The 62,170-nt window shown below is 39.1% G+C and overlaps 1 protein-coding gene and 1 pseudogene across 5 annotated transcripts; both read right to left on the bottom strand.

The window, feature by feature from the left end:
* Window positions 1-12,364: 12,364 nt before the first annotated feature.
* Window positions 12,365-48,199, bottom strand: NUDT9 (nudix hydrolase 9). 5 transcript variants are annotated; one of them, XM_055384620.2, is made up of 9 exons: window positions 47,703-48,142; window positions 35,426-35,665; window positions 32,293-32,388; window positions 28,733-28,819; window positions 21,447-21,558; window positions 18,977-19,123; window positions 17,754-17,875; window positions 16,260-16,344; window positions 12,793-12,864 (listed from the first exon to the last, which is right to left on the bottom strand). In XM_055384620.2, exons 1-8 carry the CDS (start codon window positions 47,807-47,809, stop codon window positions 16,278-16,280), a joined length of 978 nt encoding a protein of 325 aa, XP_055240595.1. In that variant the 5' UTR covers window positions 47,810-48,142; the 3' UTR covers window positions 12,793-12,864; window positions 16,260-16,277. The 5 variants fall into 5 exon arrangements, with proteins under 5 accessions (XP_018880778.1, XP_018880776.1, XP_018880777.1 ...); XM_063705416.1 differs by having other exon boundaries at window positions 17,754-17,851; XM_019025233.3 differs by lacking the exon at window positions 17,754-17,875 and having other exon boundaries at window positions 12,365-12,864; window positions 48,098-48,199.
* An 11,150-nt stretch (window positions 48,200-59,349) lies between these two features.
* Window positions 59,350-59,978, bottom strand: LOC101138559 (large ribosomal subunit protein bL19m-like; annotated as a pseudogene).
* Window positions 59,979-62,170: the final 2,192 nt, after the last annotated feature.

The following is a 62,170-nucleotide window of genomic DNA, read 5'->3' as shown; positions in this document are numbered from 1 at the left end:
ACTTGCCTCAAATGCTGGAGATAAGTCTTAATAAGAACATGATAAAGTTGTTTTTCTTTCAAAATCCAATTCCAGAATACAGTGATTTTGTTTGAAACTCATAAGGTAAGTTAATTTGAATTAAATGCGATTTTTAAAACATAAAAATGTCTCCTTTCAGAACCAATGGACCAATAAAAGGCCAGTTGATTTCCTTTATTGAATCTGAGTTTACTCATATTGTGCTGATTTTCTACCAACCCATTACATCTTACAAAATTTTTCCCATACAATTTCCTTCCCGAGAACTATAACTGTCAATAACAGCAACCAGACTATATGAAGGCCTGGTAAGTCTCACAGAGGTACAAGCTTCAGGTGGATTTATTTGTGTATTACATAAAAACTTTCCTCTCATTTTAGCCAGTAGTGATCAATTACTAATAATAAGCATGATGTAACACTGGTGTTTAAAGATTTGTGAGTAGAATTGAGCACAGTGGCTCACACCTGTAATCCCAGCACTTTGGAAGGCTGTGGTGGGAAGGTTGATTGAGGCCAGAAGTTCAAGATCAGCCTTGCAACAGGGGGGCAACATAGCAAGACCCCATCTCTAAGAAAATTTTTTTAAAATTAGCCAAGTGTGGTGGTGCACACCTGTAGTCCTAGCTCCTTGGGAGACTGAGGCAGAAGGATCACTTGAGCCCAGCAGTTCGAGGGTACAGGAGGCTATGATTGTGCCACTGCACTCCAGCCTGAGTGACAGAGCAAGACCCTGTCTCAAAAAAAAAAAAAAAAAAGATTTGTGTGTAGAGATCACAAACGCAACTTCAGGGACCAAACATGTACAGTGTATAGGCCGAACTGTAACTTTATAAGAAAGTAGAATGTAATGGGCTATGTTGGGAGCTAAACAGTGCATGTCTTGTCTAGGGAATTCAAAGCTTTTAAAAACACTCTTGTAGGCTTACAAAACCTATGTTTGGAGGCAGGATTTATCTTGACCACTATTTCAACACCTCTAAATAGGAATAGGACTTATATAGAAAAAAACTCGAAATGATCTCCTGCCCCTTCAATTCCAGGCTCGACCTTTAGAATGAAATTTCTCATCTTGGCTGGCCTTTTGAGCACTGCCACTGCTCTGCCCATCCCCGTGAGTACACCCTCCTCAGCTGCTGACTCGATTTCAGATTTAGAGTCATCGCATTTCTCGGCTAGAAAGCAGGTCTTAGCTTTTCATTTCACAAAAGAGGAAAGCGGAACGCAGGAAAGTCATAGAACTAGGAGTTCACCACTCTTCGTCAGTCCAAGACTCTGCCCAGTACAAATCTCAGCTCCATATGCCATGTGCTAGCTGTGTGACTTTGAACTAACCCATGGTTTCCTTGTCTATAAAACGAGTCCTAGGAACACCTCAGAGTTGCATGGAGATGATTTTTTTAATGCATCTAAGGCAGAGAAGGGTCCTATTTGAAAGATAGGATGTTCTCAATAAACTCAGTGATATAGAACAAATATTCTGCAGTGACCCAGGTCTAAATTAAGCAGTTTGAATTGAGTTTCATTTGTAATGCCCTTGCCCCAAACCATCTCATGTTTTCTTAAAAGGCTGTTACATGGAAATGCTCTGACACCAAAGGACTATCTACTTCATTGTAGATTTGATTTTAAAGAAGGAAATATTTAAGATAACTTACATTGATTACTAAATTATGAATATAAAAACAACTTATGCCTGAATTATATTTGAGTGATCATACAGACACACCTTTAAAGTCCAATTTCTGAAAACCAGATTTGGATAAAAAGCTACATTCATCTATAGTGCCCTTGATAACAAACCTAATTTGTTTCTTTAGACCACAATCCTTTTTGCCAAAGCTGGCAAGTATCGTGGTCTAAAATTCCAAACAATTTGTATTGCCTGTTTGTTTAGGCTGATGGGAATGTTGCAGTATACATATTTCATTAATTCTAATATGTACTTTTTGATATTTTAGCAGCTCTGAAATTGAGCTGTGTCTTACAAACACAATTTGATAAAGTGTCACGGCAGCTTAACAGCAGTGCCTTTCTTTTTTGGTAATTTATGAAATAATGGTGCTTTTGACAATGATAGCATCTAAGAATATATGAAATACTGTAATCCCAGAACATCATTAACTTCACCTATATAGACATTTTGTCATCAACTGACTATATACAAATGAGATCCACTGAGTCTAATCTGGGTTTACTAGTCTGAATATGAGGGCACCAAGTAGGCAAGAAACTCTCTCCCCTGCACACTTTGTATCAAAGGAGCTTTTGAAGAAGTGAGGGAGCTTTCAATATTTGTGTTTGGGGTGCAGAACTTAAGTGTACATTTCCACACTCCCTTCACTTTGAGTTTATAACTACTGAGAACTAAATCAAGAACACCATTCAAAGATTTACAAAAGGAAATATTCATGTAATATGGAATTAATCTTAAGAAATGTAAATAAAAGCATTCTTTGGATATAAATTTAAAAGCAAAAAGCCTTGGTCTTCCAAATCATTGCACAAAATTAATTAAACTTTTCCCTATTAGATATCCAACTGCTTTTTATTTCAGAAGTGACATTACTGATGGGTATAATGCTCCATAGTGGCTTATTACCTATTCTCCTTTAGAACAAAACCTCTCTTTAGTGGATAATGTATTTCCATACGCTGCTTTACCTTGTTGCTGTTATTGTTTTGCAAGCTCGAACAATATGCTGAAAGTTCCAGTGAACAGGTGAACTTCTAATTGTATTTTTAAATAATGCATTCATCATTTTAAAAGTTTGCCGTTGTCTGAAATGACTGACATCATGTTTCTTTTTACAGAGATTTATCTTTTACCCACCACAAGTACCACCATTTTTCCCTCAGGTCCTGTTTCCCCTACCTCCGCAACCGCCCCTGGTAAGCAGGGGTTTGGGGAATCTGAAATAGCTAAAAGGATTTATTTGTTGGATGGTGGTTACGAAACTTTCCAAATTTTGATACTGAAATATGAGGCTTTAGGCAGTCCCCAGGAATCAGCTATTCAAACTTCTCTCCCATATAGCTTATAGTGGAATGTGACAAGGGGCTAGCAAATGTCCCTCCAAATCTTCAGTGCCCTCTCCCAGTGTTTCTCTGCACTTACTATTAAAAAGGTGTTTGTGCTGAATTACTTTGACTGTTACGAGCTTACTCTTTGTGAAGAGAATACTTCTTTCTATAATATCCATTCTTTTGCTTTTGCAAATTCACCTTGTTGCTTTCTTTCTCTAAAAAGATTTTTTTCCCCAGCTTTCTATAAATTTTCCCCAGGTTCAAGCAAAATAGTTATTTTGCTTTTCTGTTTGGACTCTCTCCAGGCTCTCCTAATATCTGGATTCTTAAAACATTTTTTCAATAAAGTTTGGAACAATGCTAAATACACAATAGAGTTGCCTTTATTCTATATATAACACTTTTGTAAGTCGACTACATTATAGAGTCAACGGTGAGTGCTTGAGGTACAAACAGTGTAAGTTCAGATCTGATGAGGAAGAGAGACTCATAAAGGGAAACTACAATGTAATTTGATAAGTATTTCAAGACACAAATACAAAGCTATGGATCAAAGACTTCAGAGAAGACAGTATCTGAACCAGGTCTTGAAGGAAGACAAATGGATGAAATATTTCAGGCAAAGGAACAGCAAGTGCATGGGTGCAGACTTGAAAAGCACAAGGCAATTTAGGGGTTGAAAATTATTTTAGTCTAAAATAATGATGCTGCAACACAGATTGGGGTCTTGTTAAATTTGGATAAGTATTTAAGCAATGATTTTTTTCTTTAAAAATCACATACATTTTAAAACTTCACACACCCCTTATTTACAGACAAGGATCTCACTATGTTACCCAGGCTAGTCTCAAACTCCTGGGCTCAAGCGATCCTCCCACCTCCCACAGGCTCCCCAGTAGCTGGGATTATAGGTGCACACCACCATGCCCAGCTCACAAACATTTTAAAACTACCTCTTGCTTAATATTGTCTGATCTCCTAAATATTTTTAAATATACAAACATGATTTTGTGTAACTGTTTTTATATCCAAATTTAATAAACACCTTCCCTTTGCTTGCATTTAATTTCAAACTGTGTTTTTCTCAACTTTTAAAAATTTGTCACTAAACTTAGTCCTCAATAGAACATTTCTTCTCCTTTAATGTTTTTACTTGTTCTGATTGAATCCCAGCTGTTAAATTCTAAATATTATACTTGCACTTACAATTAATTGCTAATTATTTTGGTTCTAGTCAGGACTAGGTGCATTGTTTCCTACTGTTTGCTAAAATTTGTTTTTTTTGTTTTTGTTTTTGTTTTTTGAGACTCTCTCTGTTGCCCAGGCTGGAGTACAGTGGTGCAATCTCAGCTCACTGCAACCTCCGCCTCCCAGGTTCAAGCAATTCTCCTGCCTCAGCCTCCCGTGTAGCCACCATGCCTGGCTAATTTTTGTGTTTTTAGTAGAGATGGGTTTCACCATGTTAGTTGGGCTGGGCGAACTCACTCCTGACCTCAAGTGATCTGCCTGCCTCGGCCTCCCAAAGTGCTAGGATTACAGGCATAAGCGATCGTGCCCTGGCAAGATTTATTTTAAACTGTTGCAAAATCTTGGAGTCTTGGTTTATAATTAGAACTTAGGAATCGTTGTTAACATTTAAATTTAAATTTATTTAAATCTGTCTGACAATTAAAAGAATCACTCTTCTGTGAAATGGAAACTCTTCCTACCACCAGATGGCAGACTAGTGTCTTCAAAGCAAGCAAAGAAAGTAACACTTACTGTAGGGAAAGTGGTAGATTTGTAAAAACTATCAACAGATTAAGACAGATTCCTGGGCTTTAAGTTAGATAAATTAAGAACAACCATACCTCTTGAAAGAAAATATTATATTGAACCCACTAGATTCTAATCTCCACCAAATAGAAGGTGAGCTCTCTTAAGTGTCATTTACTGCTATCCCTAAACCCTAGATATAGAATAATTGCTCAGTAAATATTGTAGGGATGGATGGATAGATGGATGGAAGGATGAGTGAATGTATGAATAAATGAGAAGAAGCAAGAGAAAGTGTTCACAGTTTCATTCACAATTTACTTTTTTTTTTTTTTTTTTTTGTAGATTTCTATTCCTTTTCCTTACAATCCAAATCAGGTGGTTATACTTAAAGCTTCCTTAGGAAATACTTAAACTAATACAAAACAAAAACTTGAAAATTCTTTAGATTTAATTGAGGAGAATTTGATACCAATAATTACTGGCTAACGTTCTCTTTGGGGGACCATTAGTTATTGATATTTTGTTTGATTTGAGTAATTGAATGCTCAAATTTCACATATCCTTGAAAACTGAACTACCTAAGACCTGAAACTTTCCTTATTTGTGTAGAATAAACCCAGGGACCAACCAGTAGAAAAAGCATTTAATTCGAAGTTAAATGATCTGGAGATGTAAGCTCCATGTCTGCCCTTTAATACTTTGGAATTATCTTTAACTCCTGTGACCCTTATCCTCTTCTAGAATATAAAACAGTGACAACAGATGATTTACAAAGTCCATTTCACCTCTAAAATGTTATGCTTACATTTGCCATTAGTGGGGGTAAAATGCATATTGAAATGTAATATATCCTAGAAGCATCTGAAATAGATTTAAGGTTACAGTCATGGTATAAAGGAATTGCTTAAATTTTACTTTTGAAAAGATTTTACTGAATTAGTGATAAACACATAAGATGAGGCGGATTCAGTAACATACAAAAAAGTTATGTATATTTCAGCATATTAACTCCAAGTAATAGTATTCCTATTATGATTTTCTGTTGTTGTTTTTTGAGACTGAGTCTCGCTCTGTCACCCAAGCTGGAAGTGGTGCAATCGCAGCTCACTGCAACCTCCACCTCCCAGGTACAAGTGATTCTCCAGCCTCAGCCTCCTGAGTAGCTGGGACTACAGGGACGCACTACCACGCTGGGCTAATTTTTGTATTTTCTGTAGAGATGGGGTTTCACCATGTTGCCCAGGCTGGTCTCGAACTCCTGGACTCAAGTGATCCTCCTCCCTTGGCCTCCAAAAGTGCTGTATTACAGGCATGAGCCACCATGCCCAGCACTCCTATTACGATTATAGGAAGTAATATTATTAAAGTTTTCTTTCAGAAAGAGGTGATCCCAAAATACAGGCTTTTTCAAACCCAATAATCATAGGTTTAATAATCTTTCCAAGAAGTCCCTGCTGTGTCTGGAGCCCACAGCAGAAAATACAGACTACATGTTTCCAGAGATAGGTTTGGGGTGGGGGGGGGGGTACTTAAAATATTAGTGAATTTTAATAATTGAACTTTAGAAATGATGAGAATTCTAAAAAGCATGTTCTCATTTACCAAGCTAATATAAAATATACAAGATACAAAAGTAGATGAAATGCTGAATTACAACTCCTTATTTTGACTGTTTCCTTTATTCTAGGTCCTCACACCTAATGATCTTATCGCGGTAAATATATTCTGCCCTGTTATTCTATAAAGTCCATATAAATACTACATTCAACATCTCTCAATGGTCCTAACTAAGGTAGGGAGCAGAGAAAGGCACCCTAACAGAACAAACGCTACCTGAGGGCATTGTTCCTGCCTAAGATCTGTCACAGTTGGGACAGTGTTTAGCTTAAATATTACTGCATACACTCTAAGACAGACAGCTCAACAAGTAAAGAGATTCACCTTTTAGACGGAGTTGGTCAATTTCTAGAGCAAGCTGCCAGAATCTTAAAACAGGACCATGTGGATGCTACAAAACAATTTTCCAGTAAAACTGCTTGTATAAGCAAGTTCTCAAAACAAAGTATTCATAGTTGTCCTAAAATTTTAGTTCAAGTATCATTCACACAGGGAATCTGAATCATTTATGAAAGATGGGACTTGTATGGAAGTGTACACAGAGGGTTTCTTAACCATTCAAATCAATTTTCTAACTTTCAAATATGGTAAATATCATTACAAAGCTGTAGAAAGAAAATATTTCTGTGAATTAAAGGTATTTAAATCCAGATATTGTCATTTTAAAATCTTGTATCATATAAATAATATACTAAGCCATAAAATGGAATTTTTCAATAAAATAGATTTTTGTATACAAAGTATACTAACTTGCATATGTAATAAGTTAAATGTAGGTTTAAAAATTAACCTATTGACAGCACTGATGATCAATTTTTCTTCCTTCACAGTTACTCATTGCTATTTTGAACCAACTAGGGGTAAGGCTCTATTTTTATGCTATAATAAACTACACATTTACTTAATAGACTAAAGATAACATCTTACTAAATTTTTTTTCTTTTTTTTTTTTTTTTTTTTTTTTTTTTACTTTTGGAACTTCTCTGGGGTAAGATTTTATTTCCATGACTAAATTGATAAAAGTAAGTTATATTCAATGCCACGAAAGGTAAGAAAAACTCTTTGTAACTATACAAATATATGGGAGTCAACCTCAACTGATCTACCAAACTAGAACTCATAAGTTATAAACTCATTTCCTCCAAAATCTTTACATCAAAATTTTTGCCAGTCTAAAAAGGTATTTTTTAATAATGTCCTTGATATTTCACAAAATTTAAATTTACAGGCATATATGCAATATGAAATTTCAAACAACAAAGTTTGCTTCAGGCTTTTTTTTTTTTTTTTTTTTTGAGGAGTCTTGCTCTGTCACACAGGCTGGAGTGCAGTGGCGTGATCTCGGCTCACTGCAACCTCTGTTCCCCAGGCTCAAGCGATTCTCCTGCCTCAGCCTTCCTAGTAGCTAGGATTACAAGCATGTGCCACCACACCTGGCTAATTTTTACATTTTTAGTAGAGACGGGGTTTCACCATGTTAGCCAGGCTGGTCTCAAACTCCTGACCTCAAGAGATCCACCCGCTTCAGCCTCCCTAAGTGCTGGGATTACAGGCGTGAGCCACCGTGCCCAGGCTTTCAGGCTTATTTTTGTCTTATAGGCAATTCATAGTAAATAATGAGAAAAGCCTACTGTAAAACTGCCACACCTAGAAATGGACTGATCTCAAGGCAAGGTAACACATCTTAACAAAAAACATTAACTTGCTGGATACAAAGGCTACAAACTTTGACTTCTACTTTGACTTTCACTGAAGTTTGCTTTCATGTAAAATACATACCAAAAAAAAAAAAAAGAAAGAAAGAAAAATGTGGAGACCAAAAAGGTATATATCCCTTTTGTTGTTCTAATATTTTTAAGAAACAGGATCTTGCTATGTTGTCCTGGCTGGACTGCAGAGGCTATTCATGGGCGCAATCATAGTGTACTACAGCCTTGGAGAAAGAAACTGGATTTCCACCCAACTGCTTCTCTCCTAACAAGTTACATTGCCCTGAAGTGCTTATTTAGTACCTTTTACCATTTCAAATACTTAGACTATCTGAGGCCAAGTGGGAGAGATTAAGCTCTATGCTGTAAACAGTTAAGGATTCAATTTATCAGCATTTAACAGTTCCACATTATTTTCCACCTCCAACATGCATGATTATACCCATATTAACACATCAGCAATAAAATAACCATAAAATGGGGGGCATGGGTGAAGAAGGAATTGTGGTGAAAATATCTTCATATAATAAATTATAACTATAATCTGTATTATCTATTTTGACAGAAATAATTCTCCCACTACTATGCCAGAAGTTACGTATGGTTAGTAAAATCTCCAAATTCTTTCAAGCATTTATATCCTTTTCAATATTTTTATCATGAGTTTAATTGCCTCTGATTGTGTCCACAACGGTAAATTAATAATATGATGAAAATAGGTGTAAACAAGACCAATTAATTACAAATGCTTTCTTCAAAGGATGTATTTTAAAGTCAGTTTATTTATTAAAACTCCAGAAATATTTTAGAAAATAACCACCACCAGAAGTCCTAAGCATAAGAAAACATACTGTTAAATAAGAATAGCCTCTCGAAGTGCTCAGAATTTTCAAGTTCCCCCTTTAGCCACCAAATATTTAGTTTTTAAAGTAGTTATGATCTTAAGGAAACTTTGCATATCCTTCTATTTGAGTTTGAAATGCTTTCAAAAGCTCAAGAACACCTGCTGACAAAACAAATACTGACTGTGGCCCTTTATCCTTAGATTATCATCAAATAAACTATCTTTGGGCCAAAATTACACAAACAACTTCAACAATGCTAGCCAAATCAGGTGTGGCCCTTAAATTTCAACTCACAAATCATAACTGCAATACTATGAATAACATGAGTACTATTTATGTAACACATAATCTTCCAAGCTGCATACTTAAATAATGTATCATAAAAGACTCTTAACCTTAGTAGGGAATACAACAGACAGAATAGGTTTGCAACCCAGTCAGACCATGATTCAAATCCCAACTCTACTAGCAAATAAAACTGTGGGCAACCTTTCTAAATATCAATGTATTCATCTGTGAAATGGGAATACTACTACCTAACAGGATGTGGATAGAATTAAGTAATATAATACAGATACTCAGTAAATGGCAAATATTATTACTTATTTTACTAAATGTCTCTGAAATAAAAAACATTCATTTTACATAAGACATAAGGAAAATAAGTATGAAGGGAATATTACCTAGTGATATAGCAGATAGATCTTCCTCTAGGAATATCTGAAATTAACATTTTGTTTTTTCCCTATTATAGATGGTGCTGGATATTTACAGTTATCAGAAGAGTATCTACTTCTATCTTATCTATAGTTGATGGTAGTTTTATAATTTTGCATACTTTGTGCATGTTCCAGTGAAAACTCCAAAAAACCATAAAGAATTTATCTAGACCATGGGCTTTAGTCATACTTTAAATAAACCTTTAATATAACCAAATGTCTTTATTAATGGCAGTTCAAATGTATCAAAACTATTAAACAGGCTGGGCATGGTGGCTCACACCTGTAATCCCAACACTTTCGGAGGCTGGGGTGGGAGGATCTCTTGAGCCCAGGAGTCCAAGACCAGCCTGGGCAACATAGGGAAATTCCAGTCTCTACAAAAAAAAAATTAGCTGGGTGTGGTGGTGCACACATGTGGTCCCAACTAATTAGGAGGCTGAGGTGGGAGGATTGCTTGAGCCCAGGAGGTTGAGGCTGCAGTGAGCCGTAAGAGCACCATTGCACTCCAGTGGTGCTATCACGGGCAACAGAATGAGACCCTGTCTCAAAATACTATGAAACACAAGTAAAGGCCAAAATTTTCAGAAAATTGCTCAAACTGTTAAAAGAGCTTTTGTAAACAAGTAGCTTCAATTTTGGAGAACTCCATTCAGTGATAGGAAGAAGCAATTTCTTCCTGCCAAATGATGAAAGTAGAAGCCAACTCTTCCATGCAGGAAGGCCATCTAACCTCTTGAGCAGGTCATCCTCATCAAGTATCAGTCCCTTATTACTCACCGTAGGAACCAGGATTTTATGGATTTTTAGAAGTTAATACATACATAAGCCCTATTTATAACTATTCCAGAAGGGTTCGAGGTATCCTGAAATCAAACATTCTAATGCTTTTCAGGAAAACCTACAGTCATAACTAAGGGGAAAAAAGCCTCCTGTCAGTTCAGTTCAGGTTTACCACCAAAAGTTCTGACATCAAATAAACGAAACAAAAAACAGAACAACACTTTGTTTTACCTTAACCCTAATTCTGCTCTCTAGCTACAGAGTAAGCCTAATCTTTTTCAAACATCTGAAGGAAAGAAAACAATCATGTCTCTCTCCCCTAAAGCTTTTCCTGAGATGCTCCAGCTATAGCCCAACCCTACTTAGGTGGATAGGAGTTCCTATCACAGGGCTTTCCAACGGAGATCCTTAGCCAGAATGAGATAAACATGTCCACTAAGACAAGGCAGTACTACTTTTCTTTCCTCTTCCTTGCTTCCAAAGACCCCCAAAGCACCAACCCCCTCCTTTCCTCTGGGATTTATAACATTAACCATGCTTTTCTCAAAAATCTATTTCAATCTTTAACATTTCTTTCCTAACAAAAAACACTAACTTACAGAGACCTCCACCTCTGTTCCTGTTTTTATAGAACCAAAATAATTACTTAATAATTATATATTGATCACATATTAAGATATTTTGGATACAATGGATTAAATAATTACAAACCATTTTACTTGTTTCTTTTTATTATTTTTAATGTGACTACCAAGAAGTTTAAAATTCAAATATGGCTAACATTTTCCTTTGTGTTTATTTTGTTGTTAAGTACAGGGGTACATGTGCAGGTTTGTTACATAGGTAAACTTGTGTCATGAGGGTTTGTTGTACAGATAATGTCATCACCAAGGTATTAAGCCTAGTACTCATTAGTTATTTTTCCTGATCCTCTCCCTCCTCCCACCCTCCAACAGACCCCAGAATGTGTTGTTCCCGTGTCCATGTGTTCTCACCATTTAGCTCTCACTTATAAGAGAACATGCAGTGTTTGGTTTTCTGTACTTGCTTTAGTTTGCTAAGGATAATGGCCTCCAGCTCCACCCATGTCTTTTCAGAGGATGTGATCTTATTCTTTTTTATGGCTGCATAGTATTCCATGGTGTACATATACCACATTGTCTTTATCCAGTCTATCACTGATGAGCATTTAGGTTGATTTCATGTCTTTGCTATTGTGAATAGTGCAGCAATGAACATACACGTGAGTATGTGTTTATAATAGAACAATTTATATTCCTTCGGGTATATACCTAGTAATGGGATTACTGGGTCAAATATCTTTAAATATTTGAGGACTCTCTACACTCTCTTCCACAATGGTCAGACCAATTTACACTCCCACTAACAGCGTATAAGCATTCCTTTTTCTCTACAACCTCACCAGCATCTGTAATTTTTTGTCCTGATTTCAATTCTTTTCTGAACATCCATTTTTAACTAATTTACAATATATAGCAGTTTCACTAGAGTGAAATTAACATATTGATTTAAATTACTAACTTCCTAGACTTTTTTTAATTCAGAATTTTTGAAAATGAGAGTATCAGCTCTTGTTCACTGATTTTGATCTCTATTGACCAGTGGCTGAAATTTCCTCTTAAAACTAATGCTTCTAAAGTCAAGAAAACATAGTTTCCATTTTCAAAATTAGCTTCAACAAGATCATGTGAAGCAAAATGTGAAGGAAATAATTTAAAGAAAAATCAGATGAAACATTAAACTATACATCCAGTGGCGGTACTCTGCCTAAAGGAGTTTGATGTGGCAGGAACATCCTTCAGGCCTCAGAAGATGGGGAGCGGGAGGGAAGGCATTGACAAACAAGAACTAGATGAAACAGAAGTTATAGCTGATCAAGAATTTATCTTTATTCTGATTATAATTCTTCAAAGAGCATTAGTTGTTTAAATTTAAGCCATGCTTAAATAGAATACATACAAAATATGATTACTTATATTCCTTTTGACCAAAGAGCTGAAAATTGTGTGTTCCAGTTCATCTTACTCATGTTATTCTGATGCGAAACACTCTAAATGCAAATTATTTTGAAAGTAAATAGGCCAAGTGGCTTACCCTGCCCTTTTTATAGTATAAATTCTGTGATACTGCCTTCTTTTCAGTATATGCTCCTCTGTGGGCCTTTGGCTTACACGGAGACCATCAGCTACAACGCATGGCAGTCAGCTTCAGAGCCCTCGCTCCAGTGTGCATCTCGTTTCTCAGCCACAAGTTTGATGAATTGAGAGTGACTGGCATAAAGCTTCAGTTTATCATTGATGTCCACCCATTTCACTTTTCCAGCATCATCTCCAGCTTCTAGCGTAAGATTATCCATTATGTCACCTGGTTGCCAAAGAAAAACCATCACCAAGAAAAACTCATTTCTGTTTTAGCATATCTATATCATCAAGTATTCTTATTTAAAATAATCTTAAATCATCATTGTACTAGCCGGCCAAGTGAATTAAAAACTAGACTATTCCATCCCTGGTCAGCAGAATGAATAAAAGAAAAAAAACTAGAGTATTCCAAAGTGTCCAAATTTTAACCAAGTCCCTAAATTTTAGATAAACACACAATACAGAGTTTTCTCTGAAAAGATTATCCTTAAAAAAGAGATTATATGAATATGAAACCTTACATCAAAATCAGTCCAAGAGGGATGAGAGATTTAAATGTAAAAAAATAAACAAAGCTGAGGCGGGTGGATCACCTGAGGTCAGGAGTTCGAGACCAGCCTGGCCAACATGGTGAAACCCCATCTCTACTAAAAATACAAAAATTAGCCAGGAGTGGTGGCACATGCCTGTAGTCCCAGCTTACTTGGGAGGCTGAGGCAAGAGAATTGTTTGAATCCATGAGGCAGAGGTTGCAGTGAGCCAAGATCATACCACTGCACTCCAGCCTGGCAACAGGGTGAGACTCCACCTCAAAAAAAAAAAAAAAAAATTTAAATTATCAAAAAAATAAAAAATAAGTGCTCCCAATCACTGCTGGGAATATAAATGGCATATTTCTGTAGGAAATTTGGCAATTTTTATCAACAGCTTTTAAAAAGTAAGTTTTCTTTGACAAGCACTCATTCTGTAAATATCAGAGTGCATCTTGTGTGCCAGACTCTGTACTAGGCACTGAAGATACAATAAGCAATCCAGTAATTCCTCTTTGAAGAATTTATTCTGATGAAATAGAGACAAGCCTATTGAAGTATTCAAAGCAACATTACTTAAATATTTTATTTTATTTTATTTATTTTTAGACGGAGTCTCGCTCTTGTTGACCAGGCTGAAGTGCAGTGGCACAATCACGGCTCACTGCAACCTCCGCGTCCTGAGTACAAGCGATTCTCCTGCCTCAGCCCCCCGAGTACCTGGGATTACAGGCATCTGCCACCACGCCCAGCTAATTTTTTTGTATTCTTAGTAGAGAGCACACTGCCATACCAAAAACTGGAGAGACAGGCAAATACAGAGAATCACAACTGACCAGGGAGAGAAGCCTACCACTGGAGTCAGCACCTGGTAGGAACACTTAAAGGGTAACTAACTGCTGAAAGCTGACCTTTGGACTAGCTTGAAAGATAAAATCTCCTAGGGGGTCAACCATACCAGTATGAAGAGGGGGCCTACATTTTAGTGAGCTTTACCTCCAAGAAAGCCACCAGGTGAAGCCTGGAGAAAAATCCTCTCTCCCTTCCAACATGGAGAGGGGAAAGGTAACCATTTTCAAATACACCCAGATCACTCTGCCCTCAAGGAAAACTATTTTACCAAGCCCTAAGCAACCTGAGGGAAAGGAAATATGCAACTCCAGCCCCTGCTGGATTTCCTGTCTTTCCTAAGGATTGGGGAGGAAGGAGGGAAGCTGAGAAGAACATATGAAGGGTCACAGCCCCAGGGCCACAGGCTCACTAAAAGACTGACATCTAACCATATATTCTCCTATGATTCCCCTTCCTCTAGAATTTACCACCATATCTATCAATAGGACTCCTGTTTAATAAAAGGGGAAGACAGCTGAAAGAAGGGCATGCTTCAGACCTTATTTAATAAGTCTCCAGGGAAACCCAAAACTAGAGGAAATTTTAGCCTCTGACACATACAATGACAGCAAACAAAAAACACAGCCTAACTCCTAGCCAGATAAACATAAAACCTCACGCTAAAGAACTCTTTGCCTTAGTTCCCTTACAAGTTATATCATGATCAATTTTCAAAAAAGCACTACAGCCAGGCGCAGTGGCTCATGCCTGTAATCGCATTACTTTGGGAGGCCAAGGTGGGTGGATTACCTGAAGTAAGGAGTTTGAGACCAGCCTGGCCAACATGGTGAAACCCCATCTCTACTAAAAATACAAAAATTAGCCGGGCATGGTGGTGCATGCCTGTAGTACCAGCTACTTGGGAGTCTGAGGCAGGAGAATCGCCTGAACCCGAGAGGCAGAGGTTGCAGTGAGCCGAGATCATGCCACTGCACTCCAGCGTGGGTGACAGAGCAAGACTCCATCTCGGGGTTAAAAAAGAAAAAAGAAAAAAGAAAAAAAAGCACTAAAAGCATGCTAAAAGGCAAAAAACATAGCCTAAAGAAACAAAGCAAATATTAAAACTGAACTCAAATATGGCAGAGATTTTGGAATTATCAAAACAAAATTTTTTAAGTTTAAAGAGAGAAAAAGATAGGGTAAAAACAGTGAACAATCCATAAACTCTATAATCAACTTCTGGAGGATCATTCATTGTTTTTAACTCCAAAAATTTAAAGTAGTTAACAAATTTATCAGTACTAAAGTTGTACAGACCTGCTTCTAATTTACATCTGCATATTTCTTCTAAGTTTTCAAACTAGAAGGATGAACTCTTCTAATACACCTTAGTGGAAATACAGAAGGAATAGAAAATGGTCCCAGGAGTTTCCTCCAAGTTCAACAAGCAAAAGCACAGGATATGGAAATGACAGATCTTCTAGTTCTAGCCCATTTGTAAGTGAAAAAACTGAGTCCAAGAGGACAAGTGATTTGTACAAGGTTACACAGCTCAGAAAGAACTATGAGTGGAACATTCATTTCATTTCTCTAGCATGTTGCCCCCACTTTTATGCTACAAATAAAAACAAATCAAATTTAGCAAAAAAATATGTTTCAAGGGAGCCATTCAATGTGTACATTAAGATCAAATTAATTTTCAAGATAGCAGATTTTTCCTTTCTCCTGTAATAACAGGTTTGACCCTCCTCATAAAATTTTAAATTCCATACACCAGAAAGAGCATTCATTTCAAATTTTTTCAGTACTTGGAATTTTTTGTTATTGCTTTGTGTATTAACAATCCAAGATTATTATAAAAATATTTGAAATAGTAAGATATAAATCCCATTTCCTTTATCATTGCCATACTTCCTACCCAAATCCCAGTTGCTTTTGTTTTGCAAAAAAAAGGGAACCATACTCAATAAATAATCTGACATCTTTAAAGCATATCATTTTAGCCCATAATTTCAACCTTAATTTCAAATGTTACCAATGGATTAAAGAAAATTTAGTCACTGGTGATAACAGTTTTGAAGATTTCTTCTATGTATTCCTTTAATACCAACAATTTTGCTTTCATATAACTACAGTCCTACAATCAACAGTTAATTGGTTTAAGATGCTAAAATAGTCCAGATTTAATCATGCCTTAGTGGGCTACTGGCTTAAATTGATCCTTTAATCCCAGTCAGTTTAATAAATATAAAGTTACCTGTTTCGTCATGGTAGTTCACAGCTTCTGTCTCCATCCATGCATTATCAGTGTTTCGAGGATCATCAACATATCCCTTATATATCTATTTTCAAAAGAAGACAAATTTTTTAAAAGTCCAAGGTGTAGTGAGTACAGCAGAGCATGTTACCTTCACCAGCATCAGAAATGTAAATATCCTGTTGCCCAACAACATGAACATACTTAATGCTACTGAGCTGTACATTCAACAGTTTAGATGGTAAATTTGACATTATGTGTTTCTATCAAAATTTTTTTTAAGAAATGTAAATAGCCGGGCGCGGTGGCTCACGCCTGTAATCTCAGCACTTTGGGAGGCTGAGGCGGGTGGATCACCTGAGGTCAGGAGTTCGAGACCAGCCTGACCAACAAGGTGAAACCCCGTCTCTACTAAAAATACAAAAAAAATTAGCCACGCATGGTGGTAGGTGCCTGTAGTCCCAGCTACTCGGGAGGCTGAGACAGGAGAAATACTTGAACCCGGGAGGTGGAGGTAGCAGTGAGCCAAGATCATGCCACTGCACTCCAGCCTGGGCAATGGAGCGAGACTCCGTCTCAAAAAAAAAAAAAGAAAGAAAGAAAAAAAGAAAGAAATGTAAATATCATAAAACTTTTAATGTAGTACTTCATGTGCTTGTTTCAAATTTCCCAAAGAACAATATTCTCTTTTGAGGCAGCTTTAAAAATCATGAAACCCTCAGGCCAGGCGCGGTGGCTCATGCCTGTAATCCCAGCACTTTGGGAGGCGGAGGTGGGCGGATCATGAGGTCAAGAGATCAAGACCATCCTGGCCAACATGGTGAAACCTCATCTCTACTAAAAACACAAAAATTAGCTGGGCATGGTGGAGAACACCTGTAGTCCCAGCTACTCAGGAGGCTGAGGCAGGAGAATCGCATGAACCCATGAGGCAGAGGTTGCAGTGAGCCGAAATCGTATCATTGCACTCCAGCCTGGGGACAGGGCCAGACACTGTCTCAAAACAAATAAATAAATCATGAAACCCTCAACACCTCAAACTCTAATTTCAGAATCTGAGAATAGTCAGATTTGGGCAATATGATTTTTTAAGAGTCCATGACTTAAGTATTTTTCTGTCATTATAGTTTCTGAAATACAAAGGTAGATTCTTCTAGTTAAACAAAGGAGATCTATAAATAAAACTAAAGATTACTACTTAAGCTATTAATATATGAAGATATTTGGATCTATTCATCTAGCACAAACGTAACTCAAAAAAATCTGGACAACATAAGTAACTAAATCCCAATTCTGAAAAGAAAACAAGCAATCCAAATAAAAACTGACCAAAAAAAGGCCGGGCGCGGTGGCTCATGCCTGTAATCCCAGGACTTTGGGAGGCCAAGGCAGGCGGATCACCTGAGGTCAAGAGTTCAAGACCTGCCTGGCCAACATGGTGAAACCCCATCACTACTACAAATACGAAAACTAGCCAGGCATGGTGGCACACACCTGTAATCCCAGCTACTCTGGAGGTTGAGGCAGGAGAACCGCTTGAACCCAGGAGGCAGAGGTTGCAGTGAGCCGAGATCGCGCCATTGCACTCCAGCCTGGGGACAAGAGCGAGACTTCATCTCAAAAAAAAAACAAAAAAAAAAACTCTGTTATTTTCTTATTATTAGTGTGCATATACCTTGTAAGGTATTTTTTTTAAAGCACGGAAGGCCAGGCTCACGCCTGTAATCCTAGCACTTTGGGAGGTCGAGATGGGGGGATCCTTCAGCCCAGGAGTTCAAGACCAGCCTGGACAACATGGTAAAACCCCATCTCTATAAAACAAAAAAACAAAAAATTAGCCCAGTGCGGTGGTGTTTGCCTGTGGTCCCAGCTACCCAGAAGACCGAGGTGGGAGGATCACAGGAGCCCAAGAGGTCAAAACTGCAGTGAGTCATAACACCACTGCACTCCAGCCTGAACAACAGAGCAAGACCCTATCACAGAGGGTATATGGACAAAACAGACATGAGACTTAAATGATTATCAACCAGAAAAATCTCTGTATGACATAATTTAAAATGTAAATGTTCTTTCAGAGAGAGCTGAATTCATGCACATACAAAAAGCTTTCTGTTGGAATGGGTACTCAACGTGAAAGAAAATAGTTTACAGGCCAGGCGTGTTGGCTTACGCCTGTAATCCCAGCACTTTGGGAGGCCGAGGCGGGCAGGTAACTTGAAGTCAGGAGTTCAAGGCCAGCCTGGCCAACGTGGTGAAACCCTGTCTCTACTAAAAATACAAAAATTAGCCGGGCGTGGTGGTGGAAGCCTGTAATCCCAGCTACTCCAGAAGCTGAGGCAGGAGAATTGCTTGAACCTGGGAGGTGAAGGTTGCAGTAAGCCAAGATCGTGCCACTGCACTCCAGCCTGGGTGACAGAGCAAGACTCCATCTCAAAAAAAAAAGAAAGAAAAACTAAGGAGAAAAAAGCTATTATAATAAATGATATAAATGAACTAAATATATATCATTTTAGCCTATATAGCCTAAAGTTGGGCTATAAAACTTTAAATAGAAACCTATTTACAGTGAAGATCTATAATTTGTTTTTGTGAATATATTTTAAATATACAAGCATTCCACTTTATTTAGAGAAGGACATACAGATTTCCAGGTCAACTTTTAAGTCATTTTCATCAATCCACAGAACTAAATCACTCCCAGAAACACTATTTCTTACCACTAGGTGGTCTTGGCTGAAGAGTTTGTGCAACTTTTCCTCTATTTCTCTCTTCTCAGCACTGGTTTTCTGTAAGGAGTTGAGAGCTTCCTCAACAAATTCTCTTTTCAGTGTGGCACTAATCTTCTCTCCTGGATCCACCATCCCCTAAGAGTCACATTAAAAATTTTGAAAAAAGGGATCAGCTTTGATTTGTTCAACAAATATTTATTGAGTAGTAGAGTGAACATTTATTATTCAATCTGCCCCCATTTCTCTGTGATACACTGTTCTCTAAACCATCTGTTGCTAGTAGAAGGAGCCAATAAGGATACCCCATGTATTTGGCCACAGTGATTTGCCAAGGTTAGCCTATGGCAAACTGAGCCAATCAAACCAATTTCCTGGTACTTGCCAAACTCGAACTAAGGAAAAAGGACTGGAGGTTAGAAATAATACAGCTCATTGATTCTTCCCTCATTGTTCATTCCATTCCAGCCACACTGACCTCCTCAATGTTCCCAGGACCTGCCTAACATGCTGCCCGCTGAGAGCCTTTGCACCTGCTATTATCTCTATCCAAGATGCTTTTCTCTAGATATCTGCATGGTTCACTAATTCATTTGCTTCAGATAGTTACCTAACATGCACCTCCCTCAAGGAGGTCTTCTCTTAACTGCCCTGTCTAAAATCGCAAACTCTCAAACACTTCCTAGTCCTCTACCTTGCTTTTGTTTCTTTCTTAATACTTATTGCCTTCTAACATGCGACATATTTAACTTATGTATCTTATATTATCTGTCTCTCCAACTGGAATGTGAGCACCAAAAGATAGAGGTATTTGTTCATGTTGCTCTGTTGTATTCTCAGTGTCTAAAATATTAGCTGACAAAAGGAAGATACTAAAAATACACTGATTAGATGAATAACTGTCAAAATGATAACAATGACAGCAGTTTCCTGATAAGAATTTTAAATAACAATAAAAATGCAAGATTCTATGATGAAATCATTATTACGTTATTGCTTTCAACCTAAGTGAAGTTTGACTATTTGGCTCATAGAAATTAGCCTAAAGTTCACCAAGCACGGTGGCTCACGCCTGTAATCCCAGCACTTTGGGAGGTCAGGGTGGGTGGATCACGAGGTCAGGAGTTCAAGACCAGCCTGGCCAAGATGGTGAAACCCTGTCTCTACTAAAAATACAAAAATTAGCTAGGTGTGGTGGTGGTCGCCTATAATCCCAGCTACTCGGGAGGCTGAGGCAGGGAATTGCTTGAACCCAGGAGGCGGAGGCTGCAGTAAGCTGAGATCATGCCATTGCACTCCAGCAGGGCAACAGAGTGAGACTCCGTCTCAAAAAAAAAAAAAAGAAAAAGAAATTAGCCTAAACTTTTATCAGAGTCGGCTGAGATCCTTATTTCCACTCCATTTTTATTCTACAAAGAAAAAAACATTCTTGCAGACAACTGTATGTTTTTATAAAGAGTCATCTTCATATCAAACTATCTCCATTTCACAATATGGTATAAAATATAAAACCCTCTACCACACACATAAACATTTTAAACGGCCACTTCAGGCCAGGTGTGGTGGCTCACACCTGTAATCCCAGCACTTTGGGAGGCCCTGGGGCAGGCAGATTGCTTGAGGCCAGGAGTTCGAGACCAGCCTGGCCAACGCAGTGAAACCTGTCTCTACTAAAATTACAAAAATTAGCCAGGCATAGTGGCGCACACTTGTAATCCCAGCTACATTGGGAGACTGAGGCACAAGAATTGCATGAACCCAGGAGGCAAAGGTTGCAATGAGCCAAGATTGCGCCAATGCACTCCAGCCTGGGCAACAGAGTGAGATTCTGTCTCAAAATAAATAAATAAATAAATAATAAAAAATAAATGGCCACTTCAAATATACCACTGCCATAAATTCAAACTACAAGCCAACAAAAGTATACTCATCTTGATAACATTATAGAAATTATTTAAACTACACGGAACAGTAAATAACAAAAGCTAATTTTTAAAATATTGTCAAAAGTTATCAGAATTCAACCAAAAAGTGCTTAAAAATACTACCTTGGGCTTGGAGTGGAGGTTAAATTCTGAAATGGGACCCAACATAATGAATGCCTATTAAATGTGATCTCTAATAATCCTGTGAAGTAGATCTCTTTATTTTAAAGATGAGGGCCTGAACTCCCAATCACCCAGCTGCAAGTAGAACGGCCAGAACACAGACCTACATCTAACTTCAAAGCCCACGTTATTTCCCAAAGTGTCAGAATTAGACGCAGATTCTAACAGTCTTGGATTATCCTAAACTTGTTGCTGACAATGACACTTCATACAGGGATGAAAAACATAAGGATTACTAACTGAAGTGGGAAGGAATAGAAGAAAATGGAATAGAAAAGATTCACAAACAATAACCCTGTAGTAAGTAAAGCAACTAAAAAGAACTTAAACACTAATTTAATTTTAATGCTTACCCCTGGGATTGCCCATTCTCCACAGTCTTTCCTTTTTATTGCAACAAATTGTAAGATATGTTTCCCAGAAACAGGATGCATGATTTTATTTCCACTGCTATCCCTTTTCCATCTGTGAATAGTAATATAAAATCATAAATGATTTATAACAAAAACTAAGGTTCTATCTCAAACTTGAGACAAAGTTACAAGGACGTTTTTCTTTAAAACAGAGTATATATAAATTTATCTCAAATCAGCTAGTTTTATTTAAAACTATTGATTTTTACTGGAAATAGTCTATATTCATCACTGTTACAAACCAGGACAAATGTCTACATTACATAAAAGATACTGCATTATCTGTAATGAAAATTCAGGATATAAACAATTTTTACTACTTAAAGTATTAACAAAAAAAGAAGTAGCAGAATAGAATTTAAAGAAAAGGTTATCAAAGTTTTTTAAAAAATAAGTTTACGAATCCCCTTTTAAAAATTACTGGTAGTTGCCAGGCGCAGTGTCTCGCACTTGTAATCCCAGCACTTTGGGAGAACTGCTTGAGCTCAGGAGTTCGAGACCAGGCTGGGCAACAACGGAAGACCTCATCTCTACAAAAAATAAAAAATTAGCTGGGTGCGGTGGCATGCACCTATAGTCCTAGCTACTTGGGAGACTGAGGCAGAAGGGTCACTGTACCCAGGAGTTTAAGGTTGCACTGAGCTAAGATGGTGCCACTACACTCCAGCTTGGGTGACAGAGAGAGGGCCTATCTAAAAATAAGGAAAAAAAAATTACTGGTAGTGAAAAAGGCATGGTAACATTTGCTTTGGGCCAGGTGTGGTGACTCACACCTGAAATCCCAGCACTTTGGGAGGCCAAGGTGGGTGGATCACCTGAGGTCAGCAGTTCAAGACCAGCCTGGCCAACATGGTGAAGCCCTGTTTCTACAAAAATACAAAAATTAGCTAGGCATGATGATGGGTGCCTGTAGTCCTAGCTACTCAGGAGGCTGAGGCAGGAGAATCACTTGAACCCAGGAGGCAGAGGCTGCAGTGAGCAAAGATCGTGCCATTACACTCCAGCCTAGATGACAGAGTGAGACTCCATCTCAAAAAAAAAAAAAAAAAAAAAAATTTGCTTTTAACAGTTCACCCTGTGCTAAGAGAAAAGCAGATTATATGACCCAGTTTAGCTGGTGTCAAAAGCAGTACTTCTCAATCTTTTTTTTTTTTTAAAAAAAAGACAAGGTCTTGCTCTGTCACCAAGGCTAGAGTACAGTGGTGCAATCATAGTTCACTGTAACCTTAAACTCCTGGGCTCAAGCAATCCTCCTGTCTCAGCCTCCTGTGTAGCTAGGACTACAGGCGTGGGCCACCACGCCCAGCTAATTTTTTTTGTTTTACAAATGGGTCTCCTGCTATGTTACCCAGCTGGTCTTGAACTCCTGGCCTCAAGCCATCCTCCCACCTCGGCCTCCCAAAGTGCTGCGATTACAGGTGTAAGCCACCATACCCGGCCCTGCTTCTCAATCTTTATGCCCTCTGATTTGATAAACAAAAAAAACTCTATCCTTTTATTTTATTTTATATTTTAAATTGAATTGCTTATGGGTTTTGTAGAAAGTATCAAGGCAATGTTAGTTTCAGAATACACTTTTTCTAACCACACTCTCTTTGCCAGAGATGTTGATATTAATAAATCTCCCCTTCCCCTTCCTCACCTCCATATCAACCTCCAGCCCAATTTTAGGAATTGTCCTAATGATCTCTTAAGCAAAAAAAAAAAAAAAAAACTGCCAATGCTAAACCAAAAAAGAAGGTCTATGATATAAGTGTTACACCACATCTACCATATCTAATTCCTCCCATGAAAGAGCTCATAGTCTAGCAGTGGCTCTAAATTAGCAGAAGGGTGATAGTTTGATGAGTATATTAAACAGAAATGAAATAATAATTAGTACAAGAGGGCACATCTGTTTTTAAAATGCCAGAAAGGGGAATACATAAGCAAGAAACAAAGTCATAAAATAAAATAATGTGTTCAAGAAACTGAATGTTCATATGGGGTCTAGCACCATGGGCATCAGTGAGGGAAAAGATAGGCCAGAAAAGTGGGCAACGGGCTTATACAACAAGATTCATCTAATTCATCTACTTAGAGAGCCAGAGAATGTTTTTAAGCAGGGTAAAACCATAACCAGTTTGTATTTTAGAAAGCTCACTCACTTTGACAAAAGCATGTATGTTGGTCTGGAGGAAAGCAAGACTGGACTCAAGAAGATCAGCTGGGAGGCTACTACTATGATCCAGGTAAAAGATGATGACAGGACAGAAGGCAGAGACAGTGAGAATGAAGACAGTATGGATTTTATTTTTATTTTCTAAAAGCCATTTAGATAGCATTTATTATATATATATAAAACACTGTTCTAAGTGCTTTAATGTATTTATCCATTTAAGCCTCAAAACAACCCTATAACATAGTTGTTTTATTATCTTTATTATACAGATATGGAAAATGAGGCACAGAAAAGTTAGGTAACTTCCCCAAGACTACAGTGTTAACAAGGGTGTAAACACAACTTTGAACCTGGACAATCTGGTTCCAGAATCTGTGTTCTTAATTACTATACTGTCTACTTAAACTGAACAAGCAGAATGTTTACACTAATTAGATAAGAGGAAAGACGGCCAGGAGCAGTGGCCCACGCCTGTAATCCCAGCACTTTGAGAGGCCGAGGCAGGCAGATCACGAGGTCAAGAGATCAAGACCATCCTGGCCAACATGGTGAAACCCTGTCTCTACTAAATACAAAAAATTAGCTGGGCGGGGTGGTGTGCACCTGTAGTCCCAGCTACTTGGGAGGCTGAAGCAGGAGAATCACTTGGAGGTTGCAGTGAGCCGAGATAGCACCACTACACTCCAGCCTGGGCGACAGAGCTAGAATCTGTCTCGAAAAAAAAAAGGAAAGATAAGGCAAATGGTGGCTCTGTTCACTCATAAACATTTACTGGCACCTACTACACATCACATGCAAGGAGCTGGGAAAACAAAGACTCAATACAGCCACTGCTCTTCAGCCAGCCAGTTGTGACTATGAAACAAGGATGAGAAACAGAACAGAGAGAGATGCTGGCCACTGGCCAGGTGTAGTGTGGTGGCTCCTGCCTGTAATCTTAGCACTTTGGGAGGCCGAGGTGGGAGGATTGCTTGAGCTCAGGAGTTCAAGACCAGCCAGGGTAACATAGCCAGACCCATCTCAAAAAAAAAACAAAAAAAAAAAGAGAGAGATGCTGCTGGGGAGAAGGCAGGATCAGAGAGATGATCAGCAGCTTGCATATGTTCTCAGATTTTATTCTGAAGGACAAATGTATGGATTTTAAGCAGAGTAGCTTCTTGCTATATTATTTATTAGTATTAAATACATTATCACCAATTTTAAAACAAAATTTCTTGATCTAACAGAACTAATACATCATTTTAATTGACAAACCTAATAAACATTTACTGAATATCAGTAATATTTCTATGCCCTATTGCTATTACCTCCCCAGTTCTAACAGTATGTACCTTCCTGTCTTTAACCAAAAGTGAACAGAAAATGAAATTGTCATCAATTGTTTGACCTGAATTTATTCACAATAATATATTAACACTTCCCAACTCATTTTGACTCTAGAGGATCTGAAGAAACTTTTGATAATTGTACCTGGACAATCTCTAGGAGAGATGCCTGGGAATCTAAAAATTTAACACCTGCCCCGGAGCTTCTGAAAAAGTTTATGAAATCCTGAACAACGCTGTTTTGAATCATGAAGTGCATACTTGAAAGAAAGGGGGGTGAAATCTTGGCTCTGAAAGTGCCTGGGTGATTCTCCAGTAGAATGAATATACTCTAAAACAATGATAAAAAGTACAGTATAGTAAAGACTCACTAGTGGTGTAACAGAAAAAGCACAGTATTTAAAGCCACTTACCCCTGATTCAGATGTCAGATCTACAACATTTAGGCAAGTAACTTAACCCCAGTGAGTCTCTATTTTCAAATCCTCAAAATAGATATATCAATACCTACTTGGAGGGGCTTCTGTGAAAAACAAATAGAAAAAGTAATGATAGCACTGACAGGATGCCTGGAATAGACTAGTCTAAAAGTAGAATACTTTTAACAATTTATCTAAGGCTTGAATCTTCCTTCAACATCTTTCATTCTTCTGTTCCATTTCTGCTGCCTCTCATCTATTTAGAGGAACTCATCAATTTATTAATTAATGCATTACTATTTATTATTAGTTAATGCATTATTGAGATAGCAAAAAACATCAACTTAAGAGTACAGTTGAAAGCCAGACTCTGCCACCTGTGGGCTCTCTTACAGCCTCGGACCATCTCTAAGCCTTCAGTTCTCTTATCTGTATGACAGAGTTAAGCTAAAAAAGTCTACCATTTCAAAACAACTTGATACACAATCACCATGTATACTCCCAGCCACTATTTGGTCCACCATAGATAAAGATAAGCTAACTAGATTCTAACTTTCAAAACTCTGGCTTCCCTTTTCTGCTCTTGTCCCCTTACTAGCATTACATTCCTGTTTCAAACATTTCATACCTTCCTGTTTTTAGCCAGCTTCACCAAAATCAGAAACTAACACTGCCATTAATATTTTTTTTATTAACTCTTTCCATCTCATTTAAACCATAGAGGTTCTAACAGTATGTGGATGGAGAGGCAGACTGATCAGTAGTTAAGTAAGTAGGTAGGTGAATGGGTGGGTAGGTGGATGGATGGATGGAGGGAAGATAAAATTTGGGGTTGGGTAAAGATCCTTTTTGGCAGGAGAATCAAGAGGGCAAGTAAGAAAATAAGACTGGGTGAGTATGGGTGCCTCTTCCAGTAACTTGAAAATAAAAAAAATATATAGAGTTAAACTATCAAATTATTATTATATCTCAGATCAAAGAAAAACAGAATCTCCTTGAAGAAAAGCCCCCAAAATATCAAAACTAAGAAAGTAACAATATGAGGATATTTGCATTATTTAAAGAAAGAACATGACAATTCCACGTGGAGAGACAGATGGTCAGCAAAGAAATTCTAAAAGTAAAAAAATAAAAACCCAAAGGATGACAAATATGACAATATTTCAGGTACATTACAAATATGATTCCTGTGGAGACAGCTAAGCACATCTAAACATTAGATTCACTGACCTTCTTAATTCTGATTCATGCTCATCAAGAGACTTGAATATGATTTGGCTTACCACATAGGTCTGCCTCAGAAGAGAATGCCTCTCCCCCGTTCTGAAACCTTCAATGGCTCCAGTCCATACTCCTAACTTTGGTATTTAAAATTCTCCACAATAAAACTGCACAAAAATTAACTTTAAGTTTCATTTTTCACCCACTACTCTTCTACAAGAATATTCTGTTTCAACCAAGCCGGTCTCTACTCAGATATTACTACAAACCCTTTTCTTAGGCTTCCTGCTGTCTCTCTCCCTACCCAAGGTTCAAGTTCAGCTCAAATCTACCTGCTTTATAAAGCCTTTCTTGGGTGCTCTAGTTTACCACAGTCATGACCCACATCCAATCTTCTAATCTTCTAAAGCATCCTGAATCACCCATATTATTTGATCACATTTAACATGTTTTCTTACTTCACATTTTCCATCTTGCAAATAAAGCCATAGCTCTTCAGTGACAGAGAACCAACTTAGGATTCTTAGACTTTTTTATATTTACCAAAGTGTCTACTCAATGCTGAGAACAAATAGATGTTCAATAAATAGATGCACAAATAGAATTAACCTTCTTTATATAATGCCTAACCTACTCATATAAGTACAGCTTTACACTTACATCGCATCACTATGATTTTATATAAAGTCCCTTTAAAATATCAATTATATATACATCTGCATGCATATTTATGTAATATACATGTGCGGGCACGTGTGTGTGTGTATAGTCATGCCACATAAAGATGTTTTGGTCAATAACAGACCACATATGCAACGGTGGTCCCATAAGATTACAATGGAGCTGAAACATTCCTATCACCTAATGATGTCATAAGCCATTGTCAATATCCTCACCCAATGCATTACTCACATGCTTGTGGTGATGCTGACGTAAACAAACCTACTGCACTGCCAGTCGTAAGAGTACAATCACATACAGTACATAATACTTGATAATAAGTGACTATGTTACTGGCTTATGTATTTACTATACTGTACTTTTTATCATTATTTTAGAGTATATTCCTTCTACTTATAAAAAAAGTTAACTGTAAAACAGCCTCAGGCAGGTCCTTCAGGAGATATTCAAGAGGAAGGCGTTATTATCATAGGAGATGACAGCTCCATGCATATTACTGCCCCTGACAACTTTCCAGTGGGACAAGATGTGGAGGTGGAAAACAGTGATATTGATGATCCTGACCTTGTATAGCCGTAGGCTAATGTGTGTGTTTGTCTCTTAGTTTTTAACAAACAGTTTAAAAACAAACAAAAGAAACAACTTTTTTTAAATTAAAAAAAGCTCACAGAATAAGGAGGTAACAAAAGAAACTATTTTTGTACAGTTGCATGATGTGTTTTAAGCTGTTACTATAAAAAAGCCAAAAAGGTTTTAAAAATGTTTAAGTTTATAAAGAAGTTACAGTAAGTTAAGGTCAATTTATTATTAACAAAATGAAAATATTTTTTATAAATTTGGTGTAGCCTAAGTATGCAGTGTTTATAAACTCTACAATAGGGGACAGTAATGTCTTAGGCTTTCATGTTCACTCACCACTCACTCTGACTCACCCAGATCAACTTCCAGTCCTATAAGCTCCATTCAGGGTAAGTGCCCGAAACAGGTGTATGGTTTTTTATCTTTTATATCGTGTTTTTACCTACTTTCCCTATGTTTAGATATACATACACTTACAATTGTGTTACAGTTGCCTATAGTATTCAGTACAGTAACATGCTGTACAGGCTTGTAGCCTAAGAGCAATAGGCTATAGCATATGGCATAGGTGTATACTACTAATACAATTGTATCTACACAATCTAGTTTTATGTAAATATACTCTATGATGTTCACACAACAACAAAATCACCTAATAATGCATTTCTCAGAACGTGTCCTCATTGTTAAGCAATGCATGACTGTATACATACATATATATACAAACACATACATATGTATATACACACAGGTATACATATATACACAAACATAGCTACAGTCTGCAATTTTTCTATCACTTAGCTCTTTGCTACTGATATGCTTTTTATTGGTTCTTACCTGGTTATAATGGGATCTGCAGCATGATTTGGGCCCCATCGCCCCAAAAGCCCCCGGCCCACCAGTCCAGTCCGTCCTGCAGGATTTCTGGAAAAACAAAAAAAGCATAAAATCAATTGAATGTGTTCATCTTTTTAACCTGATTTGATATAACCCAAAAGAAGAGAACATAAGCAGTAAGACAGAATAAGTCCTTACAAATCCAATGGAACTATCACATATCTGGTGCTGAAGTCATGTATTTCATGACACTGCTATTTAATTTTTCTTTTGTGTATGTGATATGCTTTAAACTTGATCCAGAAAGAGGCTCTCATACCCCAAGTGGTTCTACAATGTGATGATTTGTTTCAGTTTTCACCTATACTCATAAATTCAAACTGGAACCTTCCTGGTTTCTTCTGGAACACCTACATCTCTCTTCACTTTCTCATTATTCTCATTTCCTACTCTACTCTCCTACAACCCTTCCTATTAAAATTGTCCCTGTTACATTAAATCCCTTTTTCCTCAATGGTTTCTGGATTTTTATTATCAATAATATATATTCATAGCATATGATAAGGTATTAGTATTACTATTTCATAGATTTCAAGTAGACTAAAATACAATTTTATAAAAATGCCAACTATTTAACCTGATGCCACAATCCAGTGTTAAAAATTTGTCAGAGAAACCTATCAATACTCATGCCTGTGTCATTTTATTTCAGTAAACATTCTTTAAATGTTCAACTTTCATTATGTACTACTAAAATGTTCTAACATGTAATTCTACTTCATGGTGCTGTATCTCTTGCCCTCCCACTATATGAAAGTAAATAAACAACTTGCCAAAATTTCCCTTTTTGCCATCTCTTTTTATTCTTTTTTCCCAGTGACTGTTATTAAAATTGAATGAATTTTTATATTGTTTTTGTACTAGACTCAGAAATATTTCAGCAAGACTTGCAAATAGCAACAGAAAGAAGAGACAAGACACCTGCCCAGCTGACAATAATTCTTTCCAAATTCACAGGAGGAGGGGCAGAGTGGCCAGCAACCATATATATATATATATATATATTTTTTTTTTTTTTTTTTTTGAGACAGAGTCTCACTCTGTCACCCACGCTGGAGTGCAGTGGCATGATCTCAGCTCACTGCAACCTCCGTCTCCTGGGTTCAAGCAATTCTCCTGCCTCAGCCTCCTGAGTAGCTGGGATTACAGGCATGCACCACCACGCCCAGCTAATTTTCGCATTTTTAGTAGAGACAGGGTTTCACCATGTTGGTCAGGCTGGTCTCAAACTCCTGACCTCACGATCCACCCGCCTCAGCCTCCCAAAGTGCTGGGATTACAGGCGTGAGCCACCGTGCCCGGCCTGCAACCATATTTTATTCCATGTAACCACACACCCCTGAACACAAGTGATCAAGGCCACCATAAAGTGACAGATTAGTTTGTATAGATGACCAAGACCATAACTTGGAAACAGGAAACTGGAATGGACACACAGACTATATTAAAACCTGAAAAGCACAGAATGTTATTTGCAAAGAGAGAGTAATAAGCCAAAAATATAGACAAAAGCATAAATGAAGCAGAGAGAGAGTCCTGATGGATTTCGAATTCCATCTTTTCCTCAAGTTAGCTGCATTTTTGCTTTGAGCTCCTTGAGACACTCCTATAGCATAGCCTTAAAATAAATTTTACTTTTGCTCAGGCAAGCTAAAGTTAGTTTCTATTAGTCAAAGAGACTTGATTAAAAGAACAATCTATCTTGCATTTCCATCTATATATCTTACCTATCTTTTCATAATATTTTTATAATTGTATCTATAAAAGAACCTAAGGAATCAGTCAAATGCAAGGAGAATTTGACTTAAAAAGACTCAATAACATAGAAAGGTGAATAAGTTATGACCAAAGAAAGAACTTAGCAAAACTGAAGGACCAGGTTGAGATGAGAGGAGTACTACCATTTCCTTGTCTTACAGGAACCAAGAATACAAAGTGTAACATTTTTATAAGATGATAACCATGATTTCAAATCTGTGATCCTTCTTTGGTTTTATTTGGTACATGCTAATTTTTACACTTCTTTCTAACTTTTTAATATGATTTGGCTCTGTGACTCCACCCAAATCTCACCTCAAATTTTAATTCTCGAAAGTTGAGGGCAGAACCTGGTGGGAGGTGACTGGATCATGGGGGACAGTTTCTCCATGCTGTTCTCATGATAGTGAGTGAGTTCTCATGAGAGCTGATGGTTTTTTTGTTGTTTGTTTTTTTGAGATGGAGTCTCACTCTGTTGCCCAGGCTGGAGTGCAGCGGCACAATCTTGGCTCACTCCAACCTCCGCCTCCTGGGTTCAAGCAATTCTCCTGCCTCAGCCTCCCGAGTAGCTGGAATTACAGGTGCCCGCCACCATGCCCAGCTAATTTTTGTATTTTTAGTAGAGACAGGGTTCTGCCATATTGGCCAGGCTGGTCTTCAACTCCTGATCTCAGGTGATCCACCCGCCTTGGCCTCCCAAAGTGCTGGGATTACAGGTGTGAGCCACTGTGCCTGGCCAATCTGATGGTTTTATAAGGGGCCCTTCCCCCTTTACTTATTCACTCTCTGTCACCTGTTGCCATGTAAGATGTACCTTTGCTTCTCTCTTGCCTTCCACCATGACAGTAGGTTTCCTGAGGCCTCCCCAGCCATGCAGAACTGTAAGTTAATTAAACTTCTTTCCCTTATACATTACCCAGTCTTGGGTATGTCTATTTTTTTTTTTTTTGAGATGGAGTCTCGCTCTGTCGCCCAGGCTGGAGTGCAGTGGCGCAATCTCAGCCCACTGCAACCTCCGCCTCCCGGTTCAAGCAATTCTCCTCCCTCAGCCTCCCGAGTAGCTGGGATTACAGGTGCCCGCCACCACGCCTGGCTAAATTTTTTATCTTTAGTAGAGATGGGGTTTCTCCATGTTGGTCAGGCTGGTCTTAAACTCCTGACCTTAGGGGATCCACCCACCTCAGCCTCCCAAAGTGCTGGGATTACAGGCGTGAGCCACTGCGCCCGGCCAGGTATGTCTGTATAGCACTGTGAGAACAGGCTGATACGGTTTTATAATATCTTAAGGAAAACGGATAATTTTTGAGTTGTATAGAAAAATCATTTTTTAAAAAGTATAGAAAGACCCGAATTATTGGGTTATCTTTATTTTTACTCTTACATATTTGGATAAATTCTTACTTTAAGATACTATACCATTTAATAAATATCTGCTGAACAATTTTTCTTTCTGTTAATGTATTCAATTATTTCTGTTTCCAAGATACAATTACAAAAAGATGCATTCAAATGCTGCCTCTGCCACTTACTAGCTGTATACAAATTGCTTACACTCTCTTTCCTTATCTGTAAAATTCAATTAAAAATATCCACCAACAGGGTTATTGTGCAGATTTAATTACATCACATATGTAAATAAATTTGTACAACATCTGGCACATACAAGGATTTGATAAATATGAACTATCTTTTCTACTTTTTGGTGACTCATTATTGTAAGATGCTCTGCTCCCAGTACCTACCTCGGTCTTCCATTTTCAATCTCATACAGGCCATTCTTGCTCTTTCTCTCAACATGCCCATCCTTTTCGTTAAACTTGGGAGAAAAATTACTTTCACTGTAATGAGAATACCAATGTAAAATAAGAAATAATGATTCAAAACTACCAACAGCTTAATAATGCAAGTCAATCTGTTATCCATAAGAAGTATTCCTGAAACAATAAAATTTTTAAGGGGTAGTTTTTTTTTTCACAAATCCATCTTATTCCTTCAAAACAATTTTTAAGGCAAAAAAAAGTTTTAACCAAAACACCACACATTACAAAGATATATATTATTATTAAACTTACTAACCCCTCCAGGAAGGACTACCAGCAGAAGAGCTAGAGCTCCTACCTCATGCTACAAGAAGGTCTATTAGCAAGAAGGAATTGTTTGTGGGCACAATATGAAAACTATTTGCTCCCATGTAATTCCAAAAATAAGATTCCTTCTGATGATGTTTCTACTATTTCAAAATAATTTAAATTTCTTCAAATGCACACTGATTAATATTCTTATCAGAGTAAACCCACAAAGCAGTGAATTTGCCCCACAAGCTGCATAATAAATATGATGTAAATTAAAAACAGACATACTATGCTGGAAATGTTCTAGATCTTGATCTGGGCAGTGGTTACAGAGCTATGTAAATGTACAATTTTGCTGAGCTGCACACCTTCACATGTAAGAAATGTGCACTTTACAGCCAGGCATGGTGGCTCACGCCTGTAATCCCAGCACTTTGAGAGGCCAAGGTGGGCGGATCATGAGGTCAGGAGATCAAGACCATCCTGGCTAACATGGTGGAACCCCATCTCTACTAAAAAAATACAAAAAATTAGCTGGGCATGGTGGTGGGCACCTGTAGTCCCAGCTACTCGGGAGGCTGAGGCAGGAGAATGGCATGAACCCAGGAGGTGGAGCTTGCAGTGAGCCGAGATGGCGTCACTGCATTCCAGCCTGGGCGACAGAGCGAGACTCCATCTCGAAAAATAAATAAATAAAATAAAAATAAAGAAATGTGCACTTTTCTATATTTATATCATGCCACAAAAAAATAAAATTATTTTTTCTTTCTTTTTTTTTTTTTTTTTTTTGAGATGGAGTCTCGTTCTGTCACCCAGGCTGGAATGCTGTAGCGTTATCTTGGTTCACTGCAACCTCTAACACCCAGATTCAAGCGACTCTCCTGCCTCAGCCTGCTGAGTAGCTGGGACTACAGGAACATGCCACTATACCCAGCTAATTTTTTATATTTTTGGTATACACAGGGTTTCATCATGTTTGCCAAGCTGGTCTCAAACTCCTGACCTCAAGTGATCCGCCTGCCTCGGCCTCCCAAAGTGCTGGGATTACAGGCGTGAGCCACTGTGCCCGGCCCAACAAAAACATTTTTAAACAGACATAACTAAACTACTCTCCTCACCACTATAAAATCCCTGCCATAATTGCACTGACAGTGAATAAAGAGTTACATAGCACTGGATAGTTCATGGGCAGTTCTGACACAGGTTTCACTTTTTTCTTGCTTTAATTCCATTGAGTGAGCAAAGAAATATCTGTGGTCTGTTTGGGAATAATTTCCAATTTCAATGATCCATACATTTTCTTAAGACTTCTAACCAATCTGCCATCTAACATGCAAATAAAAAGAATTAAATGATAAAAACCATGAAATTATAAAACCAGAGCTGCAATGCCCTTGGGACTCTAGAGATTCACCCTTTTAAAAAAATCACCAGGCGTGCCGGCTCATGCCTGTAATCCCAGCACTTTGAGAGGCCAAGGCAGAAGGATCACCTGAGCTCAGGAGTTCGAGACCAGACTGGACGATACAGTGAGAACTCTTCTCTGCTAAAAATTTAAAAGTTAGCCAGGCATGGTGGCACACACCTGTAGTCCCACCTGCTCAGGATGCTGAGGTGGGAGGATCACTTGAGCCCAGGAGATCAAGGCTGCAGTGAGCTATGATCACACCACTGCACTCCACCCTGGGTTAGAAAAGGAACATAAAGGGATGGGAAAAATGGGGAGATGATGGTCAAAGGGTACAAAATGAGTAAGTTCTAGAGATCTAATGCACAATGTGGTGACTACAGTTAATAATACTGTTCTTGTCCAGCCTGGACAATACAGTGAGACCCCATCTCTACTTAAAAAATAAAATAAAATTAGCCAAGTATGGTGGAACATGCCCATAGTCCTAGCTACTCAGGTGGCTGAGGCAGGAGAATCACCTGAGCCCAGGAGTTCAAGGTTGGAGCAAGCTGTGATCACATCACTGTACTCCAGCCTGGGTGACAGAGAGAGAGAGCACCAGTCTCAAAAATAGTAATAATACAGTATTGTATACTTGAAACTCACTGAGAGTGGATCTCAACTCTTCTCACTACACACACAAAAAAGGTAACCATGTAAGATTATTTTAAATGGCTTGATTGTGGTAATCACTTCACAATGTATATGTATGTCAAAATATCACATTGTACACCTTAAATATATATAGTTACTTCTCAATCATACATCAGTAAAGCTGGAAAATATAAAAGAAACATAAACATAAAATGTTAATCAATGCGGCACTTCTATGAATTTAGTGAGAGCCCCTTCTCTCTCATTCTCCCCCTCTCACTCCCCTTTATCCAACCCTTTTCTATTTTTTCACACTGGTTTACCATCATCCTGTTCTTAGTAACCTGGAGAATTTTCCGAAAAATATTTTCACAAGTCTAGCTATGTTGGAAAATAACCACAAAGGATGTTCTATTGATAACCCAAATAGAACACATGAAAACAAATACCATCAGCTGTTATTTCAAAACAAATATTACAGTACCAGCTGTTATTTCATAACACATAGCTGATGCTATTTGTTATTTCAAATCAAAACAGATTTAACTATTTGGAAGTATCCTCATAAAACCCCCAAAAGAATAAACAAATATGAACTGTTTATCTTTGGCAAGAATTCAAGCAAATGTGGAAACTGAGTTATAACACAGCTAAGCATAGATTGAAATTATTTTCAGGTGTCAAAAAGATACTTTACAAATAAAACCATTACCTTCTCTAAAAGTCTTATTCCCAGCTAACGCTGTCTTATTTGCTCACCTGATCTGAGGATCTGCCCACCTGGGTCCAGCCAAGACAGAGACTGCAGTGTATTCCACAGGGTTATAGTCTTGCCACTCAACAAGCCAGCCCACTTTCTCATTAGGAACCTGGCTTCGTTCAACTTTTGAACCTGGGTAAGGAGACGTCCGAGCCTTATTGTGAGAATTTTCTTTGGAACCATTAGAACCAGACATGACGTTGGTATTAAGATGAAACCAAGAAGATGAAAACGAGTTTCTGGGGGAGAAAAAGAAAAACATTTTACATAAATACCAAAAATATATTAATTAAAGAACCTAGGCCGGGTGCAATGGCTTACGCCTGTAATCCCAGCACTTTGTGAGGCCGAGGTGGGTGGATCACCTGAGGTTAGGGGTTCAAGACCAGCCTGACCAACATGGTGAAATGCCGTCTCTACTAAAAATACAAAATTAGTGGCGTATGCCTGTAATCCCAGCTACTTGGGAGGCTGAGGCAAGAGAATCACTTGAACCCAGAAGGCAGAGGTTGCCGTGAGACAACATCGCACCATTGCACTCCAACCTGGGCAACAGAAGTGAAAACTCCATCTCAAAAAAAAAGCAAAAAAAAAGAACCTAATTCAAAGACCCAAAAACATACTTTCCAATTTCAAAAACCTTTAAGAATCAGAAAATTCAAATATGATGCATATTAGTCTAAAGGTCCAACATCTATGAGAGATAATTTTCAAATATACATTTTTTTAACATATAGCTAAATCTTATTAGCTGGAACCCACTCACTGAATTTATTTTAGGCAAAAAAAAAAAAAAAAAAAAGGACACAAACTTACTTGTGTGTTATCTGTTGTGGAAGGGGAAGTTTGTTATGAAAACTCAAACCATAAAAACAAGTGTAGGCCAGGTGTGGTGGCTCATATCTGTAATCCCAGCACTTTGGGAGGCTAAGGAGGGCAGATCACTTGAGGTCAGGAGTTCGAGACCAGCCTGCTCAACATGGTGAAACCCTGTCTCTACTAAAAGATACAAAAATTAGCCAGGTGTGGTGAATCCCAGCTACTCGGGAGGCTGGGGCAGGAGAATTGCTTGAACCCGGGAGGTGGAGGTTGCAGTGAGCCGAGATTGTGGCACTGCACTCCAGCCTGGGTGACAGAGCGAGACTCCATCTCAAAAAATATATATATATAAAAGAAAACTGTTTAAAGTCTATGTAAAGGAATATATTTTTTAAAAATCACCTATAGTCTAACATACACATAAAACGTATGGCAAAAATGGTTCAAAGGAAAAACAGGAAAACAGAAATTATTGAAAAATTTTTTACACTGAAAATGAACTAATGTAATATAATTTGAAGGTAGACTGTGGTAAATATACAAATTGTAACCTTTAGAGCAAAATTTAAATAAAATATACAGGCATGAAATAACTGGATAGCATATGCAAAAGAAAAACCAACTAACCTTCACCCTAACCACACAGCATATAGAAAAATTTTTCATATCTCATCTTGCCTAAAAAGTTAAATGACTTATCATTATTCTTAAAATACGAATTCTTGATGTCCTTAAATTAGGACATCTAAAGTGGGAAAGGAGATTCTGAGGACATGGTAAAATTATGATAGCTCCTTTCCCCTGCTCTCACAATACCAGTCAATTTGCCCTTCTTAAGACAAATGATTGACGGGGCAAATATCCACTTGACCAAGGTTGTGGAATAAGTCAACAGCATGTGCCTCCTGATCTCATACAGTGAGAAGCATGCAACAGTCATTTGAGGTATTTCTCCCAAAAATATATGACATGAATCTGGACATTAGGAAACACAAGACAGACCCAGGTTAAGAGACATCTTACAGAATAAAGGTGTGTACTCTCTAAATTGGTAAGGTCATGAAAGATAGAGAAAGGTGCAGGAACTCTTCCAGATAGATTAAGACTAAAAAGACATGACAATTAGAAGCAATCAATGATCTTGGATGGGCTGATGACCATAAAGGAAAAAATAAACATTGCAGGATAGGTAGTAAAGTTTGGATGGGGTTGTATAAATAATTTTAAAAGGTGAATTTTTTTAAAGTATCTGTTTACTCCCAACAAAGAAAAACCCAGGACCAGATGGCTTTACTGATAAATTCTACCAAACATTTAAAGAAGAATCAACACCAATATTCCCTCAACTCTTCCAAAAACCTGAAGAGGAAGTAAACACTTCCAAACTCACTCTGAGGCCAGCATTATCCTGATACTAAAGCTTGACAAAGACACTATAAAAAAAACTACAAACCATTATCTTTGATTAATACTGATGTGAAAATCCTCAACAAAATAATAACAAACAGAATTCAACAGCACATGAAAAGGATTATATGCCATGACCAAGGGAGACATTCTTGGAATCCAATGATGGTTCCATATAACGAAAATCAATCAACATAATGTATCACATTAACAAAATTTAAAAAAAGAAAACACAATCTTCTTGATTGATGCAGAAAAATTATCTAACAAAATTCAGCACCCTTTCATGATTTAAGAATATTCAACAAACTAGGAATAGAAGGAAATTACCTCAACATAATAAAGGCCATATATGAAAAGCCCACAGCTAATGGTGTGAAGGTGAAAGACTGGAAGTTTTTCCTCTAAGATCAGGAACAAGACAAGGATGTTCACTTTAATCAATATAATACTGGAAGCTCAGCCAGAGCAATTAGGAAAGAAATAGAAGTTCTAGCCAGAACAATTAGGAAAGAAAAAAAAAGGAAAAGGTATCCACATTGGAAAGGAAGAAGTAAAACTGGTTGAGCATCCCTAATCCAAAAATCCAAAATCAGAAATTTTTTGAGTGCTGATATGATGCCACAAATAGAAAATTCCACACCTGGCTTCATGTGATGGGTCACAACCAAAACTGTTTCAGGCACAAGTTTAAAATACTGTATAAAAGTATCTCCAGGCTACCTGTTTAAAGTATATATAAAACATAAATGAATTTTGTGTTTAGACTTGAGTCCCATCTCCAAGACATCTCATTATGTGTATGTGAATATTCCAAAACCTGAAATCCAAACCGCTCTGGTCTCAAGCATTTTAAATAAGGGATACTCAACCTGTATTTACACATCGCATGATGTTTTATGTAGAAAACCCAAGATAATTCATGAAAAAACTGTTAGAACTAATAAATGAATTCAGCAAAGTTGCAAGGTATGAATCAACACACAAAAACGGTTACATTAAAAAACTAACAGGCTGGGTGCACTGGCTCATGCCTCTAATCTCAGCACTTTCGAAGGCAGAGGCTAGTGGATCACCTGAGGTCAGCAGTTCAAGACCAGCCCGGCCAACATGGCGAAACCCTGTCTCTACTAAAAATACAAAAATTAGCCGGGCATGGTGATGTGTGCCTGTAATCCCAGCTACTCGAGAAGCTGAGGCAGGAGAATCGCTTAAACCCCAGAGGCGGAGGTTGCAGTAAGCCGAGATCGAGGATCCATCTCAAAAACAAACAAACAAACAAAGCACTAATAATTAACAATCCAAAAGGAACATTAAGAAAATGCTACTTACAATAGCATAGAAAAGAATAAAATACTTAGGAATAAACTTAAGGAAGCAAAACTCTTATACACTGAACACTACAAACTATTGCTAAAAGAAATTAAAGACACCAATAAATAAAAAGACATCCTATGTTCATTGACTGGAAAAAAATATTAAGATGTCAATACTACTCAAAGTTATCCGCAGATTCAATGCAATCTCTGTCAAAATCCCAATGATGTTTTTCCAGAAAGAGAAAACTCTACCTTAAAATTCATATGGAATCTCAAGGAACCCCAAACAGCCAAGACAATCTTGAAAGAGAGAAACAAGTTCAAGGTCTCACACTTACTACACAGCTATAGTAATCACAACACTGAGATACTGGCATACAGAAAGACATATAGACTAGTGGAATAGAAGTAGAACCCAGAAATAAATCCTCACAATAATTTTTGACAAAGGTACCAAGACCATTTCAACAGGGAAAGGGCAGTCTTTTCAACAAATGGTGCTGGGAAAATTGGATATTCACATGCAAAAGTAGTATGAAGTTTGACCCTTACCTTTCACCATATAAAAACATTAATTAAAAGTCGGTCAAAGACCTAAACATAAGACCAAAAATGATCAAAATCTTAGAGGAACACATGCTGACAAAATTTCACGACACTGGATTTGGCGATGATTTTCTGGATATGACACCAAAAGTACAAGCAACGAGAAAAAATTGGTAAGCTGGACTACATATTACATCAAGATGAAAAACTTCTGGGTATCAAAAGACACAATCAAGAGTGAAAAAGCAACCCATGGAACAGGAGAAGATACTTGGTAATCACATGTCTGATAAGGGGTTAGTTATATCCAGAATATAGAAAGAACTCCTACACACAACAACAACAAAACAACCCAATTTAAAAATGGGCAAAGGACTCCAATAGACATTTCTCCAAAGAAGATATACAAATGGCCAATAAGCACATGGAAAGATGCTCAATATCACTAATTATTAGACAAAAGCAAGTCAAAACCACAATGAGATACTGCCTCAGACCCATTAGAATGACCACTATCAAAAAAACAATACAGAAAATAAGTATTGGCAAGGATGTGGAGAAATTTACTTGCAATAAAAAAAATGACATCAAACAATTTGTATTTCTGTAAGGCATTGCTGAAAAAAGATTCAGTAAAGTCCTATAATATGGTACTATTTTTATAAAGCAATGACATAAAAAATAAATAAGTACATTTCAGTGCATGTATATAATGTATTAGTTTTCTACTGAAGCCACAACAAATCACCACAAATTCAATGACTTAAGACAATAAAAATCCATTGTCTTACAGTTTTGTAGGTTAGAAGTCCAACACAGGTCTCACTCAGCTAAAGACAATTTATCCGCAGGGCTGCATTCCTCTCTGGAGGCTCAAGAGAAAAATCCATTTGCCATACTTTCCCAGCTTCTAGAGGGAATCCTCATTCCACCTGCATTCTGTGGCTCATGGCCCCCTTCCATCATCTTCAAAGCCAGCAACATAGAAATCTCTCTGACCATGTATTGTAATCATATCTTTGATCACGGCCAGGCCATTTTTTAAGGACTCTCAATTAAAACAGGCGCACCTTCCAGGATGCTCTCCCCATCTCAAAGTCCTTAACCTTAACCACCTCTGCACTCTCTTTTGCTATGTAAGGCAACATATACACAGGTTCCAGGTATCAGGATGTGGACATACTTGGGGGGCCATTATTCTGCTTACCACAACTGTCTATACTATTTATTATATAAGCATATATAGAAGGAGCCATATAATCAGGTTCTTAATATGGGCTAGGAAATAAGGTGCTGATGTGAAGAGAAGTAGAGGCAAAGAGGAAGAGGGAAAAGAAAGGAAGAAGAACGAAAAGGAAAGGGAGGGGGAAAGGGGAGTACAGGAGAGAAGAAAAAGGAGATGAGGGGGAAAGAAGAGACAGTGGCAAAGATGGGGAGGAAAAGGGGAGAGAGAAAAGGAGAAAAGGAAAGGGAGTTGCAAGAAAGGATAAGAAAAAAAAGAACAAGAAAGAAAAACAAATTTAAAAAGGATAAGAAATAAAACTGAAGAAAAAGGAGAAAAGGAAACAAGGAAAAAAAGAGAAGGAAAAAAGACTACCCAAATATACCAAATAAAGTGAGGTATGCCTGATCAAATTTATGCAATTAGGGCAAATTACATAATTATATATATATATAAAAAGAAACTTCTCAGTGGTGCACAGTGGCTCACGTCTGTAATCCCAACACTTTGGGAGGCTAAGGCAGGGGGACTGCTTGAAGCTAGGAGTTCAAGACCACCCTAGGTGAGACAGTGAGACCCTTATCTCTACAAAAAATTTTAAAAGTTAGCCAGGCATGGTGGCATGTGCCTGTAGTTGCCGCTACTCAGGAAGCTGAGGTGGGAGGATCTCCTGAGTCCAGGAGGTCAAGGCTGCAGTGAACCATGATCACGCCACTGCACTCCAGCCTGGGCAACATAGTGAGATCCTGACTCATTAAAAAAATAAGAAACTTTTTTAATTAAAATTCTTAACCTGACTTACAAGAACTGCTTACTAGACTTCCTCCTGGTCCCTCTTCAGTGTATATAGTGTAAACATGTACCTACCATTAGGTATCATACGCAAGTTTCACTGCCCTAAAGGCAGTGAATTTTATGTGTACAATTCCATAAGAGTTGATGCGTGTCATTATACATTTGTCCAAACCATAAAGTACAAGACCAAGAGTAAACCCTGATATAAACTACAGGACTTTGGGTGATGAAGCGTCAATGTAGGTTCAATTTTAACAAACATATGGCTCCGTGGCTCTGTGGGGATGTTGACAATGCGGGAGGCTATGCATGGGTGGAGGTAGGAGGTATACAGGATATCTTTTATCTTTAGCTCAATTTTGGTGTGAACCTAAAAACTGCTCTTAAAAAATGACTATTTTTTAAAGTCCTCTGTGCTACCCCAATTCATCCAACTCCCGATCTTTTTACTGTCTCCACAGTTGTGCCTTCAAGAATGCCATATAGTTGGAATCATACAGCCTTTCCTTCAGTTAATAATATGCATTTAAGATTCCTCCATGTCTTTTCATGGCTTGATAGCTCATTTCTTCTTAGCACTAAATAATATCCCATTGTCTGGATGTACCGCAGTTTATTTATCCATTTACCTACTGAAGAACATCTTGGTTGCTTCCAAGTTTTGGCAGTTATGAATAAAACTGCTATAAACATCTGTGTGCAGGTTTTTGTGTGGACATAAATTTTCAATTCATTTGGGTAAATACCAAAGAGTGTGATTGCTGAATTGTAAGTGTTGAGTTCTGTAAGAAACTGACAAACTGTCAGTTGGATTTTTAACTGGTTTCATTCTTTCCTATTCTTGTGTGTCTACAGTTTTATATACTGTTCAAGCTGTTCTCTTTCATCACATTTAAAGACTCTGAAACAATTGCTATTTCATTTTACACTCACTTTACATCTGCAAAGTATTGTAAAACACCCAAAAATGAGGGAAAACCTAACTAATAAAGAAGTTAATATCCCCAGACGGGCTGAAAACTAGTGTAACGTGAGCGAGTATTTGATTTGTGACTAACTTTACTAAAAGCAGTAGGTTCATTCACTTTCATATTATGATGACTTTCTTGCCTCAGCTGCCACAGTTTAGGAAACCTACACAATGAATATTCTGAAAATAGTCTCCCTCACTCACCTTAAACCCATACTCAATAAAAAATGAATACATATATGAAACACATTTATCAAAATTAGCAAACAGACTTCAGGTGTTTTAAAAAGCAAAATTTTAACATATGGAACCCTAATCTCTAATTGAACTCTATTACAAAATGAGTTATGTTTCATGGTTTGGGAGTAGGGCAAGAAAAAAGTTAAGGCCATTAATTAAATACCCAACAGGAAACACTAATCCTGTTCCACTCCATCCCACCCACGTACCAAAAATGTTTAAATAACTTAAGGCTCTTTGTTCCCTGATTTAGCAATAAAATGTTTATGGAATTCCACAAATCTACCTATTTGACCAGACAGATTTACACACTGGATTATTTACTTTTCTAAAACAAATTTAATTGTGCAAAAATTCAGGCTATACATCTTATCACATCAAGAAGTGCTAACACTGCTATCTATATATGCTATTTAAATGTGATACACTGTAAGGTACCAGAAAAAAGAATACTTGTAATACACACATATACAGCCTAGACCTTTGTATTGTATTATTGAACAAGTGCAAGAAATATATTTGGCCTAGCAAATGGGAACTAAGTAGCTGATAAAGTCCATTTACATGGCAAAAACCAATTCTTAAGACTGGCAAACTTTTAAAAATGCAATACTGACATGGTGCTTTGAAATAAAATCTGCAACAATCATTGTCATAATCACACCTAAATGTATATAGTGATTGCTATGTGCAAGACAGTGTTCTATGCTATGTGCAAGACAGTGTTCTAAGCACTGTAAATTAACTCACTTGATCCTCACAACTGAGTTCAAGTACTTTTTTTTTTTTAACTTTTTTTTTTTTGAGACAAGGCCTCACTCTGTTACCCAGGCTGGCACGCATTGGTACAATCATGGCTCACCGCAGTCTCGACCTCCCAGGCTCAAGCAATCCTCCTACCTTAGCCTCCTGAGTAGGTGGGACTACAGGCATGTGCTACCACACCTGGCTTTTTTTTTTTTTGGTTTAGTTTTTTGGTTTTTTTTTGGCAAGGGAGTGGTTTGGTAAATCAGGTAGGCTGAGCGACTCCCAATTTTGTTTATTTTTTGTCAAGATGGGGTCTCACTCTATGTTGCCCAGGCTGGTCCTGAACTCCTAGGCTCAAGCAATCTTCCTGCCTCGGACTTCCAAAGTGCTGAGATTACAGGTGGGAGCCTCCACACCAGGCCATATTATCCTTTTTCAATTTTTTTTTTTATAAATAAGAACATTAAGGCCAGGCGCAGTGGCTCACGCCTGTAATCCCAGCACTTTGGGAGGCTGAGGCAGGCAATCGCAAGGTCAGGAGTTCAAGAACAGCCTGGCCAACATAGTGAAACCCCGTCTCTACTAAAAATACAAAAAAATTAGCTAGGCATGGTGGCAGACGCCTGTAATCCTAGCTACTCAGGAGGCTGAGGCAGGAGAATCGCTTGAACCCTGGAGGCGCAAGTTGCAGAGAGCCAAGATTGCACCACTGCACACCAGCTGGGGCGACAGTGGGAGACTCTGTCTCAAAAAAAAAAAAAAAAAAAAAAAAGGAAATAAGAACATTAAGACCCAGAGAGGTAAATAAGTTTACCAAGGTCACACAACTGAGAGTAGAAATCAGGATCCAAACCTAGGCAAGCTGTCTTAGAATTCCAGGCTCTTAACACTATGTTTTACTATCTCTATTTCATTTTTAGTTCATTCATATGTTTTATGCATTCACAGGAATAAAACAATATTCTACACACGTCACCAGTAGATCCTTCTGGAAGATTTGTATGTTGTGGTATGTAAAAGCATTCACTACATCTTTGTAATATACTACCTTTTTTCTATAAAATGTACATTTGATGACTGGGAGCAGTGTCTCACACCTACAATCCCAGAACTTTAGGAGGCCAAGGCAGGAGGATCACTTGAGCCCAATAGTTTGAGACCAGCCTGGGCAACATAGGGAGACCCATCTCTACAAACAATAAATAAATTTTTAATTAGCCAGGCCTGGTAGTGCACACCGGTAGTACCAGATACTCAGGATGCTGAGCTGGGACAATCACTGAGCCCAGGAGGTTGAGACTGCAGTGAGTCATGATCACACCACTGCACTCCAGCCTAGGTGACAGAGCAAGAAAAAAAGAAAATGAACATTGGAAACCTTCTAGTAATCACAAAAACTAAGTGCAAAACTGTCACTTTCTGGGTTTTTCCAAATTATCAAAGACTGGTAAAATTCTTTTTTTTTTTTTTTTTTTTAAAGAGACAGGGTCTTGGCCAGGCGTGGGGGCTCACACCTGTAATCACCAGCACTTTGAGAGGCCAAGGCAGACAGATTGCCTGAGGTCAGGAGTTCGAAACCAGCCTGGCCAACACGGTGAAACCCTGTCTCTACTAAAAATATAAAACTTAGCCAGGCATGGTGATGGGTGCCTGTAATCCTAGCTACTAGGGAGGCTGGGGCAGGAGAATCACTAGAACCTGGGAGGCGGAGGTTGCAATGAGCCAAGATCACGCCACTGCACTCCAGCCTTGGCAACGAGAGCAAGACTCCATCTCAAAAAAAAAAAAAAAAAAAAAAAAAAGGAAAAGAACACTAGGGACAGGGTCTTGCTGTGCCACTCAGGCTGGAATGCAGTGATGCGATCATAGCTCACCACAGCCTCAAACTCAACTCCTGAGCTCAAGCAATCCTACTGATCACTTAGCAGTCTCTGAGCCTACTCTGATCCTACTGATAGTGAGGACTACACATGCATGCCACCAGGCCCGGTTTTTTTTTTTAGAGACAAGGGTCTTGCTAAATTGCCTAGACTGGTCTCAAACTCCTGGCCTCACACAATCCTCCTGCCTCAGCCTCCCAAAGCACTGGGATTACAGGTGTTAGCCACTGTGCCTGGCCATAAAATTCTTTTTTTGTTTTTCTTGAGACATTGTATCACTCTGTCACCCAGAATGGAATGCAGTGGCATGATCTCAGCTCACTGCAACCTCCACCTCCCCGGTTCAAGCTATTCTGCCACATTAGTTACCAGGTACTTGGCACATTTGTTAACTGTTGGCTTTTTCTTTCAAGTCAGTACAGTCTCTGGCTCTGGATATACCTGCCTCATGTAGGGTTCCCAGAGTTACAAAAACGAAGAATAACTGCCAAGCAACTTTACATTGTTCTGCTGGCATCTAACAAAAAGAGCATTAGAGATTTCCAGAGAGCACAAACGTGTATTCCTTCCTTCCTCAAATCCCACTAAAAGAAGATAAAGATAGATAAAGGGAAATAAAATCCATACCAGGAGAAGGAATAAATGCCACCAGTGAATGACAGATGGTAACCAACTTCAGGAAAATGAAAACTAGTAGGAATATTGACCTACAAACCAGAGTAGGACAAAGTAAAATAAGAATATGCACCAAGGCCGGGCGCGGTGGCTCACGCCTGTAATCCCAGCACTTTGGGAGGCCGAGACGGGAGGATCACGAGGTCAAGAGTTCAAGACCAGATCAGCCTAACCAAGATGGTGAAACCCTGTCTCTACTAAAAATACAAAAAAATTAGCCAGGCGTGCGCGCGCCAGTAATCTCAGCTACTCAAGAGGCTGAGGCAGAAGAATCGCTTGAACCCAGGAGGCGGAAGTTGCAGTGAGCCGAGATCGCGCCACTGCGCTCCAGCCTGGGTGACAGAGCGAAACTCCTTCTCAAAAAAAAAAAAAAAAAAAAAAAAAAAAAAAAAAAACACCAAAAGGTTAGGGAGAAATGCTATACCTACAAGCTGAGCCGAGCTAGAGGTTACAAGCTTGAAGTCAGTGGGCCCAAGGATCATAAACTGGCAGCGCGACAATAACCATGGAAATCACTCAGTCCTCCTCCCTCCCCAATCTCCAAGCAAAAAGTCCAAAATAGTTATGTTTGTCTCCAAGATAAAATCAAAAGTTTTTTAGAAATGAAGGGGTAGGACCCCTACTGTGAATACTGGTGTTAAGAGTACACCAGTACACCAGTAAGCAGAAACTTAGGCTTAATAATTTTACAGTTCACACTGAGGAAATAAACAGCTATACTCAGCAGAGAAGTTGCTCCACCACTACTGCAAAGCCTGAAGCAAAAGGCAGGTTCCCAGTCTACCCATCTGGTACCTGCTCACATGCCCTCAACTGAAACCTTCCTATCTAGGCAACCTGGTACAGAGCCAAAAGTCAATTAGCGACCCATGTACTGAAAACAAGACCTATTACTCATATTAATCAAAATATAGACAGATAACCAGTACCCATCACATGTTCGAGAAAAAGCAACAGAAGGAAACAGGACCAAAAAGACACAGAACAATTGACCAACAGTAAGTAAATTATTTAGGAAATAGATTTTTCTAATTATCATCTTTGTAGATTCAAGACTTTTAATATCTATAAAATAAGAAAAGGCTGCTGCACCTAGGACCCTGTGTTTACTAACTCAAAGAATAAAAACTGGAGAAGGGAAGAACAGAAGGAGGCAGTGCAAGACACCATAAATCCCTAAATTTATCCACAATAGACAAATTATAAAAAAAAAGGAGGTAGATAGTAAATATAATATATTGTCCACCCTGGAAAGGGGACAGGAGGAATAGTGATTTTACTTTTCATTTTACATTTTCAAGTTGTTTTAACTACGTACATGTATTAATACTAATAATAATGTTTTAAGTATTAACCATAAAAAAATGGCACGGGACACCACCACCCCAAACAATTGCTATTTAAACTCTCTCGTGATACTAACAATGATTTACGGAGGATGGCAAATTTCAAAATCAGAGGTCAAGAAGGGTCCCTGCCACTCGTTTTCCTCAAAAGGCAGATAAAACATTTTAGAGCCTTTTTGAAAACTTGTATATAACTATAAAAACCCGGGAGGCAAAGCAAAGCCTACAGAATACGCCAGAAAAAAAAGCTGCTTCCCACCCCCAACTCAAGGTCTAGGGCAAAGGAGCCGGTAGTAGGAGGGTGGAATACCTGAACGCCGGGATGCCGCGGCAGCCCGAGGACCTGATAGTCACAGAGGCCAAAGCCAGAGACAGAGACACCGCGGCTAAAGCCTTTCCCACGAGGCGTCCGGCCATTAGCGCCCCGAGGGCGGCTTTGCGATGCTAGGTCGCTCTTAGTTGGTGCCTCCGCCTCCCCACACCCCACAGCTCCGAGTCCCGGCCGCGGGTATCTGATGGGCACTAGGACCTGTCTGCCGTTGGATTCCCGAACGGGAGTAGCTGTGCCTATCTATAAATCACAGATCAAGAGCCCTCCCACGATAAGAGTCCACCGCTTTCCCCAGTGCATCGAGAAAAATCCAGACCAGCACGTGACGCCGAAGCCCCCAGCGCCAGCTGCCTAGGGGAACCACCGCCACGAACCTCGTAACTTTCTCTCTGCGTAATGGCGCTTTACGGCCGCGCCGCAAAGCAAAGGTCGTGCGTTGCCGGCTTGGTAGCGCCTTCCTTCTCCGACTTCCCAGACTTCCCAGTCTGCGCAGGCTTACTTGGGGACGCAGGGAACTACCAAGAAAGTGTCAGAGGAAAGGAAACGTGAAACAGACGAGGAACTGGAACGGGAATAAGTGGGAAAGAAGCCAAGGGGTTTGAGAGAGACTTGCTGCCCTGGGTTTTTGGTTTTTGTTTTTTGAGACAAGAGTCTGGCTCTGTCGCCCAGGCTGCAGTGCAGGGGCGCGATTTCAGCTCATTGCCGCCTCAACCTCCTGGGCTTAAGCGAGTCTCTTGTCTCAGCCCCCGACGTAGCTGGGACTACAGGCACACACCGCCATACCTGGCTAATTTTTGTATGTTTTGTAGCGACAGATTTTTGCCATGTTGCCCAGGCTGGTCTCCAACTCTCAAGCTCAAATAATCCAACTGTTTGGGCCTCCCAAAGTGCTGAGGTTACAGGCCTCAGCCAACGCGCCTGGCCCTGCTCTGGTTTTTTTAGGGAGTAAGTTGTTGCGGAAGGACGCAGGTCTTAGCCATATTTTGAATAATACTTGGTTATGGGAATGAAACCGCCTTTGCAAAATTATGACTGATTTGGGAGGCCGAGGCAGGATCACTTGCGGTCAGGAGTTCAAGACCAGCCTGGCCAACGTGGTGAAACCTCGTCTCTACTAAAAATACAAAAATTAGCTGGGCATGGTGGTAAACGCGCCTGTAGTCCCAGCGGCTCAGGAGGATGAAGCAGGAGAATCGCTTGAACCCAGGAGGTGGAGGTTGCAGTGAGCCGACGTCGCACCACTGCACTCCACCCTGGGCGACAAGAGTGAAACTACCTATCAAAAAAAAAAAAAAAAACCTCTGCTCCCTGAATGCTCAGGGAGACTGATTTGAGTACTAATAAAACTCCGGTCTCCCACACAGCTGGCTCTGCATGAATTACTCTTTCTCTATTGCAATTCCCCTGTCTTGATGAATCAGCTCTGTCTAGGAAGCGGGAAAGGTGAACCCCTTGGGCGGTTACAGCAAGAGGAGATAGTCCAGAGACTCAGCCCTCGTATCTTGAAGCGTTTCTTGGTTTTTTGTTTTTGTTTTCTTAACCAAGTTGTCTGCTCCAATTGCTGGATTTCATTCACAAGGCTTTGCTAGGACCAGTTGTGGCCCTTGGAAACTCGTGGAGGAGGAAAGCTGTGAAAATAGGCACACATGCTGGAAGAGGAACAGAGGGCAACACACATAATACTGGATAATAAACTTGAGAGGCAAAAATTAAACAAACCGACAAAGTTGGAAACCCAGACTGTCCAAAGCAGCTTGTAATCAGGCTTACCTCATTTATATTAGCTTATTGATGTGGCAACTATTTGACTTTTACTTACATGATCCGCTGTTTCTGTGGTGTGTTTCCAATACACCGACGTTACAAAACTTTGACCATCTTAAAAGCCAGATTAATCAAATTTTAACAACCGTTGTTCTGAAAACTGCAGAACTCTTGACAGGTATTGACTGTTCAAACTACACTGTCAACCTAGACGCTGAGGCACGAAATAGAATTTAAAGCATTTACTTTAGCCAAAGTGAGGACAGCTGCCCAGAAGACCCAGACCCAAGTAACCTTAAATGTGAACTCCTGTCCACCTTTGTTACAATCAGGTTTTTAAAGGCAAAAAGGGGACAGGGAGTTGACTGATACAAAGTTGTAAAGAATTACTGGTTTGTAGAAATAGCATTGGTTAGTGGTTGGCTATACGTTAAGGTATAGAGTGCGGGTTACAGTGTCCAGTGTACCATTATTAGGTTAATTTTTAGCTACTTGTGGCTATAGTAAGCAGTTTAAAGAGATGAATGCATAACAAAGTGGGGAGTAGGATGTAATTGCTGTCTCATTTTAATGTCTCTCTGGGCCTGATAATTTAAAAGGATTCACCTTCCTCATATAAAAGTTCTTTTCTCGGCACTGAGAGATTTGATTATACTCTAACATAGCTTCCAGTAGCTTAAGGCCTTGTCCCTAGGCTGACCCCAGATCCCGTTAAAATGCTTCCCTGAAATCAAAACTCAATGCCTGGAGAATTTACTGTTTGTTCCAGCCAAAACTTGATGATAGGCAGATAGGTCCCTGAACCCCTTCTTAGAGCAGTCACTTTAGAAAGCTTGTTTCTCTACCCTTGGTGATGTAAGTCTACCACCCAACACAGTTTCCTCAAAGACTTGGGAGCCATCTCTTTGAAATGCAAATATTCAGGAAGATAACTCACCCTAGCTCCTAGTCCCTGTACAAGACCGGTACCTTGCTTTAGCTAGCACCACTGCCTCCTATCATAAAGATAGAAGTTTGTTTCTCCTCTGGATAAGAGCCAGTTAACAAACCCAAATGGCCTAATCACATCAATCAACAAACTACCGTGCCCCCCTGCCACCCCCCAAAACTTAAGATCCTTTTGTGCCTTTCCTTTTTGCATACCACAGCCTTTTGTTTCAGGGAAGTGTGGGATTAGTTCGTATTACACTCTCTTCCCTATTAGACTAGCATCACTGAATAAAGTCTGTCCTTACTGCTTTAACTAGTGTCCAGCTTTGTTTATTTTGACTGCTTTCTCAGGTTGAGAAGTACTATTATTGAAATGTGCATTTTAAAGATAAATATCTGTACTCGGCTTCCTCTGGTCAGATAAACTTTGCTCTCAGTGTTGTTAATGACTGCTTAAACTGGAAATGTATTAGACCGGCTCTGTTCATCAAGTTCAGCGTGTCCAAAGTCTGTTGACAAATTAGTCACTAGAGAAGACAGGAGAAAAGCAGTGAGTTACAAAGTCAACAATCAAAGAAAGGGAGCAACAGAAAGTAGTTCTCACAGGAAGCTCCTCAGACCTTAGTCTTCTAACTCCATATTCCCTAAGGGGAGGCTAGCGTGAACTTAGTTTGATGAACCTGTGCAAACAACTGCACAAACAAAACCAATTCCATGGCACTGAAACAAAACTGCAATTAGCTGGGACAGCCAGATCTCCTGGGTTCCTCCCTTCAGGGATGCATACTCCACATCTGCTCAGGTGTAGTGAGTGCATGTTCTGCAACCTGCTCTTGGGTAGAAACAAAACATCTCCTCATCAAATTACCCACATCCTAAATTAGTTAAACAAATGTCATCAGAATTTAAGGAGAAGTAAGGACTTTTTAAAAATTTATGAAGCATATACCAACTTCAAGGGCATCTTGCAATAGTTGGTGAGACAGACCAAGAACACTGAGAAATGAGAATTTTTAAATAGGAAAGTGACATATGTGATTATTAGAATTGATGAGTATGTTAAAAGTAAGAGTAATCCAGAATCCCAACTATTTCCCTGATATAGTTTGGATATTTCTCCCCTCCAAACTCATGTTGAAATGTATTCCCCAGTGTTGGAGGTCGGGTCTGGTGGGAGGTGTTTGGGTCATGAGGGTGGATCCCTCATGGCTTGGTGCTGTCCTTGTGATAGTGAGTTCATGCAAGATCTGGTTGTTTAAAGATGTATGACACCTCATCCACCTCTTTCTTGCTCCCACTCTCGCCAAAATGTCAGCTCCCCTTTGCCTTCCACCATGATTGTAGGCTTTCTCAGGCCTCACCAGGAGCCAAGCAGATGCCCAGCACCATGCTTCCTGTACAGCCTGCATAACCGTGAGCCAATTAAACCTCTTTTCTATTGGGGGAACCCACCCCCAATATTTCAACGTAGATTGTTTCTATTTTCCATAAGTGTCAGACAGCTGAGAAATAAAGAGAAAGAGTACAAAGAGAGGAATTTTACAGCTGGGCTCCTGGGGGTGACATCACATATCGGTAGGACCATGATGCCCACCTGAGCCGCAAAACCAGCAAGTTTTTATTAAGGATTTCAAAAGGGGAGGGGGTGTATGAACAGGGAGTAGGTCACAAAGATCACATGCTTCAAAGGGCAAAAGGCAGAACAAAGATCACATGCTTCTGAGGAAACAGGACAAGGGCAAAATCAGAACTCCTGTTAATGGTCTATGTTCAGCAGTGCACATATTGCCTTGATAAATATCTTAACAGAAAACAGGGTTCGAGAGCAGAGAACCAGTCTGACCAAAAATTCACCAGGAAGGAGTTTCCCAATCCTAGTAAGCCTGAGGATACTGCAGGAGACCAGGGCGTATCTCAGTCCTTATCTCAACCGCATAGGACAGACATTCCCAGAACAGCCATTTATAGACCTCCCGCCAGGAATGCATTCCTTTCCCAGGGTCTTAATATTAATATTCCTTGCTAGGAATATTAGTGATAAAGAATTTAGTGATATCTTTCCTCCTTGCACGTCTGTATATAGGCTGTCTGCAAGAAGAAAAATATGGCTCTTTTTGCCCAACCACGCAGGCAGGCAGACCTTATGGTTGTCTTCCCTTGTTCCCTAAAAATCGCTGTTATTCTGTTCTTTTTCAAGGTGCACTGATTTCATATTGTTCAAACACACGTTTTACAATCAATTTGTACAGTTAACACAATTATCACAGTTGTCCTGAGGTGACGTACATCCTCAGCTTACAAAGATAACAGGATTAGGAGATTAAAGTAAGACAGGCATAAGAAATTATAAAAGTATTATTTGGGAACTGATAAAAGTCCATGAAATCTTCACAATTTATTCCTCTGCCATGGCTCCAGCCGGTCCCTCCGTTCAGGGTCCCTGACTTCCCACAATACTTTTTTTTATAAATTACCCAGTCTCAAGTATTTCTTTCTTTTATTCTTTTTTTTTTTTTTTTTTTGAGATGGAGTCTCACTCTGTCACCAGGCTGGAGTGCAGTGGCGTGATCTCAGCTCACTGTAACTTCTGCCTCCTGGGTTCAAGCGAATCTCCTGCCTCAGCCTCCTGAGTAGGTGGGACTACTTGGCCCATGCCACCATACCCAGCTAATTTTTTGTATTTTTAGTAGAGATGGAGTTTCACCATGTTGGCCAGGATGATCTTGATCTCTTGACCTTGTGATCTGCCCTCCTTGGCCTCCCAAAGTGCTGGGATTACGTGTGTGAGCTACCGTGCCCGGCCTCAAGTAGTTCTTTATAGCAATGCAAGAATGGCCTAACACATTCTCTTTTTTTTTCTCCATTTATTTAGTCATTGTAAACAAACATTCTCTGAAAAGGAATTTGGAGGAAAGAGACTTTATTCCAGTGAACAGTTTGCAAACCAGGGAAACACAGCCTTTGGTGTAAAACAGAAGTGTGCTCCAGAGAACAGAGAGACGGTTTGGATTTTATAACCAAAATTGCCACCCAGATTACTAATTAGGTCTGTTTACACAAATGAGGGATTCAAGCTAGCTTAATTCTGATTGGTTGGCACAGCTGAGCTTATTGGTTGGTTCAGGTGAGCTCTGTAAATCCCAAAGTTCAATAGAGGTGTGAGTTTTCGGTGAACTCAGAGTATGCGGGTGACCTTTAGTAGGCAAATGGCCACTTGGCTCTGTTTAAAATTTGTTAGCCACATGGGATCCATCTTAAAGGATTTCCTCTTTCAGGTTTGCATTTATTCACATTATACCATAATGACGAATAATACTATTTACCAAGCATACCACCCCAGGTGCCATGAATACAGTTGTGAACAAAATGGACAAGGTCTTACTCTCATGAAGCTTACTTTATATGAGAGGGAAATAAACATTAATAAGTAAACCAATAAACTAGGAATTCCAGATTAGGAAAAGTGTTGTGAAGGAAATAGATAACTTCTGAGGGACAGGATAGTTGAGGGAGAAGTGACTACTTTAGATTGCAGGGGAAGGATGTCTTTTCTGATGAGGTCACATTTGTGCAGAGACCTAAGGACATGAAGCTGCCAGTCATTGAAAAAGCTGGGAAAAGAGCATTCAAGGCAGATAAGACTGTACCTTGAAAAAAAATCTGAGGTAGGAAAGAAATAAAACTAATAATCAAGGAGGCCGGGCACAGTGGCTCACTCCTGTAATCCCAGCACTTTGGGAGGCCAAGGCAAGTGGATCATCTGAGGTCAGGAGTTCAAGACCAGCCTGACCAACGTGAAACCCCTTCTCTACTAAAAATACAAAATTAGCTGGGCGTGGTGGTGGCTGCCTGCAATCCCAGCTACTCAGGAGGCTGAGGCAGGAGAATCACTTGAACCCGGGAGGTGGAGGTAACAGTGAGCCGAGATTGTGCCATTGCACTCCAGCCTGGGCGCCAAAGCGAGACTCTATCTCAAAAAAAATGAAATAAAATAAAATAATCAAGGAATAGAAAGGCCAATAAACTAAAGCATAGTAAACTAGGGGCATAATAATCTGTACTAAGGCCAGTATGGTGGACACTGCTGGGTGCTTCCCAATACCCATTCATTCTTTCTTCCACATTATGTGTAGAAATATGCCTAGTTTTACCTTTTACCTCCCTAGTTCTCTCTGCAGCTAAAGGGGCCATGTGGCTCTTTCTGGTCAATTAGATGAAAGTGGAAGTCTACTGTGTGGGTCTTCCGGAAAGGGTATTGTTTTCCTGGTAAAAAGGAATTAGCTCATTTCATAAGCACCATTTACCCTTTGCCATTTCGCCTCCTTCCTTTATTCCAGCTTGAAAGGAGGACATAATTCCTAGAGAAGGAGGAGCTATCCTGACACCAATACTGACAAAAGCCACACAGTATGGGTGGCAGAGTTGGGTGCAAGAAGGAGCCTGTCTTTTATGACTTCCTCAAGTAGATACACTGGCCCTGGACAGCTGGCTTCTGGACTAATCAAGAAAATAAACCCTATCATTATGATTGTGTTAATTTTATGTAAAAATCCTGACTGAAGACTTAAACATCTAAGGCCTTACGGGCCATTCTGAGAAATTAGGATCTTATCCCAAGTGCAATGAGAAGCCATTAAAACTCCACCAAACTTTATTGTTCACAACATAGAGAAGTAGATGTTATAAACATTGAAACTGGATAAACAGCAGCATTCAAATGGGCATTGTGTGGGATCAGGGTACTGGATTCTTAATACTTGCTTTTTTTTTTGATACAGAGTCTCAGTCTGTTGCCAAGGCTGAAGTGCAGTGGTGCGATCTCGGCTCACTGCAATCTCCGCCTCCCAGGTCCAGGCAATTCTCCTGCCTCAGCCTCCTGAGTAGCTGGTATTACAGGCACACACCACCACGCCTGGCTAATTTTTGTATTTTTAGTAGAGACGGAGTTTCACCATGTTGGCCAGGCTGGTCTTGAACTCCTGACCTCAAGTGATCCACCCGCCTCAGCCTCCCAGAGTGCTGGGATTACAGGCATGAGCCACCACACCCGACTAATACTTGGTTCTACTACTGTCATCTCCCTCTTATTTGCCACAATTCACTGGGTCAGAAGTAGCTTCCTTCCCTCTCTCTCTTTCCTTATGGAAAAAATTTTTTTGTCATAGCTTCTGTTTTTTCAGTTAAAGAAACCCTTCACACTCACCAGTCCTGCTTCTTGATAAGTTAATGCATGCAGAAGGATTTTTTTAAACCCCTTCTCACTTGACAAAGCCTGGCTTTCAAGATTAATCCTATGCTGGAGACTCAAAAATCCCATTTGACAGTTGCTTCTTTGTTCCTATTCATATCTGTTCTTCCCCCTAAAGCACAGAAACCATTATTTCAATGGATGGAGTGCCTCAGGGCAATAAGATACTCACATATAAAAACATCTAAAAGTATTTCAAAAATTTTATGCTTATGGTGTTTTTTTTTTTATTTTGACTATATAGTTTGGGCACATTCACTTCTCTATGCCTGTTTCCTTACCTGTAACGATGAGGAGATACGGTAATCAACACCATACAGCTATAAGAATTAAAGAAGATAAGTTTTATAAAATGTCTAACAAAAAATTGTAATTATTTTTTTCAAGCATTTGCAATGTGATACCTACAATTGGCTATATACTTTACACATATTACCACGTTTAGAGCTGACAGTTACCCCCAGGAGGGTTGGTGTGATTGTCTCTATTTTAGAGATAAGGTTCAGACTCGGAAAAGTTAAATAACTTGCCCAACTTCACAAAGCCTATCTAATAATTTCTAGAGTCAGATGTATTAGTTTTCTGTGGGTGCCATAACAAATTACCACAAATTAGTAGTTGAAAATAACAGAAATTTATTTTCTCACAGTTCTGGAGACTGGAAGTCCAAAATCGATGTCGTTGTGCCAAAATGAAAGTGTCTACTGGCCCATGCTCACGCTGGAGGCTCCAGTGGAGAATCCATTCTTTGCCTCTTAGAGCTTCTGGTGGCTGCTAACATTCCATGGCTTGTGGCCACATCAGTCCAATCTCTGCTTCTGTGGTCACATTGCCTTCCCCTTTCCTGTTTGAATCAAATTTTCCTCTCCCTCTCTTGTTATTATTATTATTATGATTATTACTATTATTATTTGAGACAGAGTCTTTCTCTGTTGTCCAAGCTGGAGTGCAGTGGTGTGATCTCAGCTCACTGCAACCTCCGCCTCCCAGGTTCAAGCGATTCCCCTGCCTCAGCCTCCCAAGTAACTGGGATTACAGGCATGCACCACCACGCCCAGCTAATTTTTGTGTTTTTAGTAGAGATGGGGTTTCACCATGTTGGCCAGACTGGTCTTGAGCTCCTGACCTCAGGGGTTCCCAAAGCACTAGTGCCTTGACTTCCCAAAGCACTAGTATTACAAGTATGTGCCACTGCACCCAGCCTCTCCTGCTCTTTTATAAGGACACTTGTGATTTCATTTAGTGCCCACCAGGATAATCTCATCATCTCAAGATTCTTAACTACATCTGCAAAGACCCTTTTTTCATGTTAGGTAACATTTATGGGTTCCAAGGATTAAGACCTGATATCTTTTGAGGTTTTATTCAGTTTGCTACATAAGGATTCAAATGTAGATCTATAGGACTATAAGCTTAAATTTCAACCATGCATTTGTCCACTTCATATTTATTAAATTCCTGATACATACAAGCACTGTGGCAGATACTGTGGCTACAATGGGAAGCAAAACCAATCACCACTGGTTGATTTGGGCTGCCCTTATGAGTTGACAAGTTCGCTGGGGAGATAGATATTGGTAAAAATAATCATGCAAATAAATGTCAAATTGCAACTATGATGCATGTTATGATAGGAGGTACGTGGTGCTCTAGGAATTTGTGATAGGCAAATTTGGTCAAGTCTGGGAAAGCTCCACATACTAAGAAACACTTGAGATGAGATCTGAAGGAAGAATAAGGGTCACTAGACATAAAACGAAGAACAAGCAAAAATCCTTATGCAGTCCTGCTAGCACAAGGTCTGACACATATTAAGTGCTCAGAAAATCAGGTTCCCTCTTCCCACTCTCCTCTCTTCCTTAAAGAATCTACTGGTGCAACTATAGTCTTACTCTAACAGACATAGAACTACTCCCATGGGGCTGTAGAGAACTACACAGGTTTCCTTAAGTGTCTTCCTAACTCATGCTCTGTGCTGTAGTCCATGTAACATCTGTCTTCACAGGTCATAGTTTATCAGTGTAAATTTTGATAAATCTTTAATATACCTTGCTCCATCAAGACAAGAACCAAAAATTAAATACTTAGTTTGAAAAAAAAAAAAAAAAAAAAAAGCAAGCCTTTGTCAACACACTGTGTGTTCCAAAATGGGATTGAGACATTGTCAAGACATTTGAAAAACCCCAACAAACCATCCATTAACAGAACTTTTTTTTTTTTTTTTTTTTTTTGGAGACAATAGTCTCACTCTGTTGCCCAGGCTAGAGTGCAGTGGTGCGATCTCGGCTCACTGCAACTTCCACCTCCCTGGTTCAAGCAATTTCCCTGCCTCAGCCTCCCGAGTAGCTAGGATTACAGGCTCACGCCACCACACCTGGCTAATTTTTTTGTATTTTTTGTAGGGACAGGTTTTCCCCATGTTGGCCAGACTGGTCTTGAACCCCTGACCTCAGACAATCCACCCGCCTCGGCCTCCCAAAGTGCTGGGATTACAGGCGTGAGCCACCGCACCCAGCCAACATTTATTTTTTTAAAAAAGGTCTTGTTAATTCTATCTCAAATTGTTTATTAGGCAAGAGAAATTTATTCAAAGACAGTCGTTGCAAATGTTACCACGTGTCACGTGAAAGAAATTTCAGAAAATGTGCTTTTGCAGTTGAAAGTAAGTAGTTTTCAAAGCTTTCATGGACTGTTTTTTGGTGTTTTTTTTTTTAAGCCAGTCAAATTTAGCTGGCACGGGGTGGGGGGGTGGCAGGGGCAGGGCTGTACACCAACTTTAGTGACACTAATGTTAATAAGTTCTGATAACCCTCTACTATTGGACCAGCCTAACTGACATTTGCTATATAAAGAAAATAAAATTATCTGATTTAACAGCTAGTTGAAAAAGAAAATATGGAATAGTTTCCTTTTTTGTTTTAGATCTTATTCAATGTTATTACTTAACCTTCTCAGATATTTCTTTTTTTTTTTTTTTTTTTTTTTTGAGACTGAGTCTCACTCTGTCACCCAGGCTGGAGTGCAGTGGTGCAATTTTGGCTCACTGCAACCTCCAGCTCTCAGGTTCAAGTGATTCTCCTGCCTCAGCCTCCCAAGTAGCTGGGATTACAGGCATGCGTGACCACATCCGGCGAATTTTTGTATTTTTAGTAGAGACAGGGTTTCCCCATGTTGGCCAGGTTGGTCTCGAACTCCTGACCTCAAGTGATCTGCCCGCCTTGGCCTCCCAAAGTACTGGGATTACAAGCGTAAGCCACCACACCCGGCCTAAATGTTCTGTTTCTTAACCTGATGATGGTTATGTAAATGTCCATTTTATTATTCTGTAAATCATACATTGTTGTGCTTATGATTTATTTCACAATTTAAAAAAGATCACTCCACCTATGCCCTTGCTCAGATTCCATGCTCATTAAAGAGCGTTCTGGTGATGCTCTGACTCCTATTGTAACTGTGCCTCCAGTAAGGGAATGGATATTGGACCATTTGGCATGTATAATTCTGTTTTTTTTTTAGAGTAATAAACTGGTGTGCAAGTTTTATTTTAGAAAAAAGTACTGATGAAACAATGAATGCTTAGTTCATTTAATGACTGTGTTCTTATAAATGAAATTAAATTGGTCTCTCAATATATCCTCTTAGAGCCAATATATCTTCTGCAAGTAACCAAATTCATTCTCAGAATCAGGACTTTCTGGATGCTTCAATTTCATCCCATATTGCAGCTTCAATTTTTAAAGCATCATATTCCCTCATCGTATCAAATTCAAGCCACAGCTGTCTCTACTTCTAAGCTGCTTTCATTTGTTCTTCAGTGAAACAAGGATCAAATATTATTCCTTAAATATTAAAATTTGGACAGTCCCAGCATTTGGACAAGGGCTGAGGCTTCATTTTCACTTTCAGCTTATTAACAGGAACTTCTTGGCTAGGCTCTTGTGCTACTGGCTTCATATTCACATCAACAGTGCTATATTCAGGAAAAGCATCTCATAACCACAGCAAGCTATCATCCACCCATTTCTCTAATTTGACCACTTGAGTCTCCCGGATTCGAGGATTATAAAGTTCAAAGCAAATCTTAACACCTTGTCCTTCAATAACATTCCTAAGGATAAAAGTAGCCCTAAGTCCTTTTCCTGATCTCTAGATGCAAATCCCCAGAAACTGGCTGATTTTTTCACTGGCATATGAGTCAGCTGTAGTAACACAAAGAATACTTCCAACATAGAACTCTGGAATGTGGAGTACTTTTCTCCTTTCTAACATAACTTTTCTTCCTATTTGAAACTTCAGAGGATTTATTCTTCCCCTTGGAGGAATGAATTAGGGACTCAAGAACTTCAAGCAACAGAGGCCAGCCCTGAGCCTGGAGACTCCAGCCTAGGTTCCTTGCAACCCCATACCCCGCCACAATGCAGGCCACCATGCTAGCTTGCTCACGTTGAGACTACCAGTTTCCATGTTTTAAATTAGTAATTTTTCTTCCTTTTGGTGAGTTCTGTAAGGTTCCATAAGTAACCTCTCATCAATATTTATAGCTGGAGAAAGAACTGAAAACTGTGGGTTTGCATCAAATAAAAATTACTGTGTATAGTAGCAGTGCTGCAAGAAGTAGGACAAGAGTTATCTGGACATACATCCACAGAGAGTTTGATTGATTTGGTGGCTGGGAGATAAGGGCATTCCTTGAGATTGCTTCTGTTTATGCCAATGGAGACAAAGTGGTCAGCTGACGGTGAGGGAAGAAAAGGGAGTATAGACAGTATGAGGAGACAAGACAATGTGTGATATAATCTCTTTTAGATAGTGGGAAAGCAAACATCATAGGAAATTTCCTCCCAGGGAGTATTTAACGATCCTTTGATATTTGTGTATGTGAATTCAATCAGCATGGTTGAGGCTGTTTTTTGTTTTGTTTCAGGAATGCTCAGCTTCATGGTGCAAACACAAAGTAGAAGAGAGTGGGGTTTAACTAGAGGTTAGAGCATTGCTAGGAGAGTCCAATAGTGGGATCAAGCATTGGGAGAATGATTCTAATGAAGGGCCATGGGTTCTAAGCTGAGTAAGGGGAGAAGGGAGGAACTGAGTCAGGTAATCTGTAGTGGAAAGTAGAAGTTAGTTGATTGGAGGACACCAGTCAAGTAGTTGCTCTAGTGGGTGCACTCAAGTGAGTGGGCTGGAAGGCTAGTGGGGGAGGGGTGGGGTGTGAGAGAGGGGGAGGTTCCAAGCTGAGATTGGGATGCTGTGCAGAACTGAGGATATCAAAGTCATGAATATAGCCACAGGAATGAGTGATAAAGACAACTGAGTAAAAGCCAAGTCAAACAAGCAATTTTTGGCCTTATCTAGTCTCTTCTCTGCACATTGGTCTCCAATATGTAACTATTTTACCATTGCACGATAACAATAAACTTGACAGTTCTCGGAGGACTTATCTTCCTGTTTATGAAAGAGCAGTGAACTCAGAGGTTATCACTGGTAGGTAGATGGTTAACGCACAGTAAATAGACCTATAATTCACATGGGAGTGATCATAGGACAAAGTGTTCTGGGAGCATTATAAAACTCCAGGGAAATCAAGAGGCTAAATGTGACTTGTAAGGCTGCAAACAATAAAGGTGGCAAAAAAGGAGGAGTGTTGAGTGGTTTCAACTCATGATGAAGGAAACTCAATAGTAGGAAAAAGGAACTGGATTAAGCACATTCACCCTAATTCTTCGGGGTTATAAGTCAAGGACAAATAAATCTGCATACCCTTTTATTTACTCCTTTATCTCCACAAAAGGGAATATTTTTACATGAAGTAAATCAAGCTGGAATGAATATCCACAGTAGCCTTGAAGAGGAAAGCAAGGATAACAAAACAAAAGTGGATAGTATATGAAGGGTTCAGAACCACTTTCTCCCAGTAGGTTTAACCTGAGGCACCAAATAACAGAAAACTGCAAATAAATTAGAGGGAAGCAGCACTGAGTTCAGGTGCAGAGTTTAATTTCAATCTCTTTCAAATCTCAGATTAAAAATTGTATAGTTTGGACATTCTACATAGCAAAATTATTAGATAAGATATTCAGGTTTAAATTCTAGTCTCACTTATGAGGCAGAAAAAAATGTAACTGTATATACCTACTCCAATGCTAGTTTGACAATTTTATGATCTCATTCATAAATTTATTTTCTTAGAGTATAAACTTAGATAATTTTCTAATAAGGTGTTTCCTTATTGGTCATTGAATTTATCGATCATAGTTTTCTGAAACTTTCCACTACTTGTTGGGAAAAAGCTGAGTGTTGGGAAAAAAACTGAGGCAGGGCTTGCATGTCTGATATAATGTCCTCTGGAATGTGTCTAGACTTGCTGGCTCCTTGCTTCTAGCCCTCCTAGGCTCCTAGATCGATTGTATTCCCATTATCTCAAGTAGCAGAAGATGTTCCATATAAATGCTAAACCATCACAGCTGTAGATCATGCACCTGCCCTTTCGACCCCCACATTCTCCCGA

This window comes from Gorilla gorilla, chromosome 3, assembly GCF_029281585.2.
Source record: "Gorilla gorilla gorilla isolate KB3781 chromosome 3, NHGRI_mGorGor1-v2.1_pri, whole genome shotgun sequence".
Taxonomy (NCBI): domain Eukaryota; kingdom Metazoa; phylum Chordata; class Mammalia; order Primates; family Hominidae; genus Gorilla; species Gorilla gorilla.
The sequence above is the reverse complement of the archived record's forward strand: the minus strand, read 5'-3'. Positions and strand labels throughout refer to the sequence as shown.

Coding starts and splice junctions, on each gene's coding strand:
- NUDT9 (XM_019025231.4), bottom strand. CDS start 47,809: ATGGCCGGACGCCTCGTGGGAAAGGCTTTAGCCGCGGTGTCTCTGTCT. Junction 32,389..35,425: donor TGGGCAGATCCTCAGATCAG/GTGAGCAAATAA, acceptor TTCTCATTACAG/TGAAAGTAATTTTTCTCCCA. Junction 19,124..21,446: donor GAGAATGGGCAATCCCAGGG/GTAAGCATTAAA, acceptor TGTGACTCTTAG/GGGATGGTGGATCCAGGAGA.